At 39.3% G+C, this 72089-nt stretch overlaps 1 protein-coding gene across 2 annotated transcripts; it reads left to right on the top strand.

Annotated features, from left to right (window-relative positions):
- The first annotated feature begins 24728 nt into the window (after positions 1 to 24728).
- On the top strand, positions 24729 to 59896 carry LOC120533629 (sodium-coupled monocarboxylate transporter 1-like). Of its 2 annotated transcripts, XM_039760541.1 has the most exons (16): positions 24729 to 24748; positions 24858 to 25473; positions 27155 to 27220; positions 27864 to 27915; positions 29789 to 29856; positions 31011 to 31165; positions 32208 to 32348; positions 36830 to 36959; positions 41659 to 41747; positions 44471 to 44580; positions 45368 to 45435; positions 46700 to 46786; positions 48753 to 48973; positions 49494 to 49597; positions 51278 to 51366; positions 59726 to 59896. In XM_039760541.1, exons 2-16 carry the CDS (start codon positions 25111 to 25113, stop codon positions 59867 to 59869), a joined length of 1887 nt encoding a protein of 628 aa, XP_039616475.1. In that variant the 5' UTR covers positions 24729 to 24748; positions 24858 to 25110; the 3' UTR covers positions 59870 to 59896. The 2 variants fall into 2 exon arrangements, with proteins under 2 accessions (XP_039616475.1, XP_039616476.1); XM_039760542.1 differs by lacking the exon at positions 24729 to 24748 and having other exon boundaries at positions 24831 to 25473.
- The last annotated feature ends 12193 nt before the right edge of the window (positions 59897 to 72089 follow it).

The following is a 72089-nucleotide window of genomic DNA, read 5'->3' as shown; positions in this document are numbered from 1 at the left end:
TGTCAGCTAAGAACAGGCAACGAAGGCTACAGTTTGCATGGGCTCACCAAAATTGAACAACAGAAGATTGGTAACATGTTGCTTGGTCTGAAGAGTCTTGATTTCTGCTACAACATTCAGATGGTGGGGTCAGAATTTCCTGTGAACAACATGAAAGCATTGATCTATCCTGCCTTGTAGCTACAGTTCAGGCAGTTGGTGGTGGTGTAATGGTGTAGGGAATATTTTCTTTGCACACTTTGGGCTCCTTAGTACCTGGTGAGTTTTGTTTCAATGGCACAGCCTATCTGAGTATTGTTGCTGACCATCCCTTTTTGACCGCAGTGTACCCATCTTGTGATGGCTATTTAGAGTATGATAATGCACTACATCACAAAGCTCAAATCATCTCAAATTGTTTTCCTGAACATGACATGAGTTCAGTGTACTCAAGTGGCCTCCACAGTCACCAAATCTCAATCCAATAGAGCGCTTTTAGGATGTGGTGGAACAAGAGATTTGCATCATGGGTGTGCATCCGTCAAATCTGCAGCAACTATGTGATGCTACCATGTCAAAATCCCTGAAGAATGTTTCCAGCACCTTGTTGAATCTGTGCCATGAATAATTATGGCAGTTCTGAAGGAAAAAGTTGATCCAACATGGTACTAGAAAGGTGTACCTAATAAAGTGGCCAGCGAGTGTATATTGTGAGTAATCAACCAGGATGGATCCTGCTCCCTTGCTCACCCAGAAAGGAACGGGAAAGGAAGATCGACGGGGTCAGCAGCTACACTGGGACTAGAGCTCCAGCAATCACAGTGGGACACACTGAATGGGCTTGGGCACTTGGAAGGTCAGGACAGTGGATGACTGCCTATTATGGGCAGAGCGGCCCACCATACTCTGAAAGGCAGGATCTGTCAGATATGGATTGCACAAGGACTGTTGGAGTCAGGCCTAACCCGGAAGTGCTTCCTGGAGGCAATAGACTAAGCACCAATAGTACACCTAGGTCCATAATTAAAGGAGAGCCCTCCACTATGTCGAGGGATTCAGAGAGAAGAGAAAGACAACATTCAGCTAGGTAGGCTGGAGGAGATCAAAGAGAATGAAGGACTTAAGAAAGTGCCATGCTGTACTTCTGGGTGTTGGAACCCTTTATGGCAGTGGGAAGAAGAAACCTGTGCAAGGTACACTTTAATTTTCAAATAAAACAACTGGATTTGGACTGTCTCTGTTGAAGTTGTGTGCTGGGTTTGGGGTGCTGGTACTTCCTCTAGTGGCCATAATGTACATATGTTTACATTTTGCAACATTGTTTTCTGTTTGTTGCATTTTTATTTTTTAATTAAAACAAATTTAATAATATAGTATACGTTAACCTGTGTAAAGGTTTTCTCCCAAAAATAATTATAATTGTAATGAGGCCTGAGATTAACGAGTCCTGTTATAGTAGACTCCACAACTGTATTAAGCAGGTTCAAAATCGAACATAACTGTTTAGTACATTGTATGTTTCATACAACTTAAATTGCTCTTCAAAAATTGAAACAAGAAAAGAGACAAGAATCAATAATCTGAAGACAACTTTTTATGGGACTTGAGAAGAACTGAATAGGGCAGAAATTGTAAATCTGAAATTCCTAAGCTTTTAACTATTTATTCTATGTCATTTGAGCATCCACAAGCCTTTTCCTTGAATAAGATGACAACTGCAACATCACAATTTGCGCGTGTGCAAAAGCTAACATGACTGATGTCATAAAGATTGCAATAAAAGTAATATTTTGAGAAAAATAAAATGTGGAAAAAGGTATTTAAGTCATTTAAAAATGGTTTTAGACAACTATATATCCTGGCCCTGTCAAGGGGCCGGTTAGGAGCTGTAGTCCACATTTTGCTTTCTTTGATTCGTCTTGTTGTTATTTTTAACTTAAATGACCAAGTAACATGATTTGTGCTGACTGTATATTATACTGTATTGCATTTTTTTGTGTGCATGATCTCATGGGATTATGTCAGGTTGTTGGTTCTCCAACAGCTTCACTTCTCCCAGTCTCCTGAATCACACTACCCAGTTGAATGGCTCCACTGCTGGCACATTTTGTCCAAACTTGCATTACTCCTCAATGAATGCAAGTTGGCAAAACCCATTTAAATCTTGCCCACCATTAAAACTTAAATTTATGAGGCAATAGCAAAAATAAACATAAACATTACACTGATAATAATTTAAACAACTAATTTACAATTTATAATTTTGTTTCGTTATCAATCCGAATGCGTTCTGACTCTGCACAGAAAACATCCCCAGCTATCACTTTTACTACACTGGTTCTGGTTTTTGCAGCATAATTATATTAAATTAATAATTAGAACATCGCTTAGCAGTGCATCAATACTATATTCTCATCTGGTATAATTATATATCAAGAATTATTGCTGTTTCTCTATATATGAATACATTTATGTAAAATGTATATTTCATTTAAATTTTCTGTTTTAGTAAGTTAACATATTCAGATAAGTTGGAGGGCAGCAAATGAGCACCGCCCCGCCCCGAGTGGCACAAACTCTGACTACGCCACTGATCTCAGGTTTACTGCTGAAACCACTGAATGTCAGGGCCTTTTCTTTTATTTAAAATGGCAGTTAGGCTTATGAACGTTTTAGCTGTTGGTCTGTACTCATGCATTTTGGGGCTTACAGTATATTTTTTCCTTTGGCCTGAGTGAACTTGGTGACTTGCTGATTTTCATGCCATTTGTTTTTCTCCAATATCCTTAGATAGCTACATTCCATTTGCAGGACTTGCTGCCTTCCCTCATTGGCTTTCGCAAAGGCTCTCCATCGACCCTTCCTCTGTCATTTCAAATACCTCTTAACATATACAGGATTGATCTAGAAAATGCGTCAACTCAGTTTTAGTGTGTCACAGCTCCATGGGACTTAACAAAACCGCGGTGGAAGTGAGTTTTAAGGTTCACCCTTTGGCTATGTACCCTTTTTTGTAATATAAGGTTCATCCTAAACACAGGTGAGACAGGTAAACTAATTCTTGTAAACCGACCAGCTGGGAGTGCATAAAGAAATGCCCGTAAATATTTTCCAGAAGCACTGGGTGTCCCATGCAGAGATGACTTCTTGTTTTGTACCCAGCTCTGCTGTGATGGACTGTGCTTTCCCATGATCCTGTAAAGAAAAAAAGGCTGATTTCATTAATTAGAATAGTCTTTCTTCCAAAGTGTATTATTCTATATTATCCATTTGCCATAATGTCCATAACGTCCATCCAGCCATTAATCTATTACCTAAGCCTACATTCTAAGTTACGTAAAGCAACCAATAATCAAGGCAGATATGAACCCTGAATGGGGCACCAGATCATCACTGAGTACACTCATACTGAAGACACTTCAGAGCTGGTCATCCAGCAAGCTTCTATTTTAGGGGATGAAACTGGAGTACGTAGAGAAACCCCCACAGAGAGTGACCAAGCTGGGAATTAAATCCAGGCACTTGAATGACTGGACCACAATGTCAGTTTGTCACTCTTGAAATGATAATGCAGAGTAAAATATTTCATTGGAGCATGTGGTCCAGTTCCTGAGTTAAGTAAAGAGTTTCCATGTTCTTCTTACTAACCAAAGACATGCTGTTAAGCAGGCAGTATCATGTACTGACTAAGGCATTGGACACTCCAAGATTGCTGATTCAGTCCCTCTTATTGACACACTGTGTGACTATGAGCACATCACGTAGCTGTAGAAAACGCATGTAAATGCCTGTATACTTACCTTGACAGGGTGTTTTCTATAGAAAGGCACTATATAAAATCAAGGTTATGTGCTTGCTTAGGATGATTAACAAATCTAAGCTTGTCCTATCTAGATAAGTACGGTCTGCAGACCACCAGTGTTCTCTTCCCAAGTAGTTACCTATCCTGGCTCTGATGCTTTGGTTCCCCCTGACCTGGTATGTAAAATAAATGAATGAGAATTGTTAATTATAGTATTTAACAGATTATTCTTCTTTCATTCATGTTCCAAATCAGCTCATTCCAGTTGCTGGTCCTGGTTGCATTAGGTGTGAAGAAGAAACCGAGCAATGGGCAGGATACCAGGGCACACTCAAACACTCATTTGTGAGCCAGTTTAAAGACATCAGTTAACTCATACACAAGTGTTTGGTATGATGGCATAAGACTGAGTACCCTGAGGGCAGAAAACAAAATGGTGGAGTTAAAAGAAACTCCATACAGACAATGACTAGGCAGGGATTTGAACCCAGCACTTTTGGAGCTGTGCAGTGATACCACATAGCAATGTACTGGACACTTCAGGTACATTTTGTGGTTTAACTGTATGTAATGAGTCTTTTATTTTATCATTATGATGTTTGCCTTCCCCCTTTATATCAGGAAAATGAAGCGCCTGGAAACAAAAAAAAAACAAACAAAAAAAAAACATGGGATGAATGTGCAAACTCCACACATTCAGTGATCATGCCACCGCTCTTCTGTGAGATGGCAACACAAACTGTTGCTTAATGATGCCACTCCAGAACAGATACCAAAATATTAAAATCTTTTAGAGTAAGTATCATGATATTTGTCCAGTGATTGTCCCCTTAGGAAGTAACTTGAACCGTTGCAATACAGTACGTAAGGAAAGTTTAATTGTTAAGTGACAAACATCTGACCGGAATAAAAAATGTGGATTTCAATTAAAAAAATATTAAGTTTCGAGGTAAGTTAGTTCTACTCACTAATCATGGCACAGGAGAGTGACGACATGCAAGGATGAATTTCATTCTACTCACTCGACGTGATGATAGTGCGTCTATAAGGCCGTATTAATCAGAATAAGTAGCGACCTGCATTTACACATGTGACATACAAAGGCAACAAATGTCATTTTGATACAAAAATCTTCACCGATGTAAAGCCACCAACCAGCAGAATTACGAAATGAAAAAGGTTTAGTGATAATAGGGAGGAGATATCCAACTTGGAATGAATTTTGGAGAGAAACAGGTTTTTATTCCTTAAGGCAACACCACGCTTTTTCTTAAGAAACAACATTCACAGGTTGCAGATTTCCACTCCTATTAGTTTTGCTTTAAATAATATTAGTCTAGCAAAGAAAGACAAAGCTGGCCGACTGGGGCCATTCTCTGGTTTACCTGTGTATCCAAACCAAACAAACGTCATAATGGAACTGATTGAAAAGGCAAGAGCAACAAAGACAAGATTAGGGAAAAGCATTTCAGTTTCTTTAAACGTTCTGGTCACTCTGGTTTTGGGTTTCGTGTATTTCATTTAAGGCAAACTGAAACTTTATCACCTGTATGAAAGACAGCAGATAACAGAAAACAACTGTGAAAAGTGCACAATTACTCCTAGAAAAGATCACACGTCACTTTTGCAATCAGGATTTCCTTTATAACGTATGCTAAATAATCACATTCATATAAAAGACTGGAGGCTTTCAATCTGACAACCATATCTGATTATCCAAAATAAAAACTGATCAATTTTGAGGGACAACATAACAACGAAATGGAAAATAATAAAATACCAAAAGAAGTAACAAAAACAACCCCTCATCATCAAACTCAGCATTTTTGGTTTCTTTAATATTTTTAAAGTAAGCAATGTGTTTTTGTGTGCTTTTAATATTCAAAGATCACGGTATAACACAAAACTAAAACTCTACTAAGCCCAAATGTGGCATCAAGTAAAATAAAAGAACATCCATTTACTGAACCCACTTAAACCAGGTCAGGGTGCAGGCATCAGAATCAGTCATGGCAGCACTGAGCACAAGGCAGGAACCAACAGGAAGGAGCGCCTGTGCATCAAAAGGGGTACAGTACATACAGGTTTGCTAGTCTGTTTAGCTACCATGTCTTTGATAGGGAAATTGGAACAGCAGGAGGAAAACCCCATGAGGAGAATGTGAACATTCAACACACACATTGCTGGTGCAGAGGCTTGTGACATGTGAGTCAGCAGCACTAAGTACTGCATCTCTTTGCTGCTTGTTGATGACTTGAAAAGGCCATCATTTTTAGAATTGCTCACTTGGTGCAGGTTGAGCAGAATAATATGCAAGTGGACTAAGCCAGGAACCATATCTCTGCATTTCAGAACAGGTAATGCGCTTGAAGCTAAGCATGTTAGGCCTGGCTAGTACTTGGATGGGAGACCATCTAGAAAAAACTTGGGTTGCTGCTGGAAGCATTGCTGGTGAGGCCAGCAGGGGACGCTTACTTTGTGGTCTGTATGTGAATCCCAATGTCCCAGTGCAGTGACAGGGGCATTGTGCTGTAAAAATGGCACAGTCCGTGCAAAAGTTCTGACTCTCTGTGTTCATAAAAGATCCCTGGGCATCTTTCAAAATAGTCCTGGCTAAATCGGTCACCATGGCCTGGTCATTCTGCCCCGCTAATTATCCCCGGTCTGACCACCACTTCACCACCTAATAGCTAATGTGTGGTGACCTTACTGCCGTGAGAATGTCCCGGTGGATGCTACACATTGATGGTGGTTGCCCACTACCTCAGTAAAGTGCTTTCGTTAGGTTTTAAATGTGCTATACAAATGTCATTAAATGTTGGAACATCCAGTGTTGGGCTGGCGCCCTGCCCAGGGTTTCTTTCCTGCCTTGCACCCTGTGTTGGCTGGGATTGGCTCCAGCAGACCCCCGTGACCCTGTAGTTAGGATATAGCGGCTTGGATAATAGATGGATGGATGTTAGAACATCATAACAAGTTTCTGTTCTGTTTTGATTATTATATTGATGACAACCATGGGCGTCATCTGAATCCATTTACTCCCAGACTGAATAAATTGATGTATTGTATATCACACAACTTTTCTATGATTAGCATTCGAGGCAGCTATAAGACAAAAGTGGAAGAAACAAGTTTTTTAGCAGTTTTACATTTAAATATATTATTTACTGAGGTGATGATTTTATCCAAACTCCTTTACAAATCATTTACAGACCATGTTTGTGTAATAGATACGGCCCTCGACTTTAAACCCCAAGGTGGCCAGTTCAGTTCCTTCCTTTGCCACATTATATATCACATTATATAATCTATATATATATAGATTTAACTGGCTGTGTCATACTTCACAGTTCAGAGACTTAGTTTACAGTACAAGCTGACTCTCACTCACCTGGGAACTTTGCATACACAGTAGACATTTAGTCTAAGCTGGCATCAGATCAAATAACGCTGACACCACAATAGTCTTTTGAGGTTCTGTTCCACTTGTTTGAGAAGAGCACTCAATGCAGATGGCAACCGATTGCACATAAAATGCCCGTGGATGTGAAGATGCAGCCAGTGTAAACATGCCTGTAGTGAGCTCACTTCTAAATCTCTTTACAAAAGCAGCTGAAAGAATTACAATTACAAAAGTAATCAGATGGTGGTTTGATAATAAACAAAAAGTAAACACAAAGAGTGAATAAAAACAGTTCTTAAAAAGGGCTTTTGCAGATAAAAGCAAACATACTTAGAGTCCAGAAGCTTACACAGATTATTAAAGTGAAGCCCATTTTTGAATACAGTACAGAAGAGGTATTTCTACTGGTGGGATGAAACTGGAGGAGAGCGTTTTACCAATGGTTCCTAATTAAACGTGTTCTGGCAGCACAATGCAGTAGATCTTCAGATACAGACTTCCTGTGGAGATGGTATAGTATAGCCTAATGGCTTTGTTTGACAATTAGCAAAAAGATAATGGGGTCCTTTCTGTGCTGATTAGAACCTGCAGGGTCACATGGACACTAGGAGGCTACATTACTGAAAAACAGTATTCTCTGTGCATTTAGCTGACATTTTGAGCAAAGCAATAGTTCTAGGTTTTTTTTGTTCTTTATATTTAATATATTTATATTTGTAGTATGCTAAGCCAGGACTATCACTTCAAGAGTGGCTATCCAATTCAAGACGATGTCAGGCTCAGTTATGGGACACATTCTCAACGTGGTAGTGGAGGAGGAGAGAATAAAGACGAACAATGCTGCACATCACCTTTCTGACACACAAACACTGAGGACTTTGAATTATGATTATGAAGACAATACAGGACATTTGATTGGTCAGATCTTGTCTGCTTTAATACTGATGTGACAGGTGATTAAACATTATGCATTAATGTACTGTAGCTATTGTCACAATGCACTGCGTGCAACAATAACATCAACAACAACATTTATTTATATACGTGTAGCACATTTTCATACAAAAAGTAGCTCAAAGTGCTTTACATAATGAACAAAACAAAAATAAAAGACAAAATAAGAAGTTAAAATAAGACAACATTTGTTAACATAGAAAAGGAGTAAGGTCCGATGGCCAGGGTGGACAGAAAAAAAAAAAAAACTCCAGACAGCTGGAGAAAAAAAAAATCTGCAGGGGTTCCAGGCCACGGGACCGCCCAGTCCTCTATCATCCTACCTATCATAAATGAAATAGTCCTCTTTGTATTAGGGTTCTCACGGAGTCACTTGATGTTGATGGTCATACAGACTTCTGGCTTTTAATCCATCCATCATTGTTGGAACAACACGGTGCTTTCAGTAGATGGTGGTGACGCAAGCCACCACCAAAAGAACACCGGAAAAGGAAACAGAAGAGAGAGTAGGGGTTAGTACAGATTTTAGAGCCACCATGAATAGTTATTATGATGAATTGAACATATATAGAGTATCAGGATTTTAATTGCAGTGAAGTTATGAGAAGGCCATGTTAAAGTAATGTGTTTTCAGCAGTTTTTTAAAGTGCTCCACTGTATTGGCAGGCTATTCCAGATTTTAGGTGCATAACAGCAGAAGGCCACCTCAGCAATTCTTTTAAGTTTTGTTCTTGGAATTCTAAGGAGATACTCATTTAAAGGATCTGAGGTTACGATTTCGATTATAAGGTGTCAGACATTCCGATATATAAGATGGGGCGAGATTATTTAAGGCTTTATAAACCATAAGCAGAATTTTAAAGTCAATCCTGAATGACACAGGTAACCAGTGTAGTGACATCAAAATTGGAGAGATGTGCTCAGATTTTCTTTTCCTAGTTAGGATTCTAGCAGCTGCATTCTGCACTTGTTGCAAACGATTTATGTCTTTTTTGGGTAGTCCTGAGAGGAGTGCGTTACAGTAATCTAGTTGACTGAAAACAAAAGCATGAACTAATTTGTCAGCATCTTTCAATGATATAAGAGGTCTAACTTTTGCTATGTTTCTTAAGTGAAAAAATGCTGTCCTAGTGGTCTGATTATTATGCGATTTAAAATTTAGATTACAGTCAACAGTTACTTCTAAACTTTTTACCTCCATCTTGACTTTTAATCCTAATGTATCCAGTTTATTTATAATAGCCTCATTGTATCCATTATTGCCAATCACTAAGATTTCAGTTTTCTCTTTATTTAACTTGAGAAATTTACTATTCATCCATTCTGAGATACAAGTCAGACATTGTGTTAGTGAATCAAGAGAATCGGGGTCATCAGGTGCTATTGATAAGTACAGCTGTGTGTCATCAGTATAGCTGTGGTAGCTCACGTTGTGCCCTGAGATAATCTGACCTAACGGAAGCATGTAGATTGAGAAGAGCAGCGGACCCAGGATAGAGCCTTGTGGAACACCATATCAGATATCATGTGTCTTTGAGTTGTAATCACCACAACTCATAAAGAATTTTCTCCCTGTCAGGTAGGATTCAAACCAATTAAAGTCTGTGCCAGAGAGGCCCACCCATTGACTAAGGCGATTTCTAAGAATATTGTGATCAATGGTGTCAAATGCAGCACTCAGATCTAAGAGGATGACAACAGATAAATGGCCTCTGTCTGCATTTACCCGCAAGTCATTTACTACTTTAACGAGTGCAGTTTCTGTGCTGTGATTTGTTCTAAAACCCGACTGAAATTTATCAAGAATAGCATGTTTATTGAGGTGGTCATTTAACTGCATAATGACTGCCTTCTCCAGAACTTTACTTAAGAAAGGCAGGTTGGAGATGGGTCTAAAATTTTCAAGAGCAGAGGGGTCGAGATTATGTTTCTTAAGTAGGGGTTTAACTACAGCAGTCTTAAGACAGTCTGGGAAGACCCCCGTATCTAATGACGAATTAACTATGTCAAGAACATTATCAATTAGCATGCCTGATACTGCTTTGAAAAAATGAGGGCTATGCATTGATTATTTCGGTTAGTGCTGTGAGAAATTATTCACATCTTAAAAATGATACAAATATAGTTTTCTTGTTTTTTTTTAAGTAAAGAAAGAGTTGTGACACCCTTCTTTCTGTTCAGTCTGATCAATGGGACTGTCCTAGGAAATGGGAGTCATACACTCAGCACTGCTTAAAGGTGGCCATCTCTCTATAAAACCTGCTTATTAAGCTCTGCTGCTGCTTTTTATTTTTACAGTCCTAAAGAAGCCATACTTAAGTATGGAAATCTTCTATTTTCATACATTTTTTAATAAAAATTATGAAATTTAATTTTTTTTAATTTCTTAAAATGTTTTGTGAATTGTTTGACAAACAAAATGGCATTTACTCTATCATCTTAAACCAGGGCTGTCTTAACATACGGGTACAATGGACAATGGCCAGGGGTGCCAGGACCATAGGGTCCCACGATGTTTCTGACACTTATGTATGTTTCTGTTTGCTTATCAAAATAGGGGCCCCAGTGTATTAATTTGCCTGGGGGCCTATGATGCTGTTAAGACGGTCTTACTTTGACCAAAGTTTTTATGTCATTAAAGTTATGAACCTGATAAGCCAAGTATTAAAATTGGAAAGAGGCACAACATGCTAAGAAGCAAAAGGAAATCCATGTTTAAATTTTATAATGTAATACCAGGGAATGACAGGTCCCAATAGGGGACAAGCAAGAACATAATCAGAAGACATGTGAAAATTTCAAATATCAGGAAAAAAAATCAAAGAAAGCCAGTTGACCAAAGCGGAAGCACTAAGGCAAGGAAGTAATTGAAAACATAAAAAGACCTAAATCAAAAGTCCTAGACTAGCTTTGTTTTCTTTACCCCCAACTCTCACTACTGTATTTTTTTATGATCTTAGACAAGTTCCAGCGCTAGGATACTAACTGCAACTACTGCCATCCTAAACAAGCTTCACACAATTGATCAGGTCACATATTACATCAAGGCCCGATCACATGGTTAACAGCAAACATTGTTGCTACCACAAACCATGGGTGCATCATAAAATGGTGATGGCAATGGCAAAAAAAAAACCCTTCAAATTGGTGTTGTCAAGACACCACTGTCATTTGTTAAAATAAACAAATAATGAGAAATTAGGGTTCATTAATTAGTAATAAAATTCTCAAAAAGTTCAATAAACAACTCCAGGAAAGCCACAACACACTTTCATGACAACAAGCTCATGACTAATTTCAACATGATTGAACTGCACGTAGTTCCATTCTAAGAATAAAAATCACTGTTTCTTTTCTCTTCTGCTTCTTTTTACATTATAAGTCAGAAATTCAACAGTTCCAGGGTTGTCTCTTTTAATGCTGTATTCACTTACGTTTTTAGTACATTTCACATTTTGAGCAGTTAAGAAGGCCGAATCCCATATATAAATGAAAGACAAAACTTCCTTGTTCTTTTATGTACTGTAGCTACTTTCTAAAGTGGGGTGCCAAAATGATTAGTACTGTAGTGCCAGGAATCCAGATTTGTAGGTTTCAATCCTGTTCTTGGTCGTAGTCTATGTGGAGCTTGCACACTGTTACCATATCTACAAGAACTTTCCTCCCATATCCTCAAAGACATGCATGCTGGCTTAATTGGCAATTGTATTAAGTGGGTTTAACAACTGTTATTTCATTGAACTTTTTACAACCAATGCCATTTCAAAGCAGTTTGCTTATACAGTGTTTCTTACAGTTTCAGTATAGCTCATAGTCACAGATCATTCAGAAATGTCCAATTCCTTAGCTACTTGGCCACTGCAGGGATTGAAATCTGTGTTTACCTATTAGCACTGTGTTCTTGTAAGCCTTTGTCTGAATGAGTTAACATCAGACATATTCACAGGCTTATGGACAATCAGTTCCTGAGACACAAGCTTATTTCACCCTGAAGAGTCTGTAACCTGAAGTCTGAGATTAACAGAAAATGATTGTGCTGTTGATCATTGAGCTGGGAAACTATGGGAAAACAAAGTGTGCAAATTAACTCTTTTCTTGTCTTAATTTCACAGATATGGGAAACAAAATGAGCAAACAACTTATTTACATTAATGTCACTCACACATTCATTGTTTGCAGGGGATGAAAATGTAAACAAAACAAATTGAATGAAACTGGCTTAAATCATGTCCTGTTTTTAATTATAAGGCTACTAGTGATGAGTGGAACTGATGAGTTTCGTTTCACATATAGTTTTGCAATAGTAGGGTGTTGAACCATGTTAGCCATTATGAATGCAATGAGAAGTCAATCAAAATGACACCTTTTATTGATTAACTAAAAAGTTCACAATATGCAAACTTTCGAGGCGGCCAAGGGGCCTGAGCTGCCTCAAGAGCTTGCATATTGTAATCTTTTTAGATTGCCAATAAAAGGTGTCATTTTGCTTGACTTCTCATATAGTTTTGCGAAATTGTCCCTCAAATCAGTTTTGCCTGTGTTTTTAGCAACTGTGTTTTGGGATTTTTTTAGGGATTGTAATAGTTTTTAGGGGTGGAAAGCTAGGAATATTGTTCTCTAATTGCTGTACCACAGCCAAAACCTCCAGTTTCCTTCATCAGATGCCTCCTCGATCTCCCTGGGCTCCGTCATCTTCCTTGTGCACTGCCTGCAACACACCACTCGTCTGGTGTCAGAGGTTCACTTTCCCCAACACCATACATTGATCCAGTCCTGGATACTTCTAGAGACGCACCCAAGTCCAAGCAGTGGAAAAGCACTCCAAACTGCTTACAGTGTTAGGATTAGGGCTTGGGTTAGGTTTAGGGTTAGTAATCTGTAGTAGTGCTCCATTCGCTACCCTGCAATAGATACTGACATTTATATGGCACAAATTCTGCTGGTCACAGTTTAATTTTTTTAACAAAGAGAAAATCTGAGTATAAATGCAAATTCAATTTTGTGCAAATTGTCACTTTATTACTAATAGCTACAAAATATTTTCTACATCATTTTAATCAATCCATTCATTTTTATTTTATACGAGTTATTTCATAACAAACACTCCAACTGCTAAGTGTGTTATGACATTAGAATCAACCTCACAGAGGGGAACATGGTACTGTCATGTTGCAGCACCATGGATTTTGGTTCAATACAAAGTCAGGGTACCTTTATAGGTTTTTTGCATATCTGCTTTTTCAAGAGGCGTGAAGAAAAAAATTATGTTGCGTAGGCAAGAGTTGTTTTGACTAAGTTAGTGAGTAAAGTGAGTCAGTATCGGTTAGCATGCCCTGTTCTAAATTAGCCATTTCTTCTAGGATAGTTCCCCACTCCCTGTGACCTACAGTATAAAAAAAAGACATTGAAAATTGATACAAAGATGAATCAGAGGAACTAAGCAGTGCACAGATGTTGAAAGGTAAATACAATGATAATGCAGAACCACAATGCACAACATGGCCCATACACTGAAATCTAAAGAGAACACTGAATATGAATGTCTGCTTTGATGTGGATGGATTTCAGATATTCTTATGATACCCTTGGGCCAATTGAAAGAGATTTACAAACAAAACATATTACCATCCTCACAACTTGCTTAACTCAGTTTAGAGTTGCAAAGAATTGAGTATATACCAGCAGCATTTGGAAGATAGAAACCAGTCCTGGACAAAATAATATGATACTAATAATCTCTCTATAATAATAAAAAAAATCCTGGGATGAGATGAGACTTTTTCAGAAAGATACTTTCAAGTCCCGCAAGACGAGACTTTGCGCCAAGAGATTTAACCACGGGGTGGAAATAAAAGATAAAGAGTAGATGCCAAAGTAGAACATCATAAAGAATTCAAAAACGTTGGCACAATACACATGCAGAGCAGGTTAGAGATAATGAAAGTACTTAAATTCAAAAGTCTCAAATAAATGATAGTAAAGATCGCATTAGCAGAAATTATTACTCGGTGAAATAACAGAACAGCGAAAAGAGATCGAATATATTGTTCGGATTTAAACTTTAAGTTGGAGACTTGTACAGTAGATCGTCTAATTTTTGTTGCCATCAGGGAAAAGCAGTGTTTCTTCTTTAATGAAGAGGCGTATCTGCGAGAATTAAAAGATTTGTTGTTTGGTGAAAGTGAAATCCACATATGCGAATGTCAGAGACACAAAGTGGCTGGTATGTATTGCAGGCTGGGGGGGTTGGCGAGCGAAGCCCCCTAGTATTAATTAAAATATCTTTTGATGTTGTGTGTCAGGTAACATCACAAATTAGACGTTAGTAGAAGTATTATGTTGATATCTAAATAACTGTTGATTCCCCTAAGATCTGTCTATTGTTATTAGCAGTTGTAGTAATATTATTTTAAGCAGGAATATAAAAAATGGTTTTCAGAATCAACTGCAACTTTAAAAACACAAGAACAGATGTGGACAGAAAATGAGTATGACAAATCATGAGCCTTCACCTAGAGTTGAGCAGCCAGCGATTAGGAGTGCTCACGGAATTCCCGAATTAAAGCATCTCCATTGTCTCACATTAGAACATTTAGCCAACAAGCTCACCCAGCTAATCACCTGGATGGTCCATGTTTAGATTGGAAGGGCCCTAAAGAAACGATTTCCACCACACTACTTGGTATTGTATTACTTACGCAAGCACCATGTAGAGTTTAAATGTAGAGCTTTACATGTGAATAGATGGCACTTGAATCTTGGACAGGATGTAAGGGCAGCTGAGCCAGCTGAGTGTTTGTATTGCTGACACTTCTGATATGTGCTAGTAGTTCTTTAGGAAAATAATAGTAAAATATATAACATAAAAGAGAGCATATACTGTATATTATTTGACTTACGTTTGTGGTACATTATGAAAGGGATATGGTGGTGCCACTTCATCATAGGCCTCAGTTTATGCCTGTGTGCTTGAATGTTCTTCCTGAGTTCTGATTGCTGCTCTTCTGATAAACTCCATAGATATCCTGTCTATTTAGGAGTACTACAACAACAACCCTAAATGACAAGAGCTTGGTAAGGGTGTGTCTTCAAAAGAAAAAAAAAAGGTCAAGGTTATTTTAATCCAGAAAAATAATAAAATGCAGAGATAATGACATTTGGGCATTTTTATTTCATCGGGGTGTTCAAAAATAAATGAATAAATAAATCAGGTATGCTATGTAGGTGGAGAAGAAGGGAGATGACAAGAGTGACAGGCCAGAATAGGCTAGAAAAACAAAAATTTGTGAAAATAAAAAGACAGATTTAAAGGTTACTTTGTCATTCCATATTGGATGAATATATGATGAGATATATGATGAGATGGATGGCTTGGTAGATAGAAGGTTCTAAACAATATGTCCATAATCTAACATGAATTGTAAATTAATGAAAAATTGAGAATAAAAATGAACACAAGTGTAACTATCCTCCCTAACTAGCTAGCTCCTCGCATGTAAAGAGAAGTGGTTAAAAAGCCAAGCAAATCAGCAACGTGCACAGGGTACCTGAATGGACCTCACAGTGCCACTGATTTCTTCTGGTTTATTCCAGACCACCTCTGACTGCCCTCCAAGCTCCAGGCATGAGTTTTACTGTAACAAGTGACACCTGGAAGACTGTTTAATATTTAGCAGCAATAAGCAAGTCACTTAAAGAACACCTTTGTGTTAGTGATAATGTAAAGGCAAACCTTGGCTGGTTACTGTGTAAGTATCCTAAAAATGCTCACCTAATGATATAAAGTAGCCAGTAACCAATGGCACAAATCTGATATTTAAAAAAAAAGAGGTTTAGTGTTCACTCATACTGTAGGTCACTGATTGATACCATCCTGTACTAACTAATCGAGAATAATGAAGTGAGTCCTGAAACTAGGCATCTGTCATCTGACCCTGATTTTTTTACGTTCTTCACTTATGGCCTAATACTCTTGGACTGAATGCCATGGTGTTAATACAGGTGGTCTTGTGACATAAACAGTTTAATGGCTACTGTATAGTGCCCAGTTTCTTTATACTTGTCATTGTACGGACTTAGTCAAAGGTTTTTAGAATGAATGGTTTTCACAAAGTTTGCTGCTTTTGTGTTTTTTAGATCTTTTTGTCAGATGTTTCTATGGTATATTGAAGTATAATTACAAGCATTTCATAAGTTTCAAAGGCTTTTATTGACAGTTACATTAAGTTTATGTAAAGAGACAATATTTGCAGTATTGGCCCTTCTTTTTCAAGACCTCTGCAATTTGCCCTGGTCAATGCTGTCAATCAACTTCTGGGCCAAATCCTGACTGATGGCAGTCCGTTCTTGAATAATCAATGTTTGGAGTTTTTCAGAAATTGTGGGGTTTTGTTTGTCCACCCATCTCTTGAGGAATTACCACAAGTTGTCAATGGGATTAAGGTCTGGGGAGTTTCCTGGCCATGGACCCAAAATTTGGATGCTTTGTTCCCCGAGCCACTTAGTTATCACTTTTGCCTTATGGTACGGTGCTCCATCATGCTGGAAAAGGCTTTGTCACCAAACTGTTCTTGGATGGTTGAGAGAGGATGGTCTCAGAGGATGTTTTGGTACCATTCTTTATTCATGTTGGTGTTCTTAGGCAAAATTGTCAGTGAGCCCACTACCTTGGCTGAGAAGCAACCCCACACATGAATGGTCTCAGGATGCTTTACTGTTGGTATGATACAGGACTGATGGTAGCTCTCACCTTTTCTTCTCCAGACAATCTTTTTTCTGGATGGCCCAAACAATCAGAAAGGGGATTCATCAAAGAAAATGACTTTACTCCAGTCTTTAACAGTCCAATCCTTTTATCTTATACAGAATGTCAGATTGTCCCTGATGTCTTTCTTGGAGAGAAGTGGTTTCTTTGCTGCCCTTCTTGACATCAGGACATCCTCCAAATGTCTTCGCCTCACTGTGTGTGCAGATGCACTCACACCTGCCTGCTGCCATTCCTGAGCAAGCTCTGCACTGGTGGTGTCACCGGATCCTGCAGCTGAATCAACTTTAGGAGATGGTCCTGGCACTTGCTGGACGTCCTTGGGCACCCTGAAGCCCTCTTCCCAACAATTGAACCTCTCTCCTTGAAGTTCTTGATGATCCAATAAATGGTTGATTTAGGTGCAATCTTACTAGCAGCAGTATCCTTCCCTGTGAAGCCCTTTCAGTACAAAGCAATGATGGTCCTTTTGTGGCAGGGCTGAAATGCAGTGGAAATGTTTTTTTTTGGCATTAAGTTCATTTTTATGGCAAAGAGGGACTTTGAAATTAATTGCAATTTATCTGATCACTCTTCATAACATTCTGGAGTATATGCAAATTGCCATCATAAAAACTGAGGCAACAAACTTTGTGAAAATTAATATTTGTGTCGTTCTCAAAATGACACAACTGTATTGCGTGAGGGGCGGCACGGTGGCGCAGTGGGTAGCGCTGCTGTCTTGCAGTTAGGGGACCTGGGTTCGCATCCTGGGTCCTCCCTGCGTGGAGTTTGCATGTTCTCCCCTTGTCCATGTGGGTTTCCCCCCACAGTCCAAAGACATGCATGTTAGGTGCATTGGCGATTCTAAATTGTGCTTGGTGTGTGGGTGTGTCCTGTGGTGGGCTGGCGCTCTGCTCAGGGTTTTTCCTGCCTTGCGCCCTGTGTTGGCTGGGTTTGGCTCCAGCAGACCCCCATGACCCTGTAGTTAAGATATAGCGGGATGGATGTATTGCATGATCTCATATTTTACCCTGTTACTTTATCTGTAAAGCATTTTGTGGTGGTGTGCCCTTCTGAAGGGTGCTATGTAAAAAAGAACCCTCTGTTTAACCTTCTGAATAATTCACTCTAAAACAAGAGTGAAAAACAAGAGCCTGTGGCACAAGCAAGAAGAAGAGAACAGCAGTGCGGACAAATTAAGGTTATGTTTTCCTTGACTTCTAAATGGAAATCAAACCTGCTGTTGGCAGGGCTCCCTCACCTGATCCTCTTGTAACACAGAGAGTGTGTATATTCCTCCTTGATAGTAGACATTACCATACCAGACAGAAATATGCTGAACAAAAGCTAGTACAGCAGAAATCACGGAGGATACCTTGGAGACTCGGCTCTAAGTGCAACATCAGGCTGCGCCGTGCTTTATTTTAAATAAGGGTTCCTGAATGATCAAGTAGTTTAGTGTCCTACCAGTAGCAGGTGAGTGAATGAGCATGAACCTGTGTGAGATGATGGAAGAAGCCAGCAGAGCCCACATACTGTAGATGGGTCCAGGAGGTGCCAATAGTCAGCAGACTTGGGAAATGACATGCTGGCAGTTTACGATACAGCAGAAAGAGCAATCATCATGAGAGCATGTGAAGGCGGGTAAGGTGATTTGTCCTGGTGCCTAGGTGTGTATTTGGGCTTTCGGAGGTGTTCCCCATGGCCGCTAACAGCAGGGTCTGCGAAGGCATGCTATTGTTAAGAAATTGCTTCAGTTCTGTGAAACAAAAAGGGCTTGATTTTCCATCTTGGTGCCTGATACATTATGAATACATTACATATATAGTATATACAAGGAAAATAATATATAAAGGTATACATTTCTACACAAATAATGCATATGTAAACTGTATATATATTGCTAAAAATAAATATATTTATAAATTATTGCACAAAAGTGGCTGAGGACTAGGATTTGAAGATGCTTCATGCACAGAAGCAGGTTAAGTCAGGAGTTTAAAGCACAATTTGTGGTGATGGTACATCTGCAGTGGCCAAGCTTGAGAGAGAAAGAGGGGAGCTTAGAAATGGAGGGCACTGTGTGGTACCTTCAAGTGAAGAAGGGTGAATCACCTCACCAGGCTGACAGGCTTTCAATAGCTGTAATAATCAGACCAGCCCAGTCAGAAAACAGGGTTTGTTTTTATCTATTTATTGTTCCTTGTGCTCTCTCTTTTGTGTAGCCCTTTCCAGAATATTTTTGTTAATACAGGTGCGGTTTTGCCTCTGTTCTCTTTGCCTGTGTATAGAGTGCCCCTTCTATCAGAAAACATGAAAGCCAGACTAAGCAGAATCAGTGGTAAGAAACTATTAAAAGTAACACTTGGAAAGTTATGATGGATGCATTTACTGTGTGAATGAAATATGAAACCCTTTAACCATCTGAATGTCCAATATTTGCTTACGCACGAATCATGACATTCAGAAAATTATGCCTAAAAAAAGAATTATGAAACCAGTAACTTACTGATTTGAAATGGAGCGTGATGACGTTTTTATCTAGTAAAACTCAGAGCTGAAAAATGTGAGGAGTGAAAGTACAAAATTAGGAAATGTTTCACAGTACTTTTATTTACACAATTCTTTCTGTGCTTTTTTAAATACCAGTTTCTATAGTGCAATACAGGTGACAATGGATTTTGATTGTTCTTCTGTTTGCATTCTTCTCCTCTTACTTGGCAAAGGGCTGCCGCCTCACTGCTCTGGAGTCCTTAGTTCCTTCCTGGCCTGTAGACGTTCTCCCTGCGAGCAGGCGTTCATCCGTGAGGTTCATTGGTTTGGCTAAAGTGGCCCCTTATAAGTGAGGGTGGATATGTCTGAGAGAGAAGCCCAGCAATGACCTGCTACTACACCCTGGAGACGTCACCGCTTTGTGTCCAGTGATGTGAAATGTAAAGTGAACAGATTCTACTGTCCTGAATTTAACTGATTAATAGGATAATAATTACATGAATTGGCTAATGAAGACAACTGGGTGAAATTTAGGTTAAAGTAAAATGATTGGCTTCTTAATTCTTACAGTAGTAAGATTAAATTTTTATGTTTTGCCAACACTATATTTACCTTTTTAAATTTTAATTATACTGCAGGATGGGGGAACGCTGGTTAGCGTTACTGCACTATAGCTCCAGCGTTTAAATTTGAATTTAAACATTTTTCACCAGATTCCCTCCCAAGTATGTGCAGATTTTGTTTGTAACTCTTGATTGGTTGTATTCTAATGCACTGATGTCGTTCTCAGGATGTGTTTGTGCCATGTGTCTGATGCTGTTGGAACAAACAGCCATTAAAATCCCCACTTCACAGCCCAAGAGCTGTAATCTTGGCCTATGTCATAATTTACATATTATTTACATATTATTTCCTGGATAAAAATAAACCTCAGCTACTAGTCTTTTCCGATTAATAATACATCACATCCAGTCAAAAAGAAACTTGACAAACACGGAGAACTGTAATCAATAGAACGATGAAAGAATGGGTGGGAGGACTCGCTGAGTGTTTGTGTGCAGTTAATAAACAGACCCGAATGGCTGCCTACTTCCTTGATGATAAGGGGAGGTACCACCTTTTGACTTAGAATTTGAAAATAGCATCATTCACCCTTTTCTCTACATAGCAAAGATCTGTTTAAATATTTAGCTTAGGGAAATATTGCTGCGGTGAGCTGGCGCCCTGCCCGGGGTTTGTTTCCTGCCTTGTGCCCTGTGTTGGCTGGGATTGGCTCCAGCAGACACCCGTGATCCTGTAGTTAGGATATAGTGGGTTGAATAATGGATGGATGGATGGAAATATTGAAACTGTTCAGAGTTGCTGGTGCCAGAACCTACCTTGTTGCCAGTCAAGATCCAACCAGGACAGGGTGCCAGTTCAAGATGGAATTTGTTTAGCTGTGTGTAGAGGGTGCTGAAGCGCACATACATACTTACACTGGGGCAATTTATAGAGTGGCCAGTTAACCAAAACTGCTTGTCTTTGGTTGAATTGAAATACTCGGGTCTAGGGAACAAGCCACAGAGCTACAAGGGGACATGCAAACGAATATAAGTGCTGGAAAAGGAAACTGGGACTAACCACTCTAAATTAAAAAAAAAATACTAGAAATATAAAATCAACCACAGAAGGCCCAGAAAATAAACATGTTGTTGTCCGTTCTTTGTCAATACAGTATCTTAAAATTCTATAGGAGCTCAATGCTACTGCTGGGGGCATATATTTGATAAATGAATGGGGACTTTTTGGAAAGATACTTGGTTGTGAACAAATACATTATTAACACAGCCATAAGGTCTTACCTTTATTCCTCTATTCATGTTCATATATATAATTCTTGCATTACATTAAAAAAACCAAAGTGGCAACAAATGGTCATATTCCAGGTAAAGCACCTCACAAGAAATGTTCGCGGTGTTTGATGAAAACCAAGACTGTAGCTGTTTGTAATCTATTTATCATTCCATGTTTTATCTGGGGCGGCACAGTGGCGCAGTGGTAGCACTGCTGCCTCGCAGTTAGGAGACCCGGGTTCGCTTCCCGGGTCCTCCCTGCGTGGAGTTTGCATGTTCTCCCGTGTCTGCGTGGGTTTCCTCCGGGCACTCCGGTTTCCTCCCACAATCCAAAGACATGCAGGTTAGGTGGATTGGAGATTCTAAATTGGCCCTAGTGTGTGCTTGGTGTGTGGGTGTGTTTGTGTGTGTCCTGCGGTGGGTTGGCACCCTGCCCAGGATTGGTTCCTGCCTTGTGCCCTGTGTTGGCTGGGATTGGCTCCAGCAGACCCCCGTGACCCTGTATTTGGATTCAGCGGGTTAGAAAATGGATGGATGGATGTTTTATCTGTTCCTCTTGTTCCCATTACAGGGTCACAGGAATCGGAGCACGCGCTGAAAATACGCCAGCCCATTGTAGAGCACACACCTAACACACCCACATTCACACTCACACACAGTGAGACTGTTTGACAGAGTTGCTAATCAGCCTACCAGCAGAGCTTTGATCAGTGGGAAGACACCAGAGAACCCACACCCAAACCTACACAGAGAAAGAGGGACATGCAAAGTTCATCCAAAGAATGGAACTGTACTATAGGTTCTGATAGTGCAGCTCTACCTGCTGTGTTAATGCCCTCCATTTATGGGTGTCAACCTTGAGCAGCCCATCACGCTCACGCATATGTGCTCATACTTGGCAAAATCTCTTAACAAAACATGTAAGCTTTTTATTTATAAAATGTACTCCTCAGAATGTCCACAGAAGCATTTGTCCAATTTTATTAAAAGTAACATACTGGTGCTGAATGGTCCAGGAATGCTTTATGCAATTTCTTAATGGTAAGCATAAGGTGTAGAGCATATTGAATCTGGCATCCCAGAACGTCCCACACGCTCTTTTAGATACAATGAAGGGTGCAGATCATTTGTAAACACTCCAGGGAAAAGATCTGATGAAAACAGTGCATTCCCACAGCACAGCTCAACAATCATTATTGATGTAACCTCTGCAGAATATCCTGAAGTCTAGATTTGATGAAGAACCACAAATTATTACTATACTTCTTGAAAATTTATATCCATACATTTATAGTTCTCATTATGAAGAAAAAGCTTTTAAAGCTTAGACAAAATGTTCCATTAACCAGAATCAGATGTGTCTGTGTGTGGCTCAACATTGCCCCGTGAGGTAAACCATCATATGGTGGGTTCTTCTTACAAACAGAAGATAAGGCCTGAAAAGAAGATACACTTGGGGCCATGCTATTCAATAATGTTGTCCAGAATGCATTGTTTTCCACGTGATCTCTATGTACTTTATATCACATACAGGTCTTAATGTCATCAACCTAACTGAGAAAGTAAGAGAAGGAGTGGGACTCACGTTTACAGAAATCAAAGCCATCCAGGCTGCTTGAGTATGACTTTGATTATTACAAGGTTCATGCACTCATGCTTCATTTATCAGAACATTTTCAATTTTACCAGAAGTACAATGCTGTAAAAAGCATAAAGCTTTTATGTATACTTCCTCATCTTTACTTTTCAGCTGATAATATAATGTACTTTTTGCATAGGTGTAGTGTGTTGTAGAGTATTTTGATTTGAAATAAGCTTAATCTGCAAGTGGGATTCTGGTAGCATCTTCAAACTCTCTTGATAAAACTGGCAGATTTGCTGCTGTTGGCAGTTTTTTGGTGGCCCTGCAATAAGCTACTGTGTGACTGAGTAAGTCACTAAGCCTGTCTGTACTTTGCTAGGAGAAAAATTAAAACAGTGAGTCAGTCAGTTGTAGCATATTTGTAAAATGACTTGGAATGACTTACTTTACTTACTAGCACAAAGCATTGGGCACATAGCAAGAACAGCTCCAAGACATGGCACAAGTGCATTAGAGGGGCCACTCACTTGGGACCAAACGTGAGGCCATAATCATAATCAACATAACCTGCACATCTTTGGTAATGAATGTCATACATCATGTGTTAGGTGGCTGGCTTCGTTTCCTCTTCTCTTAATAACAGCAATAAAAATGATTTTTTTTAAATAGCACCTTTACCATATTCAAAGCTCTTTGGGTCATATCCACCATTTTAAAGTTTTAACAGGCTGCTGCTCCAAATGGTGTTCACTTGGCACAACATACTAAGTAAGGAATCAGTCACCTTAGACAAAAAAAGTCCTTGTTTTCTTTAGAAATCACTGGTTTCCTAAATAATGAGCCTTCACAAGTTGGAGGATAACATTCCAGTGGCTTCTCACATGTAATCAGTATTTCAATTTCCGAGGCTTTCATGAATTTTTGAAACACTTTCTTTTACTCATCTGGGGATGCCACTCAGTAATTGTTGCCGCAATTTTAAAACAAAAAGAAAAGTTAGCTGGCAGTGTGACTTGGGGTGTGGGTGGTGTTGTAGTGGTCAATGCTACTGCTACACACACCTGGGTTTTGACTTTGTGAGAGAGGTCTGCAAGTTGCCCCTGTGCCTTTTTGAGTTTTCTTTTCACATCGCCAAAGATGGACATGTTAGGTTAATTGATGGCTCCCAGTTTGTTTCATTTGTGTGTCTAGAGGGGGCCCTGAAGTGGACTGGCCTCTAGTACAGAATCATTACTGCTTTGAACCCAGTGCCACTGGGAAAGGCTTTGGAACACCATGACCCCATATGAAATTACATGGATTTGAGAATGTTAACATTACATTATTTTACCTGAATCCAATGGAGGAGAACTGCTTTCTGAAGTTATTACTTCTCATGAACATTTCAACTGCTGTGTAAGACACGTTGTGCTGCTTCAGTGCTCAGTGGTCCTCACACCTACAGGACCCTGGGTTCAAATCCCTTTGTACTGTATACCTTTATACTGTGGCCACCATCTCAGCACCGAGACCTCCGGCGACTTCCCCACATCTTGGAAAATCCTATTTGTGCCATGTTAATTGTGATCACTAGTTCTTACTTACTGTCCTTTTCAGAAGAATTCTTGATGTATTCTTTCTTAAGAACCACTAAGAACACTGAAGAAGTCACTTCCTTACCTCACAATCTAAAACGGATTAAGGAAGGTGTGTAAACGACCTTATCAACACATCGTCTGCTGAAATTAACAAGAAAGTTAATTTTTAAACTTCAGAAACTGTATCTTAAGGAGCCACCCCCTTGCTTGGATGCAAATCATCCCATCAAAGCTCCCGCTGCAGGTATTTAAGGCTGGCAGGAGCCTCTCATTCTGAGTTATGTGCGAGGGAGTTGGCGGCATTGAACACAAAGAGACTTTTGTTTGGCACTCGCTAACCTTCAGCAGCTACCTGATGGATGCCAAGTACTTCAATTGTCAGTAGAGATTTCTTTAGACTGTTTCTTCTTTGTCCATAACCAATTTCTTTTTGTACAGTTTTTCTCATAAACCATTTTTTTTTTTAATTTTGTTACTTTATATCAGAGCTGAAAGGACATCAACAACCCTACTGCCAGTCCCGCCTGGTAACGTGCACAGCAGTCAGGGTAAGCTGGCATTCTCAACCTTGGTTCCAAAAGAACTGCTGGTGCTCTGAACGAGACTGTTTTTCATCTGAGCTCCTGCACTCTCACGGCATCTGACTGCACTATTGGATTCTGAGCCACTTCACAAGCCACACCAACATCAAAGTATCTTCATTTTTTACCTCCACCCTTAGCTCTGCAAACTTGAAAACATGCAGAGCGACATGAAGGTGTATTCTGAAGTAGGAAAATTTGTGGTATGGGACTATGTGGTGTTCGCTGCAATGCTGGTAATTTCTGCAGTCATTGGCATATACTACGCAATAGCTGATGGAGGACAGAACACCTCAAAAGACTTTTTGATGGGCGGTAGAAGGATGACAGCCATCCCAGTGGCCTTGTCACTCACTGCCAGTTTTATGTCGGCAGTCACTGTCCTGGGGACTCCTGCTGAAATTTATAGAAATGGTGCCATGTTTAGCATCTTCGGTTTCACTTATGCTTTTGTGGTGATCATCAGTTCAGAGATTTTTGTTCCAGTGTTTTACAGACTTGGCATTACCAGCACCTATGAGGTAAGCAGGAGATAGAATACAGAACACAGATTGTTTTAAAATGGTATCTAGAAAAAGCTTCTAGAAAAGATTTTGTATTAACAATGTTTTTTTTGGGCATGTAAAAATGTATTATATACAGTATAGTATAATGGAATAAGCTCCTAATTAAAAATAAAATACAGAAAACTAATAGGGAAAATAATTAGTTGTGGAAAATGCATAGTTGAAGCAGCCCTAGCTTCATACAGATTGATAGATAAACACATAAAAGGAACTATTTACAGTAATCGGTATGACTTTATCGGTATGACTTTAACGTAGATAGATAGATAGATAGATAGATAAAATGCATGTGCTTGAATGTATTTAACTGAGCACACATGAATAACCATATTGTACACATATAACCTGAGCACTCATAAATAACTATACTGTACATGTATAATATCTATCTATCTGTCTATCTTTATGTATTTTTTTATTTGGTTTCCCTGACCCTAAATTGAATTAACTGAGTTCATTTGGATAGATAGCTGGACATACATTCATCTGATCATTCACATGTCATAGCACAAATTCTGTTGAATGCTTTCTTTAAAAAAGGTTGTTTTATGTTTTTGAAAAGTAAAAAAAATATACCTTACAAGTTGTGCTATGTAGTTATACCTATTTCAGCAAACAATTTTTTTATTGGTTAGCACTGCTCCCTTACAGCTTCTAGTTACACACCCCAGCTTGGTCATTTCTCAGTATGAATCATGGATGTTCTACTCATGTGAAAGTTCCTGCTCTGGGTACTCAGGTTTTCCACTCACATCCCCAAAACTATACTTTAAATTATTTGGCCTTGTTTGAGAGAGTACGGGTGTACACTCTTAAAAATACTGGTTCTTTAATGGCACTATGTGGTTCTTTACTGTGTTGTGTGGTTCTTCATAGAACCATTGCTTGACAAAGCACCATTTCATTCTGGGAATGGTCCTTTGCATATCAAGTTGATTCTTTGTGCTTTGAAAAATCTTCCTAATATGTAGAAAAAAATGGAACTCCTTAATGTATGGTAGGCTACCTGGCATGACACTAACAGATTAAGAAAACCTGAACTTAGCCTGTGTTAAGACTCTATTCAAAATTATGACCCACTGGTATTTCACCCATCTGTTTCCATCTATTCATGGTTATTTACTGTATGGAGTCTGTTACACATCCAAATAAATAAAGGTTCTTTCTATAATCTTCATGTGGATGAGTCTTTGGGGAACCAAAACTGGCTCCCCTATGGCTTTGCTCTGAAGAATCACTCTGGGGTCTTTATTTTTAGGAGTGTATGTGAGCTCTATGCGGTCGGCTGGTGCACTGCCCAGGGTTTGTTTCCTGCCTTGTGCCCTGTGTTGGCTGGGATTGGCTCCAGCAGACCCCCGTGACCCTGTAGTTAGGATATAGTGGGTTGGATAATGAATGGATGGATGTGAGCTCTACTATGGGCTTGTGCTCCATCACGCCTTTCTTTCTAGATTGTGCTACTCCTGTCTTTCTAAACCCAAGAGTGGCCGAGCCAGATCTGCTGCCATGGACTGAAAGTCTTCACAGAACGCATTATTTTATACAAAGCCAAACCAATGGTAAAAATAAATACTGTTTATGCAATCACTGATATATACCTCTCCTCTTATTTAATGTTATTCTGCTTTGTTTACAGTATTTAGAATTGCGTTTCAATAAAGCAGTACGACTTTGTGGGACCATCTTGTTTATCATTCAGACGGTAAGCTTGGTAATAAAAAATGTAATTTGTTCATTTAATTATTGAAAACAGATATGAACAGATAAAGAAAAGACTGTATTATTAGAAAAAGAGGCCATTGAAGAATTTGGTAATTTAAAAATGTCCCGATCAGTGTTTATAATAAACTTTAAAAGAAGACATTGACATATTTTTGGATGAATACATTTAGGTTTAACCACAGCCTTCCATGGGTGAAGTGTTTAGGAAAATGAGATGAGATTTACAGATGTTTGTAGATATAAGGCAAAACATTGAAGGTGAATAAGAATAATCACTCTGTAAGAATAGTAAACGTAAACAGCAAAATAAATAAAGCAGAAGAATTTCTGAAAATGCATAACTGACTTTACATCTGTACATGTAAATGTATGTATCGGATGTAGGATTAAGCTGATTTGAGCATTTTTGCATACAACATATTGGATGTTTTAGAAGTTTATATAATTGACACAGCACTGGTTGATAAGTGTGACAGTTTACTTTGGATCTTCAAGCTCCTAAGGTCCTGCTGATGGCGATAATGTCCACCTTTGTTGAATTATAATGACTGTGTCTTAAAAGTTTAGCATACCATGTCTATGGGGTTATTTGTTTCTTCATTACTTTTAAATGTCTTTTTCAGATTTTATACACTGGGATTGTTATCTACGCTCCAGCTCTTGCTTTAAATCAAGGTTAGTATTCCTTTAATAAGCATCCTTGTCGCTTGTCTTTAAAAGATGTTTTCCCTAAAATGGGAATGTGATCAATTCTGCTTAAGTATAAGATGTCAAAAGTTCATGAAATGAGCCCATGGTTTTAAATGTGAAAATTCAAAACATCATTGGCTCCCTTTACTGTATCTATGTGTTTTAAAAGGTGGTTCAAGCAGACACAAGTTTTGGATTTCAAGTAGCTTCAGTCATGTACTTGAAATAACCTAAGGAAATAAGCTTTTTATTCTCACCTGTTGTTCCAAGCTGTAAAGCTTGACTGCCCAAAGTAAGTAAACGTCATTTAAGCTAGCAGAAAAGGACGCTACCTTTAGCTTAGTTTCACGGTAGGCTGCAATGTCTTCAGTTCTGTACATGTGGGTTGTATAACTGCATTTTAAGAAAACCGTTGAAAGTAGTAAAATCAGGAGTAAAGGAATAGGAACTGGGCCAGGATGGCCAATTATGAATAATTCTTTATTAATTTACACGTACATAGTTATACAGGACAACACGCAGTGAAATGCATCTTTTTGCATACCCCTTGGGGTCAGAGTGCAGGGTCAGCCATTGTACAGCGCTCCTGGAGCAATTGAAGGTTAAGGGCCTTGCTCAAGGGCCCAGCAGAGTAGCATCTCTTTTGGCAGTGACGGGGATTCGGACCGGCAACCTTTGGGAAACCAGCGCAGATCCTTAGCCTCAGAGCCACCACTCCACCCATTATTAACGTACAGGATGTTCTCGAGTCCGTTAGACAGCACATGAGAGGTCATTTAGAGTACACTTTGCCCTTTTCAAGGTATCAAGGTAGCCAAACTACTAAGAGTTTCCTAACTCTTTAAATCTGTACAGGGGAACCTGGGGGCAGTTGGACTAACTTCTAAGAGGGTTGCATTTGGAGTTCCAGAGGGCATACTTGACCCCAGAAGTAATCAAGAATTGACCATAGAAACAGTTTTGGCACAGGGCTTTACAGCTCCTTTTGATCAAGCCTGTTGATCTTGGAGTAAGGGGTGTGATTAGCACATGGCTTTGACTGGCAGATGGAAAAGAGACCAATAAGAAATGTGAGAAGGTCCAGATGGTGATATAGAAGAGCTTATTGGATTTGAACTGAGAATTAGGCGTGCTGCCAGACAGACCAGAGTGCAAAGGCGATCTCGAGTTAGGGCCAGTTGAGCCGACCTGGTTTTGTTTGGTCTGGTTATCTGTTGCTTTTCCCCTTCATGGGTTTGATACTTTCCATGTCATTGTTTTTTATTAAGAAAACACATTTTTATATAGTCTTCCCTGGTGCTAATTCTGTATGGGAATGGTTCACGTGTACTCCTTTATTGGTAGCAAATAGGTATACAAAATTGACAAAACAGTACTTTTGTAATTATTGGTATTACTTGAATAGTCCATTGCTTTCTGGTGTCAAAAGGTGGTTGGTTGCCTTACTATAACCTCTTTATTGGCTGAAGTATATTCATTTTTATGGCACAGTGGTAGTGCTGCTGCCTTGCAGTAAGGACACCAGGGTTTGTGTTCTAGGTCCTCCCTGCGTGGAGTTTGCATGTACTTCACATGTCTTTGTGGGTTTCCTTTGGGTGTTCAGGTTTCCTCCCACCATACACAGGCATGCAGGTTAGGTGGATTGGCAATTCTAAATTGGCCCTAGTGTGTGTTTGGTGTGTGCGTGTGTGTATTTGCCCAGTGATGGATTGGCACCCTCTCCAGGGCTCCAAGGTTTGGTCCTGCCTAGCACCCTATGCTGGCTTTGATAGGCTCCAGCACTCAATTACCTTGTTCAGGAATAAGTGTGTTAGATGATGACTGACTGACATTAATTTTTATGTTTTATGTTTAACAGTCACTGGCTTTGACCTCTGGGGGGCTGTAGTCGCAACTGGGGTCGTCTGCACTTTCTACTGCACTATGGTAAGGACTTCTATTTATATGTTCTCCTGTGTAGCCTCCCATGTGATACCTTTTATATTTAAGGGCCAAACATGTTTCAGAAGCACTGCTGGGCCAGATGCCAGTCGACTTCAGAGCACACACCCAACCTCTCTCACCTCTGAGGTCCTGAACAGTCTACCACACGTTTGTGGCCTCCAGTTGGCTCAAACTGCACCGACAACATAAAAAAGAAGCTGATTAATGGAGGCAGTGGCTTAAGATTATAACTCTGGAGATGGTTCCACACATTTTTGACTCCCTGCAGTGTGATTTCCTGAAAGCTGAGGTGAAGAGAAGAACTAGAAACTAGACAGGAAGGGGCAGTTGGTGGTTATTAGTATGTGGTCTCACACTTGTTTCCACTTCTTTCTGGGTTCTACAATGTTATTTATTTACACTGTCACTTATCTTAATTTTTGTTTGTTTACTTTTCATCCATCCACCATTTTCTGACTTTCTCATAGAGTTAAGTTTCCTTTAAATTAAAATCTGCCTCATTCTTTGCTTCTGCGGACGTCTTTGTTTTCCCTTAATATCCATAATATGACTTCCCTTCCACTAGTACATGTGCAGTTTACCATAGAGTGTGAACTACAGCAGGTTCAGGTTTTATTTTAACATTGGGTCAGAGATAAGTTTATGTGTAACCCAGGGATTGAACACTAGTTTGATCCTTGTTTTAGATTTTTTCTGAATACTGTCCTTCCATCCTTTTACTATCTGTGCTGCCACTTTAAGATTGCTGTGGCTGGAGGCTGTTCTGACAGGGTGAAACATCTGGCCACATTAGCATATAAAACAGATGCACAGAACAAGATGGAATCACTGACTAGTGGAATGTTTGTCACTGTTATTCCTAAATTTGCTGCACATACAGTATGTAGTATGGAAACAAGAGTAACTGAATAGACTTAACAGCTTTATCCTTTTGCTCCAACAGCTGAAAGACAATGTGCTCAGGAGGGTTAGCAATGCTACACCTTTTTAGTAAAGTGTTTGTAAAAAAACATTTTTCAGGTTTTTTAACCCTCACCTTTTCATAGCCTTAAAGGTTCCCAGATTTTTGTCAACTAGCAGTTCAAAAAAAAAAAAAAAGTTATGGTATTTATGAATGGGGGCATTTGCTATTTCAGGGAGGCTTGAAAGCTGTAGTGTGGACCGACGTCTTCCAAGTAGGGGTCATGGTGGCAGGATTTTCTTCTGTCATTATCCGAGCAGCTGTGGTTCAAGGAGGAGTGTCCACCATTGTAAACGACTCTTATCATGGAGGACGGCTGAACTTTTGGGAGTAAGTATCTTTTACTTTTACTAATACATTTGAATTGTCAGGGTCACATATTTGCTGCTACAAGTGGTTAGTGCTGCTGCTGCCTCGTAGATCTAGCATTCTGAATTGAATCCCTGTGGTTGGTTGTTGTCTGTCTCTATATTCTCCCCATGGGTTTGTGGGATTTTCTATAGCTATTCTGGTTTACCACTCACATCCCCAGATACTTGGATGGTGGCACCTGGCCAGAGTGTGGGTACATGAGTCAGTAGTTCCAAATTGCCTCTGCGATGAACTGGCACCTGTCCAGAGACTCCAAGTCTTGCCAAAATCGCCTCCTGCTCTCTGAACCCCTTAGCTGGAGGACGAGGGTCTGAGTATGTTGTGTTATGTTTTACTTAAAATAATGTGTGAATTGTTTAATTAATTCTCTCTTGGATGCCTAACATTGATACAATTACTAGGTGATTTAATGGAGAGCTAATACCTGAAAATGTATGACATACCAAACATAAAGGTAATAAATAGACAACAGATGTGAAGAATAAGATGTTATACTAAATATCTGACCAATGTCTTTATCCAAGGTGACCTACAAGATCAGAATATACTGTGTTAAAGTTGAAATGTTGGAAGATATGTGCTCTGCTCAGGGTCACACAGGGAAGGAGAGGCAAGAATCGAATAAGAACCTTTGGGGTTTAAAGGCCAATGCCTTAGCCACAGTACCATAAAGCCACCACTTTATTATACTAGCACACTGAAGTAAATGCAATAATATACCCTAAACTTAATGAAAGATTCAAAAAGTACAGAGAAGGCGTGTAGAAAATTCACTCTAAATGGTCATTTATAGAGGTGCTGACTTCGGCAGCAGAGGATGAGTGGAGCAAGCCGCCATATAAGTATGGTATGTATGTTCAAATAAGTGCAACATATCAAGCAACAAACTCTAGACTTTACGTGAGGTCAATTACATTAAAAACAAAGTACAAAATAAAAATGTATCTGTACAATAAGGCTGAAATATGAATTTCAAAATGTTCTTGCTTTGTGCATTTAGTTTTGACGTCAATCCACTGAGAAGACATACATTTTGGACAATAATCTTTGGGGGTGTCTTTACCTGGACTGGGATATATGGCGTCAACCAAGCACAGGTGCAGAGATATATTTCATGCAAAACCCTGCTTCATGCGAAAATGTAAGTAACATTTTTTTATTGCTTTTTCATCTTTATTCTTCATTCTAATTCATAGGTACTGTAGCAGTTTATTAACGAAGTGCATACCTTTGTTCTGGTTTCTTTCCACATTCCTAAAAATGTGCTTGTTAAGTACGCTGGTTACTCCAATTGGCCTGGTACTCGTGAACATGGCAATACACGTGTGAGCATTTTCTGCAGTTGATTGGCATCCTTCTTGATTTATTCTGTCTACACCCAAAACTGCTTTATGATGTTCCAGATTGCTAATATCCTGTGATGGGAAAGCAAGTTCAGAAATAGAACAGAGAGATGTACGACATTGCAGAAGACATCAAATTAGTATTGCAAAATTAGGCCATTTCAAATAATAGTATAAGGGGACAAATAAAGCTCTATCTATCTATCTATGATTTCACCTCACTTGATTCAGTGCTGGCGACAGCAGTAATGCACAGATTTAGACAGACCGGGCCGCCTATTCCTCAGCAACAATCCATCTTCTGAATTCTTAGGTGCTCACAGGCTGGCTGAAAAATGTAAACACTCCTGGGGGGGGTCCTAGAAATGCTCAGCTCTTCTGCCAGTTGATCAAGCCAGTTAAACCTCCCGTGGGAATTACTCAGGGGCCACTCTTATCAGATGGTGAGACCACCTCAGCTGGCTCTTCTTGATTCAGAGAAGGAGTGATTCTTCTCTAAATTCGCTCACATTGCTGAGCTCCTCACCACATCACGGAGAGTGAGTCAAACGATTCTCTCATTTTTTTGGTTCCCCACCCAGAGCTTGTGACTGCAGCTGAGGATTAATGTCTGAGGGCTAGTGCTTCAACTTTTCTACCCCAATCTAATACAATATTTTTGGATCAGTTTAAAGATTGCTTCTACTCTCATTTGTGAACTTTAACGTCACTACCTGGGGTAGCTCATTTCTGGCAGTACACTATGAGCTCTAGTCTCGAGGTGACATGCCCTACTCCTGTTCATACCAGAGGCCACAGACAGCAGAGGTACACAACCTCAGGTCTCCAAGCTGGACATCTTCCAAGACTCAGTAGCCCCTTGACTCTTCACCCATGAAAATCACAAACTTAATGCTAACTTTGTAAATAGAAATTAAATTACAAGGACCAAACACTACACATGCAGCAGGCGTCTTAGACGCCCACAATATTGTAACATGCTCAGTGGTAAGGATTCAGAACTACAGGGTTGGATGAGAGGCGGAAAACAATGGTGGCAGCGTTTTGGCATCTCTGTTAGCACGCCTTTTCAAAGTTGCATAAATGAGGAACATTTGATAATGTGTTATCGAAACAACACACTCCTCTGTGTGCACTCCTCAAAGTCTGTTCTGGGGTATGAGACTCAGAATGATAGCCAAACTTTATATTAAGGTCAGTTTATATTGTCATTATTGTCACGTGTACAGAGAACAGTGAAATTCTTACTTGCTAATCAATATGCACCACATTGCCACTCTCAGGCTTTAGGATTAGTGACAATATCAACCTTATTTTAAAACCTCTGTGGACCAAAATGTAGTCAACCCTTGCTCTGCAAGAGCAGACCAATTCTTTAGAAATAATAATGCTTAATATTTGTTCACTTGTAAAATAATATTTTCAAAAAAAGCCTACACATTTAAATAGTGGGATACAAACTATTAAATAACCAAGAATTCTTCATGAAACTTAAATTGTCCAAGTGGCAGAGAATCCTAGTGGAATACAATTCTAGCTGTATTTAAAAAATGAAGATTAATGGATGTCTTAAAAACATTGAAGATGTAATTACTCCTGAAAATTGTAGCGGCTGGGGTGAGAGTTTCAGTTGAATTTTCTAACGCGGAGTGGCAAACAGAACAGCACATTGGAACTGTAAGCGCAAGTGTAAGCTGAGAAAACTTACAATTAACAAAATGAAGTGCCAAGAGTAACAAACAGCAATATTATCTTGCAAATATTCCTGCCTGTGAAAAACAAACAAGCGACAAACATTCATCTCACAGTGGGAAGAGAGCTGAATGTTCAAATAATAAAACAACATGAGGGAATTTACAGAGCCGCCAGCAATGAGAATGATTCAAATGAGATAGGATGTTAATCAGTATACCTGTAATTGTTACACAATGGTGTATCTAGTGACAAACAACTTCTGCTATTTCAGTAGTCTTTTGGGCCAGCATAACTGTCTGTCATCATCGATAAGCATTATCAGTGCTAATCAGTCCCAAACAAGTTGATAATGGGTACACACAGAGCTTACTAGTTTGTTTCTTTATCAGCCATTAAATGAATGACAACAATGTTCCTGTACATAGAGAGTGAGTAAACATTTGGGAACTTTAAATAAGACCTTCACGATTCTCTTGATTGCCCTAATGCTCCATTCCACTTGAAGTTGGAAGTTCTAGTCGGAATATTTAATTTAAAACGCCCCCTTAAGTCAAATTATCAAATCGAAAAGCTGAGGCTGGTCTGTCAAGTCCAAATTTATCCAACTTCAGATCGTGATGTTAATCCAAAATGGTGACGTGCACTGTGAACTTTGGTGAAAGCTGTAGTAGCACTTCTGTCTGTGTGTGTCTAATTAAATCATCTGTACACACAGTACTGTCCAACTTCTACCTGCTGCACGCTGCTGCTGTGTTTCGATACACAAAATGGAGCATAACGCGTTGTTGTCAGCTGCTGTCTATTCCAATGGAGCAAGCACAAGAAAGGTTTTCCGAATGTTTTACTGGAAAACAGTCAACTCGGGTGTGATGTCATTCCCAGCACCGACATTGACATCTGAGGTAAAAGGAGCACAGCATTAGACCAAGAATTATAATATTATAACTAATCTTTAGTAGTGAGCAGTAATACAGACTACATGTCAATGCCACCATAGCTAGCAACGGATGATATTTTTATTCCCCTGAGATTAACATAAACCAACTGCATAATATGTTATTAAAAATAAAACATTCATCCATCCACTTCTTTTCCTGCTAATATGATTCACAATCAGAGAGGGCAAACTGCAGACAAGGTGCCAGGCCATTGCAGAATGCACACTTCTACACTCAGTCACACTGTCGCCTAACACACTCTACAATTTACAATTCATTTCACCAGTTAATTCAATGAACAGCACTTCAGAGCATGCACATGATGTCAGTCGTACCTGTAGGGTAACCAAATGTACCAGATTTCCCAGAATACTCCTGTAGTATATCATCTAAAAAACAATCTACTGTGGTCGAGTGAGGTATGACATGAGATCCAAAATAAATGTTGGGGTGCCAACTGAGTCACCCCCTTTAATAATGGTGCCAGTAAGAACAAAAATAGCTCTAAGGGGTGCAAAAAACAACCTAATACACAAAGCTCCAGTGCCTCTGTTAATTGGTCAGGTCAGGGGTAGAGCGCCATCCTGTGCCGAGTCAACGTCCAAATGAGACGCCATCTTCAGAGAGCACCTCAAATTTATTTCCTTTTGACTAGAAGGGGCAGAGTCTGTTGCCCTCACTGGGCATTTTCTTGGATCTGTTAGTGACAGCCTTTTCCCTCTCGTTCTAGGCTGGTATTGCTTACATCAGATGAGCCCAGAGGGTGACCCTCTGACACACACATGTGACACTACATTTGCTCTAGATTTTAAATATCACTAAGTGTCTTAGACTACATCATTTGTTTTCGATTGTATTGCATTGGTTTACTTCTACAGAGCAGAATGCGCAGTGGTTCCTTCTTTTGCTTCACAACTTCACAGGAATCGTTTGAATGCCCTGCCTGGACACTGCCTGTGTGGAGCTTGCACATTCTCCCCATGTCTGTATGGGTTTTTGTTCAGGTGTTCTTGTTTTCCTCCCACACATCCAAAGACTTTAGCATTAGGTTGACAGGAGTCTAAATTACCCGATGGAAGTGTGAGTATTAGTAGGTGAGAGTGTGCCCCATTCCTGGTTGGTTTGTGCCTTGTGTGCAGTTCTGCTGAGATGGGCTTCATTAAACTATGATCCTGAATTGGATTAAGCATGTTTGAAAAGTGGTGCAGTACGGCATTCTGTGAAACCCTGCAATAGTTTCATACAATTTAATTCACTACACCCTTGTAACTAGACAAATGTAGGTGCGATATTAGGTGGAAACAATCCTGCCAGTGTCTAATAAAAAGGGAAGTTTGGAGAATAAAGAGACTGAGTGAGAATGGTCATAAAATGATATGGAATGACAATATGAATGACAAGAGTAAGAAGCAGGCATTCCTAGTTGATGCCTTTAGAAGTGTCCTGTGCGCTTTGAGTGGGATGAATTCTGAAGGCATGCAGTTCACAGATTCTCAGTTGATAAACTGTTATGCAACATCTGGTATCCTGTTTAGTTTAATTTTCCCTTGTTTTCTAAAGTATATACTGGCAAAATAAAAACAAATTACAAACTCAACCATTTTAACTACACATAACACTTTATATGTTTATTTTCCTCTATTCAGGTCCCTCTATGTGAACCTTATTGGACTCTGGGCAATCCTGGCCTGTGCAGTTTTCTCAGGACTGAGTTTGTACTCCATCTACAAGGACTGTGATCCCTGGACAGCACATATTGTGTCAGCCCCAGACCAGGTACCCCCACGGAAACGTCATATTAACTTGTGTGAAGATCTGAGTGAGGCAGACAGTTAAGCTCCTTAGAATATTTGTGAAATGAATTAAATGTAAATAGAAAGCATTGTGGGAGAACAGGTCCCATTCGGTTGTTTGTGCTAGATAAATCTGAAATGATGAACTAAAAAGTACAGTACAATTAACATTTTGAGCTATTCTAGAATATAAAAATGAGACAAGACTATTCAGTCTACCAAAGTCACTTAGCTAGCTAATAATGAAGCTATCCCAATATCTTATCCAGATATCTTTTAAAAGTTGTGAATGTTTTTGCTTCCATTCTAATGTTTCTGAGCCCAGAAATCCATTAATGCCTGACTAGTGTCATTATGTCAATTCTGTTTTTATATAAATAAACCTGTGTTAGATTTTTACATGTTTATGGACAAATTAAAATGGCTGCAAGAACAATAGGTATAGAACTGCACATTTGATAGATAGATAGATAGATAGATAGATAGATAGATAGATAGATAGATGAAAGGTGCTACATGATAGATAGATAGATAGATAGATAGATGGATGAAAGGCGCTACATGATAGATAGATAGATAGATAGATAGATAGATAGATAGATAGATAGATAGATGGATGGATGGATGGATGAAAGGTGCTACATGATAGATAGATAGATAGATAGATAGATGGATGGATGAAAGGTGCTATATGTCCCAATGTCACGTGTCTTGTTATAACTGCTTAGGGTGAAGTAAAGCCTCTTACCACACTGTGGTGGAATAAGCTTGGGTCCAAAGTTGCTGCAGAGCAATGTGCCATGGAGAGGATCGGCAGCATTAGTCATGATGGTCCGTTATTTTGACGTCACCCTCTTTTGGATCACTACCTCTAGCAAGCCTAGGGTCATTCCTGCAATGCAATTGTTTTTCTTGATGTTTTCAGGCATCTGACATCTCCAGGGCTGATGTTATTCTGCTGGCTGACAACAGCATAGAGCAGTACGGCTATGGCCTAATGGAACACAGAATTAAGGGATCTAAGTTCTTTTGATATAGTTAATGCAACTGTAGTAGCGAGAGGTGCAGGTGAAACCTAAACCAATCCCGAGGTGCTTTTTGAAGAGATGGGTCTTCAAGTGGTGCCTGAATGCCAATAGATTGGGAACAGCTGTGATGAATATGGGAAATTAATTCCGCAGAATAAATCTGAAGGAATTCATACATTGTGTACGTCTTATGGGGTAGCAGGTAAATAGGCTGGACATAGAGTGATGCAGACACCTTGGAAGGTCATAAGGAGATACCAAAGACCGACAAGAAGGAATTTGAACACTTACTTATGAGTAAAAACATTCCAATAATAAAGATTTTCTAAATTTCAGTCATTTTGGACTACAGTAATTGGAGAGAAAATAATGTGTGGAAATGTGGCAATTCTAAAAAAATAAAACAGAAATGTACTACTAACCAATGGGAAAAAAAGCAGCTGTTTAGAATCACCACTCTGGCTATGCCATATGCTAGAGGATGGCACAGGGCTGTCAATTCAGGAAGAGGGAGAAAAAAAGGTCACATATTTGGAAAAAAGGGCTGTGTCATAAATTCAGATAAAATAATGAAAGGGTAAAAGAGGATGAGGCCTATCTGGCAGGATTGGGTGTAAAGCAGGAGCTAGCCGTGGGCAGGGTGCCTGTCCATTTAGGTGGGCAGTGAGACACACACACACACACACACTGGACCAATTTAGTGTCTTTGTGGAGGAAAACCAGAGCACCTGTAGACATGCAGAACCACAGGCATACAGAAAACCAAGCCAAAAATTTGAATTTTGGTTCTTTAGTGTTGTAAGTATTATGGAAAAATTACTTTTACTCAAGTCCTTGTATACATTTTGTATTTAGTTTAAATTGACTTATTTATTGATATTTTGTGTTTTGACCAGCAATTTAGTTCATGTCATAGTTGACGTAAGTTGTAGCTGCTGCCACGTGGCATGTGACGTTAAGAGATGCTATCTTATATCCGTGCAGAGGCTGTATGTGTTTCCCTGCTGAATTTCAAACTATCTAAAGAAGAAACTTTGTTCACTTGAAAATTCTCTACAGTTTATCAAGCAAAACATTTTAGGAGAAAGAATTTTAAGCACCTTATGACTGCGAGTTTTTCTTGCTATTTCAGTTTCTGATGTTTACCTGTCCTTGTAATGATAACAATCTGGTATATTGGTGTCTTTTCCATACCACTTAACTTTAATTAAAACCTACAGAATGCTCCTGTTATTTATGGTTGCTAAAAGGACAATGAAGCGTTGAGGCAGCAGTGCTGACCTCTGTTCCACTCCCACCCTGAAATTTGAAATATTATGAACACAGGACTGTAATGAACAGTGCCTAACACCTGATTTTTTAAAATAACAGACTGGTTTGGAGCATAAAGTTACTTAGTAGCCAGGAAGTGTGAAAAACACAAAACAGGAGAAAAAATGAGATGTAACCACAACTTTCTTAGTGCGTATCCCAGCTTTCTTTTTAATTATTAAACAAATATTTGGCTTGACTCAAATGCAGAATTCTTTTCAGTTATTTTCAAAGCCGAGTCCGAAAGGCATACTCCCTTTATTAAACAACTTTTCCAAACTTTGATGCTCACAGCTAGTTTTTATTGGAGCCGATTTCTTAATCTCTGAACAATACCCAGTAATGCATTAAAGTATCATGGTGCCAAAGTGTGGCATCAGACAAGTAAATGAGATTCCACTGTACTCTGTACACGCGACAGTACAGCAACTACTGCTACAAGGTGCGATTACCATGACACCATTAAAATGTAGCAGACATTAACCTCAGAGGAGGTGGCTGAGATAAATAAAGAAATAGGAGATGCACCATAAAACATATAAGGCGTGATGAGAACATTCTGCTCTGCCCAGTAACTGACTGTGCTACGTTATCTTGTACCCTAGGCCACGCTTATTAGTGTGCCAACCAACTGATAGATAACCCGTATTACTGGGTTTCCTCCCCTCCGAATGCCTAATTCACCTTAATGGTGGTGTCGGCACTGACACCATTTAACTTTAACAACTCCCACAGCAAATCTTCTTATGCATGTGTGAACCACCAAGGGGCGCACCAGCCACCCAAACACCCAACATGACAGACACAGACACAAGTGCTATTAAATAAAAGGCTTTTATTCAGTGGGAACCATTTTCCACCCATTTCCCATTAGTACCAATACTAGTCCTACCTTCCTCTTCGACTCCTCCACTGACAAGCTTCATCCCTCTTCCTCCTGACTCTGGTGCGTCTCTGGCTCCTTTTTTTGCCACACCAGGGAGAATTCCAGGTGGCTCGTTAGAGAGGTCTGGAATTACACTCAGGTGTGGCGGAAGCCCAAAGTAGAGCTCTGCAGCTCCCACAGTTCCTCCTGGCGGCATCCACAAAACCCAACAGGGCTATGCTGACAAACAGTAATTACCAGACAGACCTGTGGGAATCCGAGGCGCTGTTTCAAGTCAGGGGGGCAATTTGGGGGAGACCCTTCCAAAGCCATCTCCCTCTGTCCTTACTTTAAGGAGGTGTAAAGATGCCAGCAGTGGCATAGCTCGAGTTCGTGCTACCCGGGGCGGGGTGGGGCTTCAATTTGCCGCCCTCCAACATATCTGAATATGTTAAGCTATTTAAATAGAAAATTAAAATGATGTATAGAGAAAAATGAAGATACATTTTGCATAGATTTATACATATATAAAGAAACAGCAATAATTTTTTATATACATTTATAAGCATCAACTAGACAAGAATATAGTATAGACGCACTGATAAGCCGTGTTCTAATTATTAGTTTAATATAATTACGCTACGAAAACCAGAACCAAAGTAATAGGTGGGGATGTTTTCTGCGCAGAGCAAGAACGCATTCGGATTAATAACGAAACGAAATTATAAATTGTAAATTAGTTGTTTATCTTCTTAGAAATTATTATCGGTGTAACGTTTATGTTTATTTTTGTCATTGCCTAATACATTTCAACTGCTGTGTCTGATGCAGAAGGACAGTCTGAACATTATTTTTTAAGCATTTGTGGTTAAAAATCAGAGAATTTGACTTTTTTCATACATGAGTGATATTTTTCTGAACCCTGCTGCTTACATACGAATTGTACTGAGCCTTGTGGCCAATAATCCCGCCCCCAAAAATGTGCCACCTGGGGCGAACCGCCCCCTCCGCCCCAGCTACGCCACTGGATGCCAGCTGTCCCTCACACATGTCAGCAAACAACACTTTGCTGTTGCTATGTAATTCAGTATAATTAACAAGAACAAAAAGACCATTATTTTACTTTAGTGGGTTTTTTTTTGACCTGAAACCAAATTAAAAAAATGAATTTGGAAGTTCAGTTAAATGAATTCCAATATCCTGTCATCTCTGCAGTTAACTCTTAGTAGCCACTGCTAAATGATGAATATTGCCATATTAAATATTACATAAAATTCCAGGACTAAATAGTACCTTGAACAGTGTTCGGCATCTTTGTCAAATTATTAACTTTAGAGGTTAACAGAAATTTGAAGTTTTCTTTTGGCTGTTGCTTTCATAAGAAACAAGTAGGAAATGCAAACATTCAATTGAAAGCATAAGGGAAACAATTCAAAGAAAAGAAGAAACATGACCCTTGTGTGTTGTTTTGTCTTTAGCTCATGCCATACCTCGTGCTGGACATCCTCAGAGACTTCCCTGGTGTTCCTGGGCTCTTTGTGTCTTGTGCCTACAGTGGGACTCTAAGGTAGGAACTGTCAATTTCCATGGACAAGCAACTAGTCTACTCTGAGCACTGTTTTGTTTAAAGTGTAGCAGACATCACTTCTGTTGTTGAGGCTTAAATATCTCTGCAGTAAAAAGAAGACAATAGCAATAAAAAGAGTTGTCAGAAGGTACAATTTATGCTTAGATTTTCTGGAATAGCCACGGTACCTGTGAAACAGAAGTAATAGAATAAGTAAAAAAAATTTGATATCTCTTGCCCTAAGTGTTCCTTCAGCACGTTTCCTCTGCATTCACGTGTGTGCTTCCTGTCTTGAGTGTGTTCCCATCGATAGATAGATAGATACTTTATTAATCCCAAGGGGAAATTCATAAAGCCTGCCTCCCAGACTCTGCCATTATTTTTGTTCCTGTCTTTGAAGGTGACTCTCTCAGTATGCCTCATATGCCTTTACTCCTTTACTCACACTTCCTCATTCATTGCCTCACACAAAGTCAAACTGACCAATCAGATTGCTCAGGACGACTGGACACACAGTGCTTAAGTGTTTTATTATACAGTAGATAGATTTCTGCAGAATTAGTCTGTGCAGCCTAGTTTTTGTATTTCTTTTGCTAGATTAGGACACAACTGTACAAGACATTATTATTATTATTATTATTATTTCTGCAGGGCGGCACGGTGGCGCAGTGGTAGCACTGCTGCCTCGCAGTTAGGAGACCTGGGTTCACTTACCGGGTCCTCCTTGCGTGGAGTTTGCATGTTCTCCCCGTGTCTACGTGGGTTTCCTCCCACAGTCCAAAGACATGCAGGTTAGGTGGACTGGCGATTCTAAATTGGCCCTAGTGTGTGCTTGGTGTTTGTGTGTGTCCTGCGGTGGGTTGGCACCCTGCCCAGGATTGGTTCCTGCCTTTTGCCCTGTGTTGGCTGGGATTGGCTTCAGCAGACCCCTGTGACCCTGTGTTCGGATTCAGCGGGTTAGAAAATGGATGGATGGATGGATTATTTCTGCCACCCTTAAATTGTTAGAAGTAGGATATGTTTCTGTTTGCTTCTGATCTTGCCACTTCAATGGATTCTTTACTGTAATCAATGTGCAGAAATGAAACTCTGTACTCAGGTCCTGGTAATTAAACAACGCCCAAGATAACTCCATTAAATAAGAAATAATACATAGTAAAAAGTAGCTCCTTAACACAACAAACTGTGAGATAAAGGTATCACAGATATACAATAAAAAGAATGAAATAACGTAAATACAGAAAGATAACTATGGCTAAAATAAATGCCCTGTAATTAGCAGCAAATAAAAAAGGTAGTAGCACCAGTTTAGTACATGAGACTATTGGAACAAAAGGCAAAGTGTAGTATAAATCATACAGAGTGCACAGTCAGATTTAGCGATGTTATATTCACTAGTCTAATAGCATCCAACAAGAAGCTGCTCTTCAACCTGGTAGTCCATAAGCTGAGCACTCTCCTACCCGATTGAAGGGGGCCAAGCAGGCCATGTGCAGGATGAGTGATGTCTTCCATAATGAAGGAGGCTTTCCTTTGCACCAGCTGGCATAAATGTCCTCAATGGTGGGTAGGTTGCTGCAGATGATCTGCTCTGCAGACTTAACCACCCATTGCAGTGCTCTCCTGTCTGTGGCCGAGCAGCTGCCATACCACACTGTAATACAGGAGGTGAGGGTGCTCTCTACCACACACTTGTAAAAAGTGGTCAGAATAGAGGGGCACAGACCAGCCTGCTTCAGCCTCCTCAAGAAGTAGCACACAGCACAGCAGTCAGTCAATGGACAGACATGGGGCATAATCTGAATAAGCTTAGATGGTGTTTTAACAGTGCATTGATTTTCGTACCCGTGCAACACCCCATTTGAGTGTTTTTGTGGTGTTTATCAACATTTTCGGTTCTTTCTGGAATTGCCTTGATTCCTACACTTTGACTTCTTGTCTGTTTTAATTTTACCCTTCTTGTATTTGGCACTGATGCTCCTGCTATTTTAGGTATGATCGCCTGCCTGCCTTTCTGATTTGCCTGTTGTATTATGGACTTTTTCAACTTATTATTTTTATTGGTAATATTTTATTGTGGAAGGCTTTCAGGGTGACCCTATCCTAACTTTGTTATGTCCACTACCCAACTCTTCTTGTCTTATCCTTGCACTCACCTGGCCTGAATGGAGACATAGCTCGCAGCCACAGTACACTTGCACCTAGGACTATGGCTTTGTTCTGCATCAGGAACTAACTGTTACTCTGCTTCACTTTCCCTATAGAAGTAAATCTCATCTTTATTTATTCATACCCTAGGCAGCTTCTCACAACTGTGAGCTCTGTGTCAGGTGAGCGCCAGTTCATCTCACCCCACTGTCCCCTGTGCCACTTCTTCAGCAATAACCTGAAGATAACCAGAAGGACGCATACACTAAAGTTAGACAGCAGATAAGGGAGCGCTAACAGTGATAAAGGCATGTTAAGGTAATGAAAAATAATGTATTTATTTACACAAGTCTATAATGTGTGAAACTAACCCAAAAGAGAGGGAGGAGGTGATATACAAAATGGCAGGTAAAGCGTGTCCAAATCCTAAAACACAATCTGAAAACAATCAAGAAATTAATATGAAAAGGCCTCTTCTTTTTTATCCAACACACTAAGAGCCTCAGTAGTGGGAAATGCTTTGCCTTTGCCTCTTTCTGTCAAAGCTAACTTTGGACTGCTTTGGATTTTTGCAGCACCGTCTCGTCTAGCATTAATGCTCTTGCGGCTGTAACAGTGGAGGATTTGGTGAAACCTTATATCAGCCTATCAGAGAAGAAATTGTCCTGGGCTTCAAAGGGCACAAGTAAGATTACTTCTTATTTTAGTTGCCAGAATTATGTAATGAAAGAAAATGTTGTCATCTGCTAAAGTTGAATATAAGTAGAGCCTGGAATAGCTGTTTATATCACCAATGTGTCTTGTCTTCAGGTTGCAATATATGATTCACACTTGAAGGGTGGGCATCTCAGGATGTAACGACTTTACTAAGAGGCACAATATACATATAGCAGTTCCGAGCTGTATATTGATCCTTTTTCACTATTCACAGTTACTAAGGATCAAACAAAGTTAACCCAAGAGAGAAGGGAAAGGATACGAAGAGCAGATGTCCACTCCGCCCAGACAGTGGCTGAGCTGAGAATTAGACCCAAGTCCCTGAAGCCCCCACATTACCCATTAAAAAGAATTTCCTGTTGCTTCTCCACTTGCACAGACTGCTGCTTGTGGACACCCCACACTTTACCATCTCATCTCCCACATCTTTCATTACTAACACTAATGGAAGCTCAAAGAGGAGAAGTTTTATATCATCTGAAAAGCTCAGCATTGTGCTAGCATTATAGCGACTTACACTTTGTGCTGAATAATAATGGCTCCTTGACTGGTTTTCTATTCCTGCTGTTCACTTTCCTGTTCAATAACTGAAGGCAGTTTGCTTAAAGCTGAATCAGAAAACCCAAACAAGGCATTGCATTGAAACTCAGAATCTGATCTATACTTATCAGTGACCTTTAAATATATGCTGTGTCACTCAGGTTTATTCCAGCACTGCTCTGAGCCCAAGTTAAAAGTGATTTTTTGCTTTGCAGGTATTCTGTATGGAGCTTTGTGTATTGGGATGGCTGCTTTAGCATCTCTGATGGGAGGACTTTTACAGGTAGGAGAGCAAATGACAAATATCATGGTTTCACCTGGGTGTTAATTATATTTTAATGTGCAGAAAATCACACTATATAATTAGATTTGTTTAAAAGATAAAGACATTACTGTATAATAATTATAACAACAAATTTTAATATTGCATATTTAATTCAGCTTGGTTCATTTTTGTATAGCGTTCTTCACTGCAGGGCACTAAAAAAAGTTCACAGGTAAATTCACCTAAATGCTTAAAAATTACAAAGTAATTAATGCATCCACATGAAGACACGCAGTACAAGATTATGTTTTTCAACAGTATATAATTTTATTTTATGAAACCAAGATTTATTTGGGGTGTATCAGAGTTCCAGATCGGCAAGGCAATGTCTGGGTTAAAAAGGGGGCAAGCCAAGGAAGAAGGGCAATAGCACACACCAGGAATGGTCAGCACTTTATTAGGTAGTGGGAAGGTGACCACTAGATGGCCAAGTGCCCCCAAAATTTATTGGAAGCAATTTTTCTCTGATTACTGAACTAACCAGTAGGTTGCAAAAGATGGCATGAACATTATAAGTGTTCTTCAACCCCATGATGGGGCCACACAAAGTGCATCTTTAAGATGAGATGCAGATCTCTGCTCTGCCACGTGGAAGAGTCAATGCCAGAAGGATGGCTGGCTGTTTCAATATGCAATGGTGCTCAGCAACTGGACCCACCCGGCCTCAGGACTTCCAGAGTGTGTCCCTATAGGTGTGCAAAGCAAGGAAGCTAAGGACGGGGTTCACAAGTCAGGCTCTGGCAGTGACAAGGTGGGTTTACAAAGGTTCAGACTGGCTGGAAGGTAACGCAGGCAAAGCATGAGCTGACTGAGAGAAAGAAGGACAGAGAGTTTCAGTGATCTGGAGCAAGTGGATCAGTCAGTAGGGACGCACAGAGAGGTAGCAGCGTTTTGTTGGCTGTCAGTTACTTTAGTACAAGGTGTTCTCCCTTTCTGTATCCTTCTTTTGTGTTCGACACATATGACAAAGAGCTTTAGCATTTTGTTTTGATGGTGGTGGTACACAAAGGTAAAAAGCTTTATTGTATGTATATTATAAATTAAAGAAGGTATATGATAGAATGAATAATAAAGTTAACTAAGCTGTGTGTTTTCTTTTTTACAAAGCCCCAGAATAAAAGTATTAGAAAAACAGAATTTCACTTACTATAAAAAAGATGCACTCCTGTTACTTTTTAGAGTTTAATGAAAAGAAAAACCCTGTACTTCTATCTCTTTGCAGGCCGCTCTGAGCATTTTTGGAATGATCGGCGGACCACTTTTGGGACTGTTTGTTTTGGGGATTCTCTTTCCATGTGCCAACTCTACTGTAAGTGGGTCTTGTGCTGTGTATTTCACTTCATTTAAATTCAAAATCGACATCAGGATGAAAAAGACCACCTCACAGCTCCAGGGATCTGGATTTGGTCAGGGCCAGTTTTCTCTTCCAGCCCAAAGTCAACATGTGCTGATTCAAGTGACGACTCTGAATTGGCTTACTGGGTGTGTGCCCTGAGGTGGCTGGCATCCCACCCAGGGTCCATTAGAAGGCACGCTCATGTACACACTCACGCTAATGCTCATCCATTTTAAAGTAACCTAATCTGCACATGTCTGGGATGTGCGAAGCAAAATCCAAAGAGACAAAAGAGGAACACGCACAAACTGTGAAATTCTGAATGAAGATACAAAATAGTTAGGATTTGTTACTTTATGCTGCATGATTCACTAACCAACGTAATTTGAAAAACTCACCATGACCAATGCATAAGACAAAACATAAAGTTGAGGTAGCAAAGCTAAGTTAGTCAAATAAACACCAGTTGTTTTTACATAACTTATAGATATAGTTTTTGAATTAAGCTGAAGATTTCATGTGACTGGCCTAACAATTTAGTTTATGAACGACAAGCCACATTTATGAGATGCATACTTTCTTTGGTGTATGACCTAAAGTCGCAAAGCTTTAGAATTCTTCAAAAATTTCAATCTCCAGTTTTCAACACATCTTGACGTTTTAGGGTCCCCTGATACCAAAAACATTGATATCTTGATGATGGGTGTGTGTGTCTGTGTGTCACACTTTCTTGAGGCCAGTCTAGAGCTAAAACACCTGGACGGAAAAATGCCAAACTCGAAACTTAAGCCTGTTTTGAGATGATGATGTGTTGATTAGTTTTTGAGCCAAATCATGCAAGAGAAAGAGGCACTCTAGAGGAACCCTCAAATAATGTAATTCTACAATTAATTATGAATTCTTCTCGTCAACTGCTATCGTAATGACCTATTTTATGATCAGAAAGATCAGCATCAGAGTGGTAAATAATTACTGAAATGTGACAGAATAGTACAGGTAACTTGGTTCCTGGAGTGCAAAGCCTACTGATGCTCACATCAGAATTTTTGGTCATTGTTGTCATTATCAGGATTTAATAAATGCAGTAAACTTCAGAAATAAGGGTCAAAACATCAACAGAGTGTTAAGCATTTAAAACAATAGCAAAAATACAAATATTTCTTATAAATGTAAAAATCACATTTGCCACTCTTTTCTGAATCCAGAATTAGAGAAGATTAACAAAAAAAAACCACAAAAAGACCAGCTAGTTAAATGAGATCAGTTAGAGCTAACAAGACTCAATAAATGTGAAACTGCTTGGAATAAAAAGCTGAAGCTACTGTAGGCCCTAGGACTGAGCCTGAAAACTGCTGCACCAACACACATATCTGTGGCGGGCAGAGATACAGCAGAGCGCATACACAAACCCCAGGCTGGTATTTGAACCCAGGACACTGGAGCTGTGAGGCAGCAGCACTAACTACTGTAACACAATACCACCCTCTTATGTATAAACTTTATGTAAATGCATTAAATTGTGCTTTAATGGATTGGCGATTCTACATTGGCCCTAGTGTGTGCTTGGTGTGTGGGTGTGTTTGTGTGTGTCCTGCGGTGGGTTGGCACCCTGCCCAGGATTGGTTCCTGCCTTGTGCCCTGTGTTGGCTGGGATTGGCTCCAGCAGACCCCCGTGACCCTGTATTCGGATTCAGCGGGTTAGAAAATGGATGGATGAATGGATGGATTTATTTTAAGTATTAATGAACCTATAATGATATTAGAAAACAAATGTAAACTCTGAATTTTTATTCATTGTAAGATAGTTCAGAGACTTGCAATAACTTTGTTATACTATTGATAGTGAACATGTTAAACATTAATGGAATGTTGTGAGACCTATAGGAATTCCCTTTGTTAGCACAAAGACCCACATGTAAGACAAGTTTTTTTTTTTTAGGGTGGATTGGTTGGACTTGCCGCAGGATTTGCAGTTTCCCTCTGGGTGGGCATTGGTTCTCAGATCTACCCACCTTCAGCCGCGCGAACACTACCTCTGCCTTTAAGCACAGCCGGCTGCAACTTCAGTGTCAGTGCAACAGAATCAAACTGGACAATGACAACCACTGAAGCGTCGTCTCTGTTCACCACTGGTGCAGTGCAAACTGAAGACAGCACCAGGTAAGTGTCATCATGCAAATACTGTAGCCTTGCAGAGGAAAATTCAGCAGGCAGCCATTATGATGACTGAGCTTTTGGGCATTTTAGTCTATTCTTACTGAAGCCAAGCTTTGCTCTGCTTAACTTAGATGTACCAATACAGAAAAAAATATGATGTTACGCTTGAAACATCTGACAGTCTTACTTTAAGTTAAATATTGTGTAAATGAAAAACATAAATATTCATAAGTAAAATGGGATGTTGTCAAAGTCCTCAAGAACGACCCTGTAAATGCAAGTGCAAGTTCAGAAAATGGATTTCCTGCACATCCATTCTATAACATTTAAGCATCAGGAAAAAAATCACTTTTACAAATCATTCAAGCTTGAGTTTTTTCACAATGCCAAAGATTACATTTTTTCTTGCAATTGTTTTTCTTTAGATTTTTTTAATCCCCTACCCTTTTGTATTTGTCTTTATCACTTCATTAACACTTTCTTTTCTAATTTTGGTAATCTGTCTTCTTTTATTTCTTTTCAGCGACTCCCTGATACAGAACTGGTACTCTCTCTCTTACCTGTACTTCAGCACTATTGGTACTCTGGTTGTGGTTGTCGTTGGTGTCATTGTCAGCCTATTATCAGGTAATGTGTCTTCTTTTTCAGAAATCTGTATCTCTGTCCTTTGCCAAGAATTAACCATGGGCTATATGATTGATGAATGGCACTGGTATATGCTGGGTGAAATCTAACAGAAGCTCATGACACAAGCACTTTTAATGTGGGAGTCTAATTGTGGTTATTGTGCAGCCCCAACATATGTCTTAAAAAAAATCTGACAGAATGAAGTTAAAGAAAAAAATGGGGTTACATTATGGATGTGGTGAGAGAGGACATGCAGGTGTTGGGTGTAACAGAGAAGGATGCAGAAGACAGAAAGATATGGAAAACGATGATCTGCTGTGGCAATCCCTAATGGGACAGCTGAAAGAAGAAGAAGAAGATGCTTAAAATTATACTCTGAGGTGCAGAATCAGCAAATTAAAAGCAATATCCTAGGACATGTCACCTTCCAGCACTAGAGGGCACCAAAGAGGCACGGAAAGAATGGAGCAACTAAATTCAATGGAGAGATGAACAAATGCAGAAACAAGGATAGAAAAAATAATTAGATAATAAAATAGACTACCTTTGTGGTGTAGATAACTAAAAGAAACTGCCTTTATGAGCCTACATACAGATAAGTGGGTTTCAAAATCCCTGTCAACCATATAGAGTGGCTCACTGACATGCCTAATTATACATACTGTACTGTACTACTCCCTCTTGCTATCCTAACCTCACTTATTTCTGCCATTTGAATGCCTTCTCTTTAGTTTCTTCCTTAAATGCGCTCTTAATGAGCCATTAGCAAAGAGGTGGCTTTAAACTCCATCCTGGGGTCACCTGTAGCCGTCCAGGGATATCACTTCTAGAGTCGAAATAGCCCTACATTTTGCATTATAATTTGGTAGAGTGTGTGTGTGGTGTCCTTACCACCTTGAAGCCTCCAAGGCAGCTCCCATGTTTTCAGATCTATTTGGCAGACAACTTGGTTCTCAGGAGCAGTTTGCCCTCTAGTGGCCACATTCAGACATGCCTGCTCACTTCTCAGTCATCTGTCCAATAGTTTTGGAAGTATTGCAGGCATCAACATAGGCCACCTCTCCATGACACTTATACTAGTGGTCCTATCTAGTACTCATCCAGAGCACACAGCAGACACATGCCACCTCATGCCAGCCTTTGCCCCCCCATACTGCAGAACCTTTCCAGCTACTGTGATTGTTTCATCTCTTCCTCTTTCTCACTCTCCCTCCTTCCTTTCTGGTGGTCTGCTACTGTCCTAACCTTTATCCCATTTCATCCTGGTGGTGCCTGCTACTGTCCTAACCTTTGTCCCATTTCATCCTGGTGGTGCCCAAGCTTCATTAACCCTTTGACAGGCAGGCAAAACTCATTTAAAAGTAAACATAATTAAACACTTTTGAATCAGTTTTTGGGGCACCGAGACAGATGTCAATATGGTATCCTGTAAGCTCCTGCATTTGGCTCTACCTCATCTTTTTTCCAGGACTCTGCACTTTTTGAACAGGTAGTGTCCTTTGCCCCAATCTTTAACCAGTATAGTACCTTGAAAGGAGAGAAGAATTTAGTGTTCATTTGATAAAATGTTGAACTCTTTAGAATAGCAATGCTATTAAAATGTACATTTTAATTGACTCATTATATCATATTTTAATTTATTAGGTCACTTACATTTTTTCCATTACATCTATCTTTAAGGTGGAAGAAAGCAAAGCCTGGAGCCTGGCGTAACTCTGATGAAAGAAGATCTATCATGCTATAACCTATTCGTACATCTGAAAGCTAAGGTAAGTCACATAGTTTGGATGGGAAATAAGTTGAAAACTGTCATAAGCCTCAGTGGAGGACACTGTTGCTAGATTCAGTCTAAAATTATAGAAGCTGCAAGTTATCACCCGATCAACTAGTTATCCATTCATTGAATGGAATCGATCAGTTTTCAGAGATTTAATGAGTAATAACAGTGCATTAACAAAAAGAGATTATTTAAAGAAAAAAAATCTGATCCGTTTTTTTACAATGGTTAGGATTAGAATGGAGTTAGCATGTAAAGTTGTAATGCTTCGTTTGTTTCACACTCTTGGCACAACTGTGAAATGCACATTGTAAAAAAAAACAATGTTTATTTTATATAGTAACTATATGGAATACGTCTCCTCACACATCATCTCATTTTCTTATCCACTTCTCCTGGTGAGGGTTGTGGTGGGAGCAGGCCAAGCAGGTCAGCCCCATCTTCCCTGTCTCCAGCTACAAAGTGCAGCTCTTTCTGGGGAAATCCCTGGTGCTCCTAAGTCAGCTGAGAAATGTAATCACTCCAACAAGTCTTGGTTCTACCGCAGGGTCTCCAACCAATGGGACATGCCCAGAACGCTGGGTGGGCGACGGTCTTACGATATGTCCAAACCACTTCAACTGGTTCTTCTGAAAGATCAGCAACTCTATTCTGAGGCTCTTCTGAATCACTGAGCTTCTTACCCTATCATGGAGTGTAAGCCCAGCCACCCTGTGAAGAAGCCTCATGTCTGCTGCTTGTACTACCAGTCTCATCCTTTCAGTTATTACCCATAGCTAATGACCATAGGTGAGGACAGGGATGTAGATTGACAAAGAGCTTTATCTTTAGACTCAGTTCCTGCTTCACCACCATAGGCTGGTACAGCACCCGCATCACTCATTAACAAGATCCAAAGATACTTGAACTGATCCAACTCTTCAGTTGTTCCCCTTCACCCACAGAGAGCAATCCACACTTTTTCAAGAGAGAACCATGACTTTGGACTTGGAGGTGCTGATCCTCTGGTCAGCCGCTTCACATTTGGCAGTGAATCACTTGAGTGCATGCCAAAGTTCACAATCAGATGAGGTAAAGAGTACAACATTAACTGCATAAAACATTAATGCTACATCTAGACACCTTCACATCCTCAGCTGCATCTTCATATCCTAGCCATGAAAACCATGAACAGAAATACAAGTATTTACATTAATATTGGCAGGAGACATGACTTTTTAGAAGATTAGAACGTTAGAAAAATTGTGATGAGAGCAAGATATTTAGCCCAACAAGCTCATCCATCCTATTCACCTAGATTGTCCAAAGTAACCTCAATTCGAGATTTCAAGGTCCCTAAAGTCCCACTCTCCACCATACTACTCAGTAGTTTATTCGATGTGTCTCTGGTTCTAACACAAGTTTCCAAACGTGTTCTTACAAGTCCTAAAACATACTAAAAATGCCCTCTAGATGGGGAGAGACCATTAAACCCAGGCTTGATACAAAGGGCAAACACAGGATCTCTGTAAGTAAAAAAAAAATACTGCACAAACTGCTCTGTAAAAATCAAAGTCCCAAAGAGCACTAAAGGCAAAAACAGCTGCCTGAAACAGCAAAGTAAAACAGAGCAAACAAGTCCAATCCCAGAATCCAATCAAAAAACAGAGCAAAGCTTCAAAAACACAAAGTTAAACAGAATCAAACAAAACTCACCAACACCAAAGAATCACAATGACCAAGAAATAACTCAACATTGTCCCAGCCAGTGGCGGTGTGGATGAGTGCACAAGTGCACCATATAAAGGCCTGGCACCCATTCTGAGTTGTCTTCTTTCTATGTGGCAGGGATACACTGTGGCTCTCTTTTCAGCCTATACTGAACAGAGGAATTCAGCATGTGAATGACCTGAATGGACAGTTGTATTTTTCTAAAAGTTTGCAGGTTGCAAGTAGACCATTGTGCGGCATGATCACATTATTGGTCCACACATTCTTGTGCAGCCGTTTTAAGGGAAAAGGTAATTATAATTACAGAATTGCAGGGCAAAACTTCTTGAAGTGTAAAATTAACCAAATACCAGATATTTGGACATGAAACTAAACACCAGTGTCTGATTGAAGATGTATTTGTTCTTGTGCAATATTTTGGCAGTGAATTCCAATAGCTAGAATGCCATCTTTTTTGCGAAGCAGTTTTTTTTTTTTATTTCAGTGCCCTTCTTTACCATCACTCCATTATCCCCAGGTATTCCCAGGACATTTCCCTGTTTTCCCAAAAGAAAAGCTTTCAGCACTGTGCCTTATTTGTGCAAATAAATTAGGACATTGTTGCTGATTCTTCACATTCAAATGGCTTGTGTTATTCATATTGTTAAATTATACCCGAGCTGTTATTTCCTCACCTTAGTTTTCTGGTACACTGCTCAGCAACAATTAAAGAACATTCTTCACTGGCACTCGGCCTTTGACATTTGCATGTAGCACATCTCACATTCATTAAGGGTGACAGAAGTAGGCTATGGTTAACACAAGTTACGGATGGATACTAATGGCAGTTTTAGCCTCTTTGTTCAAAGTGTTCACTGAACTATCCAGTATGCCCAAGGTGGAAAATCAGAACACCAACTGCCACAGTTTTATTAAGGGTGTTTTCAGTCAGGCAATTTTATGTGCTCAGAAATGAAGTGGCCTCTAACATCCTCTACAAGAGTGACGCTTCTAGTTGTTAATGATTCTAGGGTTTTTAACATCACTGATTCTAAATCAATTTCACATTTTTAATCTTCCTTGTTGTTTCAGGGTTTTATCATTGATGCCACCATTTTGTGTTTTTTTTTTTTTTGCATGGCTGTATTCATACTGTTGTTGACAGCAGTGTCCCTTTTCTGTACAGTGGCTGTCATATGCTTGATGTATGCTGACATCACAATGATCTTATTTAACATAGAAGTGTGGTTAGTGAGAGTAAATTCTTTTCTGGAAGCCTTTCTTTGTGTTTCAATTTTTGTTTAATGTTTTGTTCTTGGTAGATGTGAACTCTGGTCTTTTGACTGTTGACCATTGCTTGCCTCAGGCCTTATTTTTCACTCCATCCCCTGGTTCTTTTTAAATAAAATTTGCCTTTTTGGTTTGCTTTCATTAGCTATGAGTGGTTTCTTCCAGTCTAGCTAGCTGACGTGCTAACATTGTGTTGGAAACAGAGAACTGTGTACCATATGGTAATAAACCAGCATATCCTAGGTCTGAAACCACTCCGTGCACTCAGTCAGTGTTACAAGCCCAGTCAGTGTCATAAATCAATGCATTCAGGGATCAACTTTAAAACCTAATCCAGTGGTTCTCAACCTGTAGGGCGGGGCGCGAAGATGTGAAAAAAAGAAAACAAGAATCAAAAATATGAAAAAACATCTGTTGAAACCAAAACAAATTAACTTAAACTACATTCTGATACTAGAACAATAAATATAGAGTTAGATAAATGTCGATAAAAGTTAAGTAGGTATCATAAAAGATGCATCTACATTTCAAAAAAATGTTAGGGGGGACACGATTAAAACTGTTATGAAAACTCGGGTCGCAAATACTTAAAGGTTGAGAAACGCTGCCCTAATCCATAATCGCTATAACATATTGACAGGGGAGAGACAGCAATTAATAAATAACGGGTCGGACTCACTCAAGAGAAAGGAGCATTGTCAATAGAATGTATTATCTACAGTAAAATAAAATGCTAAGGTCTGTGTGTCCAGTACCTCCAAGAAATCAGAATGGTCAGTTTGGCTTTGGTGATGCAATCGGCAGAAAGTGCAAGTGTGAGACACATGAGGAGGAGTAAAGGCATAGAAGCCATACTGGGAGTTGCCTTCAAAGATGGGAACCATAAAAGCAGACAGGAGGTGAGCAAGGCAACTCCAAATGACAGAATCTGAGAAGAAGGTCTTATGAGATGCTGGTCATGAGAGATTCAGACACAGGCAGCTATGGAGCAATAATACATAGGTATGCATAGGGCAAGAGATAGCAAATATTTTAAAATGAATTCTATTACCTGTCTTTGATTGGCAGCATGGTTAGCTGTTATTATTATTATTATTATTATTATTATTAAATCCAAATATCCCAAGTCTGTGTTAAGAGACTCAGTCAATGCAGAAAATGAAGAACAAAATGATAATCAATGTCCATTATAGCTCCTTAATAAGGGAACCTTAAGTCATTGAACCCAAGGTGTGAGTTAGAAATCCAGTCAGTGGAGTAATTTAGCCATTATAGCATCTTAACAAGGGAGTGGCATACGTCATTGTACCTCAGGTCTGGGATAGATACCCTGTCAGTATTGTAATCAAAGTAAGCTGCTAAATTAAGGGTCTACTCTATAATCATTATACTGTATCACCTTAACAGGGGAGCTTCCCAAGTCAAAGGTGTGAATCAGAGTATCCAGGGACTGAGCTAGATACCTGCTACATAAGAATGATCAAGGTAATGCCATAAACTAATGTATGGCAGGTTTAAATTTGAGACCCAGTCCTCAGAAGATCGATTCTTTAGGTCCTTATCAGCTGCAGGAATTAGCATATCATTAGTGCATTTCATAGGGTTTTACAATAAAATGAATACCAATGCAAGAAGCATGGTGGCACAGCAGAATCTGCTGCTGCCCTACAGATCCAGCATCCTGGTTTTGAACCTTGAGCCGGTCATTGTGTATGTGGAGTTTGTATGTTCACCTCATGTCTGTTTGGGTTTTTCGATTTAACTGCCTGTACCAAACTGGCCTAGTGTGAGTGTGGGTGTGTATGACCAGGCCTAACAGTGGTCTGGCACTTTGTCCAACTTATTGATTAGGTCAGAAATATAGAAACCCTTCAATGGACACTGAAAACACAGTTGTAAATCAAGTTTTTTTAAGAACAAACTAACTTTTAGAAAATAATTCAATGTTTTCATGGCTGTCAAAGATAATTGTGGTGCAGTGGCTGACACATTGGACTTGAAAACTCCAAGGCTGCCAGGTCTATCCCTTCTTGTGTGTATATATACTGTATATATATATATATATATATATATATATATTATATATATATATATATATACTAGCAGAATACCCGTGCTTCACAGCGGAGAAGTAGTGTGTTAAAGAAGGTATGAAAAAGAAAAGGAAAAATTTTTAAAAATAACGTAACATGGTTGTTAATGTAATTGTTTTGTCATTGATATGAGTGTTGTTCTCATATCTATATATATATATATATATATATATATATATCTCTATCTATCTATCTATATACAGTATATATATATATATGTTGTTCTCATATATATATATATATATATATATATATCTATATATATATATATATATATATATATATATATATATATATATATATATGTTGTTCTCATATCTATCTATATATATATATCTCTATCTATCTATATATATATATAACCGCGCTTGGCAGCGGAGAAGTAGTGTGTTAAAGAAGGAAAGAGAAAGAAAAGGAAACATTTTGAAAATAACGTAACATGATTGTCAATGTAATTGTTTTGTCACTGTTATGAGTGTCACTGTGATATATATATATAGCAAAATACCGCTTAGCGATGTCATGTGTTAAAGAAGTTATGAAAAGAAAAGGAAACATTTTAAAAATAATGTAACATGATTGTGAAAGTAATTGTTTTGTGTATTTGGCGGCAGCGTCACGTTGTTGTTTTCGTAGCTGCATCAGAAAATGTACCACGATGTCTGACACGCCTCCTTTTTACTGTTTTCTCACAGCTTGGATTGCTGCTGTCATATATATACACACACACACACACACACACACACACACATACATACATACATACATACATACATATATACATATATATATACATACATATCTTCATATCTACATATCTATATACATATCTACATATACACATATATACATACCTATCTACATCATATATACACACATACATACATACACACACACATATATATATGTGTATGTATGTATGTATGTATGTATGTGTGTGTGTGTGTATATATATACACATACATATACTTGTGTGTATGTTTGTATGTGTTTATATGTGTGTGTATAGGTTTGGTCACTGAGTGCAAGGGAAAAATAATAAATTATAGTCTATAAGTTATTAAACAGTAAAACATTAACGTTTTAAGAAGTACAGGTACATTGAAATTACATTTTCTATGTGAACGTTCAAATTTGTGCCTCTGGTAATGTGCCTTACCGGCATTTAAAGAAAATTAGTTTTGTGTCCTCTGCAGTGTTAAAAGAGAAAGGCTTTGGTTTGGGATAAAAGGAAAAAAGGTGTAAAGAAAGGAAAGTTGCCTTTTTCTCTTATATAGTATAGAGATGTGTTCGCTGACATTATGATCGCCTTTTGGGGACAGTCGCGTGGGTCTTGTGTAGACTGGTGAGGCGTCCCGCCATTAATCGGCTGTGATGGCACTGTCAGTCCTCCACTCGTGCGTGTCTTCATAATCCGAGCTGAGGACCTCATAATCGTATACGTGCAAAAGAAAGTGTGAATCGCCTTAATATTATTTTGCCGTGGTGTAGAAAAGGGGTCCGTGTTTGCACTTGTCTGGGCTATAGCGCAGGGGAGGATGAAAAAAATTAAAAGTGCTCACTTTGACTTAAGGCAGAAGCGCAGTCAGCGTCTCAAAGGCCGGCACAGCTATGCACGCGCTGGCTGCTCGACTTTTGCTGGGCAGGAGACCCCAGTTTTGCAAACACGTTCATGATATCAAAAGTCTCAGCGCTCTTTGGAGGTCATTCATATATATATATATATAGCAAAATACCCGCCTGCAGCGGAGAAGTAGTGTGTTAAAGAAGTAATGAAAAAGAAAAGGAAACATTTTAATAATAACGTAACATGATTGACATTGTCATCAGTGTTGCTGTCATATATATGCCTGCCTAAATAAGTCACCCTCGCTTTGCTCTTACTTTTTTACCATTCATTTAATCATGGCTAGTGGTGGAAAAATTATAAAATGGAAGGAGGATGGCTTTACCAAAACAATTATTGATGGCGAATCGATTATTCATAAAGCTTGAATTGGTGATCTGTTTTTCTGTGTTAACCTCATATTTTTCATACTTCTTCTCAAACTAAGGTGGTGCGAGGGTAAAATGAATCGGGATGCGCTGATCAATGTAATCGTGTACCAGGAAATCATGCATTGACAAAAGCTCCCTTTGCTTGTAATGCAAAGTGTGATTAAATGCATTATTTTTAACGTGTTATGGATCACATGCATCGAAGCTTCTCAGCTGTGCTTGTGCTAAGAAAAGGAAAGATTTTAAAAATAACGTAACACGATTGTCAATGTGACCTTTTGTAAGTAGTGCCTGGAGGATTCAGTGTGTAGAAACTCTAGAGACAGCGTGTGTATTAACTTGTGGATTTTTCTGTGAGTATTTGGTGGCAGTCTGACGAAGTTGCTTCGGAAGACGGCGTTAGCTGCGGAGCTCAGCTCAGAGCGAAATGAGATGAATGGGAGGGAGATGATGGCGTGACTCCCCACCCGCCTTAACTGTCAATCCCCACAAACACAGTCTCGGAATTTGCATAAACACACCCCTTCACCTACAATTTTAACTTAGTTACAAAGTGATCAAAACTCTCGTTTATATCCTGCGTCCTCTCATTAAACTTGTATCCCGCATTACCTGTGGGCATGTGAAACGCCAGTGGTAGCCTGTCTATGAACTTAATTTAAAGTTTAGGTTTACACCTTGCTTTCTTTCCGAGGTAGCAGCACTCATGAATATGGTAGTATATGTCACTCGCTCGCTTCTTATTGTTTCGCTGCCTTCTCAATTATATAATGCATGTTTTCTTAAGCGCTTTTGGAGGTCTTCCTGGTTTTCTACGCACTGCGTTGACAGTCAGTTCACGTGATTACGTGGGAGGCGTGATGATGTCACACGAAACTCCGCCCCACCACGTCTTTCCAGCTCAACTCTATTACAGTTAATGGAGAAAATACCTTCCAGTTATGACCATTAGACGTAGAATTTCGAAATGAAACCTGCCCAACTTTTGTAAGTAAGCTGTAAGGAATGAGCCTGCCAAATTTCAGCCTTCTACCTACACGGGAAGTTGGAGAATTAGTGATGAGTCAGTGAGTGAGTGAGTGAGTAAGTGAGTGAGTGAGTGAGGGCCTTGCCTTTTATTAGTATAGATATATATATATATATATATATATATATATATATATATATATATATATATATATACAATTGCATGGTATTGTGACCTTGTAAACTATCTAGAGTAAAGCCACTTACTATATGTAATTGTAACCTGGTAACATTTTGTCACCTTATTTTTCTTAGAATGATAAAGAGATAGAAGTGCTGAATTGGAAGTCCACCCCTGATATGGCTTCTGGAACCATTAACCCTGCCTTCAGCGATATCGAGCTGGACATGAAGGAAAATAAAGACAAAGCAAATGGAATTCCTGTTGATGACAGATGAATGCTGCTGTCTCATATTCATTTTTCTGGTGGAGATTTAACTGTAATGTTATTATTATTATTATTATTTTTTGCTTAATGTGTGTGGTTGTGGTGAAAAGTGGTGATCTTCTCAGGAAGGATTACACATTTCCATATGTCAAGGACATTTACTTTTCATATGGTCTTATTATTGCTCATGTTCTGCTGCAAAGAATGGCCAGCTGACGCCTAAAGGTCTCATCAGTAGCTGTTATCAGCAACATGTCAGCCAATCTTCTCAACCAAAATTTAAACAGGAATTGACAGTTTTATGGAATGCATGGATATCTTTGGTGTCTCTCTTTACTATGCATGAACTACAGAAGACAAATGTAAAAGTTATGTGGTAAAGCTCTGTGTCTTATGTGGAAAAGAAGAGACACCAATGGCATCGCAAATATGTTGGTGAGCTCAGCTGTTGCCATGCAGTTTGGGACAATAGTTTTGCCTCCTGCTAATGACATCTTCTAACTTACTAATGGAGCGCACATTACACAATCTTCTACTAGTGACATCTCCTCTTCTTCACAAGCATGGATTCACCCTACATAAGATGCCTGCCGAGCACTTGTCTTAAGTTATCCCATTCACTTTATCCATTCTGCTGCTGGAAAGCTTTTGCCAACTCTGCATCTTATAACAATGTGTAAAATACTGTTACTAATGATGAGCATGTGGCCAGGCAAGCTGTATTTAAAATAACAAAGAAAGGGGCTGCTGTTTTAGACTCAATGTAACCAATGTGAAAAAGAATGGGGGATGAACCAATGTAGGGACGGAAATAATTACAAGAATATTCCAAGAAGCTGGACTCTTTCTTGAAACTACAAGCTGAGAATTTTTTTCTGTCTATCACACACATGCCATATTGGTGCTGCTCGATCTTGGTCAAGCTAATTTGTGGTGTCACTGCTGCCCCCATGCAGATTTAGCGGCCATTTTAGGCAGGTGTGGCCTGGTGTTTCTGATATGACGGTGAGATTGGCATGACATTTGGATGGAGACACTTTCTGAAATCATGCCAAATTTCTTGGGAAATGCAATATTTAGAGGTTGAGGATTCCACAATGACACCATGACTTAAATTTCCCACATTACATTTTCTGCAGTTTAATTTACAAAGAGCAGTTTTTACACTGAAATCTGTAAAGAAACACAGTTAGAAGCAGCTAAAAAATTCCATTAAACCAGGCAGGATATGGTTTTACACTGAGAAATAGCAAGGTTCAGATTTCAGGTGCCATTGGAGTTCCGCAACACCCAAATGGAAAACTTCTGTGCCTGATGACGCTATTTTGTCTCCCAATGAGAATTATTCTTGGTGAAATAAATCTGATGTTGCTGTATTAAAAGTTAACACTTGTACAACTCTTCAGCATGGAAGCACAGCAGTTATGACTCCTACCTCATGAATCTACTGGAACAGGTCTGATCTATAGCACTGTCACTGTGTGTGTGTGGAGTTTATATGTTCTTCTCATGTCTACCTGAGATTTGTTTTTGTCAGGGCATTCTCAATTTTCACACATGACCTAAAGATATGGCTGCTAATGTTGATTCTAAACTTAAGTGGGCCCGGTGATGGACTTGAGTGCTTGTCTGAGACTGGTGCCCGTCTTACCATTCACTTCAGTCCCACTTTTATGATAGGGTTTTGAGCTCTAAAGGACTACACTCTTTCTTCAAAAATGTCTATAAAGAAATGTTTTGTGTCATCAAATTAGAAGTTACATATATGTTAATATTTTATTTTATTCTTATAAAGGCAGAAATGTTGGTGTGCAGCAATTACGTAAATGTTATGTTGTGCAGAAAGACTAAATGATTGAAAAACATGAAATAACGTTAGTAAGAACTAGTTACAAGAGATATACTGAAATGACATATGTACCTCTAGATTTTACTGTAAATAGACGAAGTATGCCAACATGTTTAATAATGTAGTTGCATTATTTTTATAATTTTCATGAAAAATATGAAATAAAATGGAAATTGGGAAATACTGTCCTTTTGTTGAATTGATTTGGTCTCTCAATTGTTTTCCCTTTTTTTAAATATTTCATGGGCTCCAAAGTATTCATTACAAAAAGAATTGTTATAATAATCATATGCTTCATTGAAATAAAATGAAGTGGCTTAAATGTCTGTTCAACTGGAAATAGAATCAACCCCTATACCAGAGGTGGGCAGATTCAGTCCTGGAGGGCCGCAGTGGCTGCAGGTTTTTGTTCCAACCCAATTGCTTAATAAGAAGCACTTACTGCTCAAGTAACACTTGTGCTTCACTTTAGTTTTCTCGCTTGTTAAGATTTTGAACCCTTATCGCTTGTTTTAGTCTTAAACAGATGTATTCTTAGTTTTAATTGCGCCTAATTAGCAATAACATGCAAATGACAAAAGAGACCAGCATTTCTCCATTTAGCTTGTTACCATTTACACCTGTGTGTATTGATCATGCACTATTGGGTTTAATTAAATACTTGGAAGGAAAGTGAAGAGAAAAAAGTGAAAGATTGAGTATTACTCCATTTTAGCCTTCAAATCATTTGGATGATATCCTTACAAAGGGGAAGAACATCTAGGATATGAGAATGGCCTGATATGGCAGAGTTAAAGCACTAACAAGCCATGAAATTAAATTATTGGCAAGGATTGTTTTCTAATTAAGCAACTGGGTTGGAGCAAAAACCTGCAGCCACTGCGGCCCTCCAGGGCTGACTTTGCCCACCCCTGCCCTATCTATATATATAATTTACTAAGGCAAGACAACCATGGAAAGTGCGCCGGAAGGGGCGTGGATTCACTAAGCCACTGACAAGTGAAACACCTTTAGCACATGCAGAAAGGAGCCACGCCCACCAACTCCAAGACCATTGGATATGACGACAACTCGCAGGGCCACGCCCACCAACTCGGACGCGACAACACAGAAAAAATGGCGTCATTTATATTCGTCTGTTGTAGAGGCCACATGCAGTGCCTGTCAGGTTAATGTCATGTGCATGTCATGCACCTCCGAGCTACGTTGACTGCTCATAGAGGCATGTTTCTCGCGGAGGTGAATTGCCATATGCAGCGTGTGAAACGGTTTGCAAGGGGTATCCCATGGGATCCTTAAAACAATCCTTTACAACTGAGGTTAAAGCACAATGAAGTAAGCAGTTTTTAAAAACCAACTTTTTGGTTATGATGCATGACCGCGTGCACCATAGAAAACTGTTTTACATGCTACATACAGCTATTCGCATCCGTGACAAACATGCGTCTTCTTAGATGCTCCTGCAGGAACACGGAAGATGTTTTCCTGCCCACCAACACTCCTTTTTCACCGGCCGGCGTCTACCCTCGCTCTCTAGGCATTCACACTACCTGCCCATTTGCCCGGACGCAAAAACTCACCGACCACCCAGTTAGTCCCTTTCGTCTGTGCTAGGAGTCCACATGCACGTCTGAGCCACGCAGCGTTTGTTATGCCACGGGTTCACTATTGTGTTGTATTTTGCTCACTCCAGAGTTCCATCTTTTCATTCACTTACTGTTGTATTCTCACACCAACCTGTTTTAGACATCCCAACGCAGAGAGGCGTGGGTAAGCCGTTGAACTCCATTCGAGGTGCAAGCCGTGGAATTCCCAATAAGTGTGACTCATACGCTCCCACTCATTACGTCCCTACCCTTTGTACACACCCCCCTCCCACCTCGCTACTACCGTGGTCAGGTGTCTTGGTTGGATTATATATAGAAAGGCAGCCAAAACCGCACAGAGCAATGAAACGTCTACGTCAGTCACAGGTGCATCTGGAGTGTGTAAAGACGACGACTCAAGTGACGAGTTGGAGGTGGGCACATGAGCGGGCAGTGCATACTGAACGAGAAATAAGCAGACTAGCATGACGAGGGGAGCTGAGTGGACGTCCTTCTCCTCTCCTGCCGTTCCACACTCCACGCCTGAGCGCAGTGCACCCCCATCCCTCCGTCTGGCAGGAGAAGGCGCGAGGACGGTCCGCCAGTTTTCAGTCACGGACGATTGTGTGTTGGTTCGTTCCGTGCATTGTTACAATGTTGCTTTTCTTGCTGATTTATTACATTACCGATTTTTCAAATGTTAATTTTCTCCCTGTGCTTAAAAATCATTAAAAAAGCGGCCTGATTATGCTGCGTATGGTACGCCGCGAGTTGGCTAGTACAGTATATCACAGAAACGATTAAGAACTATAATCATAAACCATAATGGAACTGCAGAAAATTAGAATAAAATTAATTACGTTTCCCCAAATTCTAAAAAAGCTTTGGACAGTTCCATATAAAGAAAATTAGATTTTTCTAGTCTTAAATTATATGAGATACCATTTTCCCATTATTTTATATTATTTTCAGTCAACACCCTAATAACGCACTGTAGGAAATAATAATAAGATTATCAGCAAATAGTGTAAACTCAACTGAAATAACACCATGCATCATTTTCAATGATTGTAAATTTGATACTGGCTGATAGATACAAAAAGATCTTTTCCCAAAATGGTCTAAATTTAGGACAGTCCCAAAACACATACCCAAGTGAGACCAGAGCTACCAGGCATCATTCATAATTATTATTAATAATAATATTAATAATAATAATAATAATAATAATTCATTACATGTGCAATCCCTGATAAATCTGAGATCGTTTTAATTTTTAGAGAGGTGTCCATTGCAGCATTTTCAACTGATTTAGTTGTCTCCAGCATGGGTGCTTGCTCCCTGGGATCGTGAACAGACTCGAGCCTTATACACATCCCTTTAGTAACCAGATAAGAGAAATGTGGTACAAAAATAGATATATTGACCTTCTTGTTTATAAAACGTACCAGGTATGGGTATGTGCTCTTCTCATACCAACAAAGCACCTTTTATACCTGCTCTAATCACTAATGGCTTCTGCCATATATATTGATCAGGGCACATCAGCATTTTTTAAAGTGCCTACCTGTGTGTCCTTCACATGTTTCTTTCCATCTCCCTTTTAGTTTCACCCTGTCAGTTGGTTTGTGTGATTTCAGCTTCATGGCCCGATAACATAATGTGTTTGGAATAAACGGCACAGATCATAGTGGCACACTTCAAACCTATGGCCACATTAGTGTTCTTTGAATTCTTCTCCTTCCCTGAGATATTGATAGAGAGGTATCTTTTTCCCAGCATTGCTGTAAGTGATCTAGAGGTGAACATCGTGATCATAATTGAGCCTGCAAGTCTGCAAATGCTGGCAGCTTTCTTCTTATTTTTATGGTTAAGTGTTGGTGGAAAATTAGGAGAGTCAGCCAAATTCTTTTTACAAAGTTCCTAACTTGTAAATAGAAAAATAAGTGGGTTGAAGTAATTTATAAGAAAGTCAATCAAAAGATGCAAACAAATTGTCAATATAAAGATCTCTAAAAGCTGAGATGCCTAATGCTTTCTAAGAGATAACACTGTATAATTAAAGGAGGGCTTTCAAAGTTAACCTGTAAGGGAGCAGTAGACAATCATGTGTTTTCTTTAGAGGGTTGTTCTATATTGGTTCCATATTTTGGAGTGACTGAGGCACAATCTGATTGCTAATAAACTGTTAATAATTAGTAGCCTGCTTAGCACTTTTTCACCAATACAAAATGTTATTACGTGCATCAGAAACATGTAAATATGAAAATGTCAACATAAATACAGTAGGAAAGATGTATCTAGTATCCACTGCTGGACAGATGCAGGTTCAGTACACATCGTTTGTGTGATACATTTTGAAACTGTCATCAACGCACAGCCCGATGTCACAATCGGGACAGTACAATCATGTTTCTTTGCACACTTTTCTTATAATGCTTTTTCAGTTGTTTGCACTTGAGAGGGTAGAATGACAATGTCTGATCACAGCTGACATGCCCCTTGTGTTACTGCAGGCTTCAACAGCACAAAGCTTGGTGACTTCCACACAGCCCCTGACATGAACATTGACAGTTTCTGCATTGTGAACAGTGCTTAGGGAGCTAAAGTCTTTCTTGTTCTTCCACTTAATTCTAATTATTTTGCCCTTTTTTTGCGATGTACCTACTTGCACCTTCAGGTCACCAGATTCACCTGGCTTATCATGCTGGTTCTGTCATTTGGTGCCTTATGGACCAGTTTCACTATCTGTGTCAACATCTGATAACCAATTCGCATTATCATAACTATCATTTGCTTCAACTAATGGCTCAGTTTCTGTTTGTTCTAAAACTAGTTTTACAGCGTCTTTTTTACACACCATTGTGTTTTGGTTGAAGACTCTGCCTCTCTAATTAATACTGATGAGTTAGTTACCTTAGAGTGGCAAAACACATAGAAATATTCATTATTTTATGTAGCATGATGTTATTTCATCCACTAGATGCTTTTTCAATTCGTGACTGCATATTGGGGCCTGTTTGCTCTGGATTGTCTTTTTAGGCAAACTCTTTATGACTTCTTTTGGCCTTGTACCATTGTTTGTCATTCTATTTTGAACGTAAACCCTTTAATACTCAGCCTCAGTTTTGACAGTTTAATTTAACTGGTTACAGTTTCTTCATACTTAACTCAATATACATATTCCATACATCAAAAGGAAAGGCTGACATTTCTCTTTAAAATATTTACATCTAGGAGAGATGGTTAATTGTTTTATATAAATTAAAGCACAATAAGATACAAAATTCAATCACAATTTTACCAAAGAATATTCTTTGAATATTATTCTTATTAACATAAATGTTGGAATACACTTTCAAACACCATAAAAGTTATGCACAATGTTAGCCAAAGAATGGTTATGAGATATCAATAACTAACATGTCTGTTTTTATTGTTTTGAAATAGTAGAAAAATAAAAGAAAAAAGAGCATTCTTTTTTCAGGTTTTACTGTGTTCAAATTAATAACTACATTATGAACATGCTTCTACAATTTATCATCTGTTAAACCCAGGTAACACAAAGGAATGCCCCCAGAATACTTCCAGTGAAACCTGTGAGAACATTGCTGTATTTTTCACTCAAAAAATTAATGATATTAGAGATAACATAGTATATCTCCCCAACACTGCAGAACCTCCAAAGCCCCGGCACTCCATTATAAACAAATTAAATGCTTTCACCAGGATAGATTTACCTGAATCACATAGTATAATCTCTCAACTGAAACCCTCCACCTGCGTCCTTGATCCAATACCAACCAGGTTTTTCAAAGAAATATCAGGCGTTCTAATTGACAATATTCTGGACATAGTTAATTCGTCACTAGATACTGGGGTCTTCCCAGACTGTCTTAAGACTACTGTAGTTAAACCCCTACTTAAGAAACATAATCTTGACCCCTCTGCCTTTGAAAATTTTAGACCCATCTCTAACCTGCCCTTCTTAAGTAAAATTCTAGAGAAGGCAGTCATTATGCAGTTAAATGACCACCTCAATAAACATGCTATTCTTGATAAATTTCAGTCGGGTTTTAGAACAAATCACAGCACAGAAACTGCACTCGTTAAAGTAGTAAATGACTTGCGGGTAAATGCAGACAGAGGCCATTTATCTGTTTTCGGTCCTCTTAGATCTGAGTGCCGCATTTGACACCATTGATCATAATATTCTTAGAAATCGCCTTAGTCAGTGGGTGGGCCTCTCTGGCAGTGTCTTAAATTGGTTTGAATCCTACCTGGCAGGGAGAAAATTCTTTGTGAGTTGTGGTAATCAAATCTCAAAGACACATGATATCCGATATGGTGTTCCACAAGGCTCTATCCTGGGTCAGCTGCTTTTCTCAATCTACATGCTTCCGTTAGGTCAGATTATCTCAGGTTACAACGTGAGCTACCACAGCTATGCTGATGACACACAGCTGTACTTATCTATAGCACCTGATGACTCCGAATCTTTCGATACACTAACACAATGTCTTACTGGTATTTCTGAATGGATGAATAGTAATTTTCTCAAACTAAATAAAGAGAAAACTGAAATTTTAGTAATTGGCAATAATGGATTCAATGAGGTTATCAGAAATAAACTGGATACATTAGGATTAAAAGTTAAGATGGAAGTAAAAAACTTAGGGGTAACTGTTGACTGTAATCTGAATTTTAAATTGCATATTCATCAGACCACTAGGACAGCATTTTTTCACTTAAGAAACATAGCTAAAGTTAGACCTCTTATATCATTGAAAGATGCTGAGAAATTAATTCACGCGTTTGTTTTCAGTCGACTAGATTACTGTAACGCACTCCTCTCAGGACTACCCAAAAAAGAATAAATCATTTGCAACGAGTGCAGAATGCAGCTGCTAGAATCCTAACTAGGAAAAGAAAATCCGAACACATTTCTTCAGTTTTGATGTCACTACACTGGTTACCTGTGTCATTCAGGATTGACTTTAAAATACTGCTTATCATCCTCTTTAATAAAACCCTTATGTGCGTCCAGTGCCCGTGTGTGTGTGAAGGTGTGTGGTGAAGTGCATATGCGCGGGGCCACACGGCACGTGTTCAGTCTTTTCCTGTGCATTCCCTGTGTGTGCAGAGAGAGAGAGACACACACAGGTGCGTGCGACAGACAGACAGACACGCAGGCCCGCCCAAGAGACAGACCGACACGCACGCACGCACGCACACACACACTCTCGCGCGTGCATGCAGGCAGGCAGGCAGGCAGGCCCACGCGAGAGACGGACAGACACGCACGCACGCACACACGCACGCACGCACACACACGCGCAGGCAGGCAGGCAGGCCCACGCGAAAGACGGACAGACACGCACGCACGCACGCAAGCAAGCAAGCAAGCAAGCAAGCATGCCCGCCCACCAAAGAGACACACTCACACACACACAGGTAGTCCCGCATGGGGGACAGACACACACACGCACACACACACAGGCGCACGCGTGCATTGTTGCAATGTTACTTTTCTTGGTTGTTTATTAGATTACAGATTTTTCAAATGTTCATTTTTTCCCCTCTGCTTAAAACTCATTAAAAAAGGTGTTTTTAGCAAGCGGGTCATAAGGCTATAGCGCGAACTCTTGCAGTGTTAGTTTTCTCTGTTGTTCAAGGTTTTCTTAGTGTTTTCAATGTTTTTACATTTAGTTTACTATTACGCTGTGCATTCAATGGTATAATTAACTATATTTGTGCTTAAAATCTTAAAAATATATCTATTTACATACAGTTCATACGGTCTGGAATGGATTAATTGTATTTACATACAATCCTTTGGGGGAAATTACTTCGGTTCCACTGTATTACTGTCAGACAAAATTACAGGCATTTTATGGAAATAGAAACCAGTATTACTGAGAGAAAATTAAAGGCACACAATACAGTGACGCATATTACAGCCACATACAAGGTCCCTTGCCATTTAATATAGACTGTTCCTACTAATGTTTATGCACTACTGTTCTAGCGCCCGTTATTGTAACGGGCTTAATGTCTAGTGGTTTATAAAGCCTTAAATAATCTCGCCCCATCTTATATATCGGAATGCCTGACACGTTATATTCCAAATCGTAACCTTAGATCTTCAAATGAGTGTCTCCTTATAATTCCAAAAGCTAAACTTAAAAGAAGTGGTGAGGCGGCCGTCTGCTGTTATGCACCTAAAATCTGGAATAGCCTGCCAATAGGAATTCGCCAGGCAAATACAGTAGAGCACTTTAAAAAACTGCTGAAAACATATTACTTTAACATGGCCTTCTCATAACTTCACTTTAACTTAATCCTGATACTCTATATGTTCAATTCATCATAATAACTATTCATGGTGGCTCTAAAATCCGTACTGACCCCAACTCTCTCTTCTGTTTCTTTTTCCGGTTTCTTTGTGGTGGCGGCCTGCGCCACCTCCACCTACTCAAAGCATCATGATGCTCCAACATTGATGGACTGAAAGCCAGAAGTCTACGTGACCATCATCATCAGGTCCTTCCGTGAGAACCCTAAATACAAAGAGGACTGTTTGATTTATGTTAGGTAGAATGCCCAGAGGGGACTGGGCGGTCTCTTGGTCTGGAACCCCTACAGATTTTATTTTTTTCTCCAGCCTTTGGAGTTTTTTTGTTTTTTCTGTCCACCCTGGCCATTGGACCTTACTCTTATTCTATGTTAATTAATGTTGACTTATGTTTATTTTTTATTGTGTCTTCTATTTTTCTATTCTTCATTTTGTAAAGCACTTTGAGCTACATTTTTTTGTATGAATATGTGCTATATAAATAAATGTTGTTGTTGTTTACTGAAAGCTAAAGTACCAGACGTCCACATGAAGAGTTTATATACCTGGGGAAGGAACTAAGCTGTGAGAAGATATTACAGGACAATAAATTTGGAAACTTAACTATGTGTACACAACATTTCACTTTGAATGGCATTTTTCCTGTCATAAGTGTTGAAATATACTTCCAAACAGTGACTGGGAACAACTGGAGTAAAAAAAACTATGAAATGCTACTAACCATTTTGTAGAGTTTTACTGTTATGAAACATTAAAAATGAAGATTTTCTTTCTCTGCCACAACTGCTTTCCAATAAATGCCCATATAATGAGTAAGCCATACTGAAAAACATATCTTCTGTAGTGTAAGTGAAGGCCAGACTTTGTTCTTTCAAACTATGCATCTGGAGAAAGAATTATACTGTGAGCACAAATTATAGCACAAACAGTTGCAAAATGTCTTTACAAAACAATGAAAAAAAAAGAATTTCCTAAAATACAACATCTTCATCACGACAATTTGTAATTTATCTTGTGGAGGTATAATTTCAGGAATGTGAAAATGATAAAAATGATGTCTTAGGAAGAGGAAACAATGCATGGCAAACTTTATCAACAGAGAAAAAACACATACATACTGTATGTATTGTAGTATATGGCCGGCTTGTCATCCCGGCCAATACCTCCAGGCCGCCAGATGGAGCCCTCCCTGCACTATGGAAGTGCTCTTAAGACCAGCAGGGAATCATGGACTATGTAGTTTTTATACATGGCCCTGCTGGATACCACAGGGGCTGCAAGAGGGAGCTGCAGGGAGGACCGAAGAATCATATGTGCCCTATGACCCGGAAGTGCGTCATAGGAGGAGCGATGACAGAAGTGACGTACTTCTGGGGTGAAGAAAAGGACTTGTACCTGACCCGGAAGTGATAAAGAATCACATGGACTGGGAATCGGGAACACATCCGGGTCAGGGAGGACAAAAGGACTGTGAGAGCTCCCAGACAGCGAGCTGAGCTGGGTGGAAGGGTGGCCACGCGTTTGGGAGTGGAGGATTGTTTAATGCATTTGTGATTTATTTGTATATGAGTATAGTGGAGGAGAGGGTGCTTTGTGCACTGTGGCATTTAAATACAGTCAACATCTGGACTTTTTCCTGGTGTCTGGAGTCTTGGACAGGGGTTCAAGGGAGCGATAGCACCCCCTATCTGTCACAATATTTACATAAATTTGTAACATTATTTAGAGTTTTGAATAATTTGGAACCTATTCTCAATTTAAACAGTAAAAACACTGGAACTAAATGTAGAACTTTAGCACCTAACTATATAATATGAAATAAGCCTGCAGGTCCTTTTCACGTCACTATTATACTGATAGAAAGCACAAACTCACCTACAATATTCACATCCCACTAGAGGGTCTTAGATGCAAAAGTTAAACGAATCTCCATCAGATCCATTACTTTCACTAACCTCTCTTATAATTTTTAAAGCTTCTCAGCTACATCATGTTTTTTTTTCTTATGTTACAGATGTCATTCTTCTCAAAATGCTGCTTTCTCTGTCTGTCTGTCTGTCTCAGTGGAATTTTCTAAACACAGCCTCATTCTCTCAGCTTCTGCTTTTCTTTGAATTTCTTGTGATCAGTTGGTTATCCAAAGACAAGCTGTACCATATTTGAAAGGGTAGAACAATAATGGATGCAATTGGAGAAACAAGTCAGTCATTTTGATTTTCAAACTGACAATCCAATAGGTGACAAGAAAAGGCAGATTGTGAAGCTTTCATATTTAAATCGTCTGATCCCTGTCTCACATGACCTAGGAAAGAATGAGTGGCAGCGTTTGAGAGTTGAAACACTCAAGTTTTTTACCGGAAAGAAGCCTGCCCATTAAATGGTCATATGGTCACAAATGTGGGGTGAAGGCTCCTTACACTGACTTGCAGGTTTGGCTGTC

This window comes from Polypterus senegalus, chromosome 8 (genome assembly GCF_016835505.1).
Source record: "Polypterus senegalus isolate Bchr_013 chromosome 8, ASM1683550v1, whole genome shotgun sequence".
Classification (NCBI taxonomy): Eukaryota; Metazoa; Chordata; class Cladistia; order Polypteriformes; family Polypteridae; genus Polypterus; species Polypterus senegalus.
This window is presented reverse-complemented; position numbering and strand designations above follow the sequence as displayed.

Bases quoted from the DNA above. Each gene is read 5' to 3' on its own strand.
- LOC120533629 (XM_039760541.1), top strand. From the start codon at position 25,111: ATGCAGAGCGACATGAAGGTGTATTCTGAAGTAGGAAAATTTGTGGTA. The intron at 32,349-36,829 runs GTAAGTAACATT...TCCTCTATTCAG, and splicing joins ACCCTGCTTCATGCGAAAAT to GTCCCTCTATGTGAACCTTA. The intron at 36,960-41,658 runs GTACCCCCACGG...TTTTGTCTTTAG, and splicing joins TTGTGTCAGCCCCAGACCAG to CTCATGCCATACCTCGTGCT.